The sequence below is a fragment of the Zootermopsis nevadensis genome, unplaced genomic scaffold, assembly GCF_977971745.1.
Source record: "Zootermopsis nevadensis isolate Lab colony 2312 unplaced genomic scaffold, Znev_1.0 Znev_ptg000021l, whole genome shotgun sequence".
Taxonomy (NCBI): Eukaryota; Metazoa; Arthropoda; class Insecta; order Blattodea; family Termopsidae; genus Zootermopsis; species Zootermopsis nevadensis.
Window position 1 is genome coordinate 21,224,192 of NW_028259153.1, and position 60,948 is coordinate 21,285,139.

Here is a 60,948-nt window from a genome sequence, read left to right on the forward strand (position 1 = left end):
TGGTATTCTGCGCTGTGACGCCATGTGGGCTTACAGGTTTCCAGAACGCATCGCCTTCACCTTTAGGAAAACGACGGAGGTGGTATGTTCCTCTGAAACGTCGGTAACCATCACCAAGACCAAGAAGCGGTGTCAAAACCCACAATACCACGAAAACAAAACCTGCTTTAATGTCTGTTACAGAGAACGCAAATAGATTATTATTTTTTAAGTATAAGACGGAAAGCTATTTAAGGTTAATTTTTACCTACGTGTTACATGAATAAGAGAGATATTATTAAGTATTTAACCCAGTCGCACGGTGACAGCTCACTTTTACAATGGATCTTACTGTAGGAATAAGTAGGAATGGGGAAAGAAGTTTGTTTTTACACACCTGTTTTTAAAATGTACGGAAACCGCAGAATTTATTATACGAACACAGGGTCGATTTAAAAATATCTTCGTGCTGAAATTTTCCTCCAAAGGTTGGAAGTCAGAGCCAGAAACGTAAAGAACAAAAAAAGAAAAAAAGAAAATACATCTCACGATTTTTCACCATGTTCTACCACGTTGAACGGAACGATTTCCATTCACCGGCAAAGGGAAAGAACTTGGAAGAACGCGATCCGAAGTGATCAACACAGCGAGAAACAGAATATTTATTATAACACCTGCAACTTACACCAAAGGGGGGAACCCCCCCCCCAAAAAAAAAAAAAAATACACCACTATTTAAACGCAACTTCGGGATATTAATTTTTCAACTGCGTGGATCATTACGTCATCAGTATTTTAATTTCCCTGGTTAATCTCTGAGACCTGAAAAGGCTTATTCAATATCTCCTGAAGTGAAGCTGAACCCCTAACTTTGTAATTTTCACACTTTCTTTGCATCAACTGCATTAAATGAGAGCATAATTTTGAAGTCTGTTTGCCCTTCAACTTCAAAAATACATTTCGAGTTTGTCGTAAACCTTGCTTTCGAGGTAAAGTTGTCTGTCCCCGACCCTTAATAATGTACCACGACATGAAAAAATGCAACTGGGTATGAGCCTCCGGAGGGTCATAACTTGGTCACCCATTCCAAACCCTTATACAGGCTAAGTTTTAGTGAATTTTATCCAGCGCTTGTAATCAATAGCTCGTAATGCTAACGCGTACGTACAGAATTATTTTCATCCGATATGGCCACTGTTAACAGAGCCAGAGAAGAGCCTTAAGATGGACATTCTGAACGTAAATAAGATGGATGAAGGCAGAAGGTCCTGGTTAATGGGAGAGAGAGGGAGAGAGAGACAGAGGTCGACTGGACTGAGAGAGACGAAGAGGAATTTAGCTCGACACAGTTGATGAGATCGATGTGCGTGCGTGGGCGGTCCACAGTTGCTATGGCAACCAGTCCAGTGCTGCTGCAAGCTAGCTAAAACGAGAAACAAACGCCGGTCGGTTAGCGAAGTAGCGTCGTTTGAACGACGCAACGAAGAAGCGATGAAGAATGTACTGTTCTTCCCATAAAACAACATGTACTCAACACCCAAATTTCATGCACATCTTTGTTCATTATTTCAGCGACAAAATCTTTAGATTACTTTTATTTCGTTATGTTTCCCGTGTCAGAGGTGTGTTTAACATACACACGACGTTTCGAGAGTGTATTCATGGCAACTGACCACCTGAAAACGTCGTCTAGTCTGTATCAAATGCTGGCATCTGAGACAAACGACACTGCCCAAGAAAATATTGGTGCAACCGACCCACGACGGCTCCTGGTGTTTAAAGCATCGTGATTTTCTTCTCATCTTAAGAAACGAGAATTGTTCTAAATGCGAGGTTATCACGGCGGTCAAGACTTCGATGCTTGTCTCCTGGCCTGTGACTCCGTGCGGAACTTCTTGGTAGATACGTTTTAGAATCCTGAAGACGTAGGCAATACGTTCATCCGAAACGTTCATGCCTACATGTACATATGACGTCACAGACCAGAAGCCGAACACAACCTGTACAACACAAAAATATATCGAAAGTTGGACGTATATTTTTAAAAAAAAAAATGGGCTTAATATGATAGACACTTCCGAGTTATTTTAACTTTCTACTGTTTTCACTTCTGATCGATCTGTTTAGGAAAATATAGTCATGGCAACGGTCAACAGTGCAGCAATCAGAATCCACATCTATTCTCGACTTTATTTACGTTGAAATTCTCCTCCTGCCTGCTCTGAGCTTGTACGACAAATACGTTCCAGTGATACAAGACAGACCAATCAGTCACCTTTTTATTAATATCAACAGAAGTGGATCTAAATACCCTGTTTCCATTCCTTCTCCAACATTCAGATCTATTTGGTTAGTTAAACTGAATAAGATTCACAATTTTTGTAGGCTGTACACACACTCTCTCTCTCGCAGGAAATTAAACATCAGTTTATGAGCTCCGTTTTCTTTTTTTCTCTCACGGAATTCAATCAATCTCCTACCATCTTTTTCTCCTCGTTCCATATTCGGGATGCTTTTCATATTAACTGTTTTTCCAAAGCGAATCGCACTGTAACATTAACAAATTTTCGCGCAACTTGGGTTGTACAGTGCTGGAAACTGAACGAATAACCACTTCACCAGTTTACACTGCACCTTTTCACAGATGACGAGAGAGACCCGCGGTTAGTGTAACAACGCTTCTAACTTCTTCGCAGTGCGTACTTCAGTTGTTAACAGGTTGCTAACGAGAATTTCAAATCCCGATGATCCAGTGCGTAATTATACACATTTTAGCTCAACTTATAGGATTACAGCATTAGACACGCCCTTATCTGTAGGCTAATTCGTCCCCAGTCATTATCGGTATTATGACGAGTGTTCTAAAATGACTTCAAGGAGAGTTATTCAAAGGAGTCTAGCAGATTCAACTGATCGACTGGGTGAAATTCTTCAATTGAGACTGAACCAGTTAACTGACTGGGCTCAGACTGAACCGGTTGGCTGTATGTACTGAGACTGAACCGGTTAACTGACTGAACTGAGACTGAACCAGTTAACTGACTGGGCTCAGACTGAACCGGTTGGCTGTATGAACTGAGACTGAACCGGTTAGCTGACTGAACTGAGACTGAACCAGTTAACTGATTGAACTAAGACTGAACCAGTTAACTGACTGAACTGAGACTGAACCAGTTAACTGACTGGGCTCAGACTGAACCGGTTGGCTGTATGAACTGAGACTGAATCGGTTAGCTGACTGAACTGAGACTGAACCAGTTAACTGATTGAACTGAGACTGAACCAGTTAACTGACTGGGCTCAGACTGAACCGGTTGGCTGTATGAACTGAGACTGAACCGGTTAGCTGACTGAACTGAGACTGAACCAGTTAACTGATTGAACTAAGACTGAACCAGTTAACTGACTGAACTGAGACTGAACCAGTTAACTGACTGGGCTCAGACTGAACCGGTTGGCTGTATGAACTGAGACTGAACCGGTTAGCTGACTGAACTGAGACTGAACCAGTTAACTGATTGAACTGAGACTGAACCAGTTAACTGACTGGGCTCAGACTGAACCAGTTAACTGATTGAACTAAGACTGAACCAGTTAACTGACTGAACTGAGACTGAACCAGTTAACTGACTGGGCTCAGACTGAACCGGTTGGCTGTATAAACTGAGACTGAACCGGTTAGCTGACTGAACTGAGACTGAACCTGTTAACTGACTGAACTGAGACTGAACTGGTTAGCTGACTGGGCTGAAACTGAACCGGTTGGCTGAGTGAACTGAGACTGAACCGGATAGTTGCCTCTGACTGGCAATTGACTGACAAGAGATTGAACCGGTTAAATGATTATCAATTATCTGAAAATGAAAATGAACCGGGTGGATGAACCGAATAACTGATAGGAAAGTGGATAAGTGAACTAAGAGACTGAACAGGCCGGTTGAACTGACGTTAAGTGAAGTAGCTGTAGTTATCGAGTGTTGTTATTAAACAGGATCTGAAGAAAACAAAGCACAGAGCATGTTTACTGTAAAGCTCAGTTTGTGATAAATCCGAGAACCATACTATCACAATGCGGTGATAATGACGAGTAGCTGAACGGTAAACATAGTTACCACTGTGCTCAAACGAGTTACTAGCGTCGTATTAAAATGATGCTTAGTTACTCAGTGTTCCTCTTTTACCGATTTTCCCGTTTGAAAACCCGTGTCACATGGGGGACTTTACTAGAGCGGCTATAATTAAAACAGTAATGACTTTAGGCCGAATGTTTTCTATAAAGCTAGTACGGAAATGTTCCACGGGCAGAGAAACTGGCGTTGCTCTCTCACACAACCTGATCGTAGCTAACCCAACCTATAATGCCGGTCACGAGCTTTGCCCAGTTGACCTTCGGATGCCCAACACGTGGCCTATCAGTGTTTCGTTATTCGTCACGATGAAGTCAAGCGAAGTTTTAAATAAGAGATCCCACTACAGAGCACAAAACCACACGCCGGTCTAGTTGATTGGCACTTTTGCACTGATCCACAACTGCCTACACAACAAAACGTAGAACAGAAAATTAAAGTTTTCCACACTGAATGTTATTCATATATAAAAAAGTTATTTCGTTCGCATGAAATGTTCATTGTAACCTAGATGTACCTCATGCCGATAAAAACGAAACAAAAATTTATCAGCGAATAAAAAGACTAAAGAATTATTCCTTAGACGGATAATATTAAAAAGAAAAGTTATCGAAGGAAACACGTCCAGAGGCTCTCGGCGAGAAAGCACTTCTCATGAAACCGCAAAAAATATGAAACAACTTGGGCTCGGAGTTCACTTCTCGAGGCAAAGTCCTTTATTAAGAAGCTCATAACTTCTCACCTAATTACGAAATGGCATTCCTTTTTAAGCAAACAAAATTGTCAGGTGTGACCTGAATTTATTGCTGATAGAACTTTATTAAGACTTCTGTCTAGTGGATGAATATATATTCATCTCCCTGATGACGGAGGCAGTATGACCTCCGAAACGTTGGTAAACATCGACCAGACTACACAGCGCAACAACCCAGAAGACGGAAATCTTCATACTCATCGCCGTGAAAACCTCAAATCTTACAGAATTTTATTATTCCACACACGAAATCCGTTCCCATCCACGTGAAAACTGTCACTAAACTGGTACACTGAACAAGTGGGATTCTTAAAACCAGAGAAATGGCAAAACTACCAAATGAAATAACAATTCTGAGAAAAATTTACAAAGTTCAAACAGGCGTTATATTCTGACGACGGCACAAATAAAACTCGAGCTTCTCGTCCAAAATTTTGTACGCATTTCTCATCTCCCCCATGCGTGCTACATGCCACGTCCATCTGACCCTCCACGATCTAAAGACAGATTTCAAAACGCACTTGTTTTGTGTGATTATCTTTGCCCTCAGATTCGTTATGTCTGTCCTCGGTGTTTCGCTGTGCCTGCTTCCGTCTGGCCGGTTAAAGTAACGCCTCTGAAGTTCCAGGGTTGACGGAAACCATGGGAAGGACCATCTGGTCTCTGGCATACAAACGAATGAGCATCGCTCATCCTAAATCCAACACAAGCTCCAGTGAATCAAGAGAGGTCCTCAGACCAGAATGTAAGGAAGAAAGATTTTTCATTATGCTGTTCAAGTCCTCTTTCCACCGTTCAACAAACTTGTTCCTCCACGTCCCCCCCTCCTTCACACTTCCTTTCGTAAGAAACAGAAACAGACCGAAATTCCAGTAGCAAACAAAGAAAAGTTTTGTTAAAAGAATGTCGCAGAGCAGTGTTTGGTTTCCTTCTATAGCCGCCAGGAGACGATAGAAACACAAGTGTGGATTTCGACAACAAGTCTCGATGTCATGATACAGTGGGCCTGGGGAGGGGGGGGGGAGGTTTCCTCCTTATCTCGTCGAAGAGAGAGGCTAGTGTACATACACACCAAACCGGATAAAATACCAAGTGCAACTTTGCGAAATGAAAGACAATCTCCCTTACCTCAAAATTACTCGACAGGAATCGCAACTTTAGGCATTCGACGGAAAACGATTAATACAGTCTGAACGGAAAAAATATCGATCCACAGAACAACTTCGATGTTTCACATTCATCGAAAAGAATTATAAAGACAGACAGATAAAGACATTTTGAAATCTGAGGTTAGAATGATGATATCTGTCTGTGCCTCTTGTCTCTATGGCTATCAAATGTCATAAAGAAGAGTATAGAATCAAAATAACGCGAACAATTGACAAACAAAACAAATTAAACAGCGAATAATTGGAAATGTAGTTTTTAATTAAGTGTACTCAAAACAGTTTTTTGTCATCAACTTTGCCCCTAGATCTGACGTATTTGAACAGAAAACGTGTTGATGATAGAACCATGCGACATTTGACAAATGTCTGATAGGGGCAGATTATCGGTCGATATGCAGATCAAAATTATATGCAAATTACTGCGTTCATATTCACAGTTCCTTTTTTTTTTTTTAAACACATCAGGAATAAGTAATATTTTCAACGTCCATCTAGGTCCACACAACGTCTCCTTCATACCCAAGTGAAGTGAAATTACTACAAGTCTGAAAACCATATGAGGGCTACTGCAGGGCGAGATAAAATAATTCATGTGCCTTCTGAGTTCTCCTCTTTAACTATAATCACGACACACTGGCCGAATCAGCATTTATGGTTAAATCAACGACCATTTGGTATGGCGACAAAATTATTGTTGAAAACTGTGCAGTCATCGACCAACTAAATTCACAATACTCAAAAGTGCCTAGAATTTTTATCCTAAAATCCTCACTTCGCCTTTCGTCCCATTTTCTGTGCACTTAAGGCACATTTTCATATCAAAACACGTTAATAACTGGCGTCGTCTCCACCTGACCACTTATAATCCTGATCTACGTAAGCTATATCCTGCTTTTCTTCAGTCACTTAAAATATAACCTTCAAAATATCACTTCCTTTCCAGTCCTTACCAGCTCACTGCAATTGCCAGGTCTCCCGCTTCTCCTACCAGAATTACTAAGTCCTTCAAGCACATTGCCTTCTGTCGCATCGGACTTACCAATCCAACTTAAGGCAACTAACACCCTGGAGCGTACCATCCGAATATACCAACTACTATAATACGTGTTTGAATATTGATAGTCAATTAGACAGCATAGTTTATGCAAACATCCAATTTTACCCACGAAACGTGTTAACAGAATATAACGGGGGGGGGGGGGGGGGTTAGAACAGTGGCAAAGGCCGACGCACTTAAGCACCAAAAATTAATACTGAAGTAGGGAACAAACATCTAGGATTCTGAAAGTCTAACGCCTACTCGTGATGTCACTCGCCACGTAATTAGCCGCTTAAAGTAGCGTGCTCCCATCCCGTCGCTTGTCTACACCTCTCCATTAGGTTGGCACCAGAGTTTCTGGCTTGCTGATTAAATATTTGTGTCATGGTACACCGTGGTGACGCCGTGAGAGAGGGGAGGGGGGTCAGGTGTCCCGGGAGTGAGCCCAGGGTAACTACCCCACGTTCCATGGGCCTATGGAATGCAGAGCTTGGAATTCCTAGCCGGATAATATCATGTTCCCGCGTATCGATTAGGTATGAGACAGCCAACTTCCACCAGGCAGGCAAGCACGCCCTCCTGCCTATATGGGGAGGGGTCCACGAGAATGTGTTTTGTTATAATATGTGGTGGGGTGGGGTGGGGGGGATAATTTTGAACTTGTAGGTATATGAGCTGTTAATATACAGGGTGATCATATTATCTTACTTGTTTACTTTCTTCATCGGCTCAATGATCTAACTTCGAACTCATATTGAAGTGACCTTGACATAAGACTGACCAGTCTGTGACCTCAAACTTATATGACTGCCGTCACACAGATTACTACTGATCGGCAGATAAATGCGTTTGAAAAAATGAATGCCTAATGACCTTGAATATTTCAAAGGCCTCTATTAGACAAACCCTCGGACTGATATTGTCGTGACCTTGACATGACACTGACCTGTCTGTGATCTCAAACTCACATGTGTGTTGTCAGCTTCCTACTGATACAGTGCGTTCTATCAATGCGGTAGGAAAACCTCTATGGCCCAGAGCGCTCGTGCGCGCAGCGTCTAAACCTCGAATCATTTCGCAGTCAACCCTGTATTCAGGCAGCCTGCTCGCCATCGCGCTAGTTACATGTTCAATTTGCAGTCGCTTGCAAGTGATCAGAGCCGATCCGCGCACATGTTGTCCCTGCCACACAACGGATGTTCATGTACAGAAAAGCTTTATTGCAGTTATCGATTCATTTACTGTCATGCATGTGAAATAATAAAGATGAACGGACAAATGCAGCGAGCTCGGCTGCTGTGGTTGCTACGTCAGCGGCGTCATCCTGTTCCAAAAACATCGCTCCTCTCGACTACACTTCGTCCCCTATCACCGCAGCCTGAAACCTCAATCAACAGACTTAGGGAAATTGTCAGAGAATCACGTAAAAGTAATCTCAAGGTCACCTATGTGATTTTGATAATTATCATTTCTTGAGTATCACTCAGAGATCCAGAGTCGGTCTGGACGTAAAGGACAGGGTAAGAAAATCGTTTGCACCTGCCTGAATCCGAACCCCTATCGTCTAGTTCATAGACAATATATACTGGCTCCCCCCATGTAACATGTAAGTATGGACAGAATAGGACAGTTCTAAAATACCCTATTTGACATTTCTCCTCGGTATTCCTTTGTCACGGTGGTCTAGCAGTTAGAACGCCTGGCCTTGTAATCCTGGGGTCTCGGGTTCAATTCTCGGCGGTGCCCGAATTTATAACTTGTGTTGGGCAAGGCCGTGGTCTAGGCAACACGGAGTTTTCCTCCGTGGCATCCCAACAATTACTCCATTCACACACAGAAGAAGGCAATGGCAAACCACTTCTGGATCTTCTGCCAAGAACGTATATGAACAGGTCCCAGTCCGAGAAAAGGATGGAAGGATCCTGTTCATATGGACCTGTCGTCAGACTGAACACTAAATAAATAATAAATAAATTCCTCGTATTTTACACAGAATACCAAAACATGTCACCAACTGCAGTTTAAAACGGGCACATTCTGAATCTCACACTTACAAGTATATGAAGACAGCGCAAAATAACTTAGAGAATAAAAATGCACGCGGTCTCACTTTCACCCAGAAGTGGAGATAGAACACTCTAACATTAAGGTGATTACTTGTCAGCTTTCTGAAAGCGAGACAATCGATTCGCTTGAGGTATCGAAAATTATGACGGATTATCGGGCAAGGCGGCAGTTTACAAACTTTGAGAAGTCAACTCGTAACAATGTCTGATACCCATTATCATAAAAAGATCCATTTAAAGCTTTCTATGACGTCACCACGTGGCACGAAGATGATATGACAGAACGAAGGACGAAAGTACGAAAATTTGTAACGTTCGCTTAATATTGTTGCGGTGACGAAGATGCAAACAAAGAATTTGAAAAAGCTGCGGTCTAGTCTCAGGTTGCAAACCTAAGCGTACACGCGAGGATAATATTAAAGTAGATGTTATAACATGATGAAACAGTTGGGACTGAACTCGCTTATAATAAGTCTGATGGTGGACTTTAATGCATCTCCAGATTCTGTAAAAGGTAGAGAAATTTATCGACCAATGCGACCCCACTCCACTCAGTGTTAAGTTGTATAATGAACATTAAAAGCCAAGAGGTAAAATTTAGGTGTCTTAATTTTACACGACTATTAAAAAGAAGCAGTTACTTGAAGAAGCCTGTTATGAGCGTACTTCTAGTGAGACGATAATGTTCAGTGTTTCTTCAGGAAACCTACTTCTGCGCCACGCGGTGTTAAGAACCTTCGCTATTCAAACTGATTTAAGTACCAGAGCATGTAACTCAGTACTTACACATTCGGCAGGTATTCGGTTCGTATCTCTGCCAGATCACTGCCTATCCTAACTCGTATTTGTTAGTTCCTAGACGCAGTTTCGAGGTCGGTATCAATACGGAGCATGACAGACCTCCCCCCCCCCCCCCCCCCCGTCCTTTGAAAGTCACTGCAATGTACTACAACTTCGTCTGATCACGGTGAGATTTCAGGTTCTCACGGCGACGAACATGAAGATGAATATCTTCTGCGATGTAGAACTATGATCACCCTGATGAAGGAGGCAAAAAGGGCGTCCGAAATGCCTGTAAATTAACAGACTGCACAGCGCCAACATTCTTTGTCTGAGCCCATATGATGCTAAAAGCTGCTGCAGTTGATAAAGAATAGTTAAATAAATAATGGGCCAACCAAATGAGGAATGTAGAGAAAGGTTCCTTGTGCTACACCGTTCCATGCCTTCTTCATACGACAGCACGGAGAGCAAATTCTGATTATTTGCTTTTCTCACTCGTCACATCCAGCAGTACACTGATTCACCACCCAACACCGCCTACTGTCTAAACCAATAACATCGATCTCGAAGAATCCCTGTGAACAAATTTTGACTAAATTCAGGGCCTGGAGTTTTTATTGTAGTGCCATTACAATAAAAATGGACACAATAAGGCCACAGGGGTCAATCACCTCTGCATGTGTACCTCAAAGCGTGAATAAATATTTCATAAAACATTAAAAACATCTGACGGCAGAGGCTGGGTGCCGAAGGATTCGCCTTCATAGTCCAAGTTTCAACATGTACCAATGCTTAGAAATCCTGTTTCCTATATTGTGGGGGTGGGGGGATGCATTTCAAACCAAGGGGTCAGCTATCGTGAGATACTGAAACAGAGCCGATGTTTTCTGATCGAGTTGTAGTAACGTATTAAGATCCTGTACATAAATTGGCGTTGTCAAATCTGTGAGTGGAAGCCAGGGCTTGTTCGTATCTGTATCGCTGGTGGCAGCACCTGCTCCCGGCCTGGAAAATGACGCGCCTCTAAACACTCGTGAGGTTCACATCGTGTTTAGTGTTGCGCTAGTGTTACGTCCACTCACGAGATTCAGTCCTACGTAATACGAATCGAAAAGCGGACTAGAGGTAAGGGATTCCGAACAAAATTACATAATCATCTCCTGATCTGTCCTAAAGAATAACGCAAGGCAGAGATGTCGACCCGAAAAAGCACAACGAAAATCGATGGAATCTGGCATTCTCAAAACGCATACCATTCCGATGAATTCCTACGCAAACATTAGCAACGATAAACAGGCCTACTAAAAATTAAAATTAAAATAGCTTACGGTTCAATTCAGTGCTATATAATTTGTATGTACAATAAATATTCCTTTATTCTTCTACACTTTGAAGCCCGAAGCTCGTCTGAATTAATATTTAAGAATTCAGTCCGTACCGCGAAGAAAACACGACGCTTCACCATTACAAAGATCAACTGGCTAACTCTGGTTAACGAAATAATAGCTGTTTACTGTGAGAATCGTACGAAAAAACATAAATACAAACGAGTTGCTGATTTCAAGAGGAGGTGGTAATTATAGTTACCATTGCCCACGCTTGGACAGATTTGTACACTAAACAGAGGTATGATAACCTCAACGACTGAGGTTAGTACACGCTGTTCCAATCAGCATGTACCCCCAACAACAGACCGGAACCACCACGAAGCTGAGCAAACAGCACTCACCCGCATTAGGCCTACAAGCTCTACCATTTCAATCCAACAACACACGGCGGGAATTGAAGCCTACACCCGCATAAGTCCGACAATCAAACTCCTGACTTGTGTAACCATCGGACATGTTTTTATTGAAAGAGGAGAAGAATTATGTAGTTTGCTTTCATTTAAATTACAGCAGGATTTGTGGATCTCATTGACTGTCTTCTGGGTTATATAGCGCCGTGCAGTCTGCTAGAAGTTTACCGACGTTTCAGAGGTCCTTGCTGCCTCCATCATCAGGGCCAGACGTATCTTCGTAATTAACAGTGCTTTCTGGATCAGGCTTTAGAGGTCTGTTCCGATTCAGAATTAACTTCTGAACGTAGGAATATTTTTCGGTAGTTGGTAGGACTTCTTGGACGGGAGATCGACCTGTCCCATCTCATCCTCCTCGATTTCCATAAATGAAAACAATAATATGACAAAAATAAAGTTACTAATACAACATAAAGCCACGAATGACGTAAATCTCGGCACAATAGTTTCACTCGTGTCCTCACGAAACGAAGGGCTACGGTCAGCGTTACCTTGGACTCTCATCGATCTGCAACAGCGGTACGTAGACTGGACAGTCTGGGCTCACACGCCGTGAATATTTCATCGCGAAATGAGACCGGAGTTTCCATCCCAAAGACTTACAGGTCTGATTTCACAAGTACACCTAACTGAAGCTGTCTGCGAGGAATTCAAATTTCCAGATTTCGTGGAATCCCGAAAAATTTCTGACAAAGATTCTGTATTTTTAAGAGAGGTTCACAACTTCCTCAAGGTAGGTTCTTAAGATTATATAAGACTGCATCAACTGCATAAGTTAGAATTATAGAAAGACACAACTGCGCAACAACGTAACTTGAAGTGAGAATCATGCGACCGTGGCCTATTTAAATACATTTCCCAACCCATTCGGTAGAACCATGGACAACCGCAAAGCAAATTAACCGGTGCGCTATACGAGATTCGAACCGTGGTTCATGGGAGTACAAGTCAACATTATCTTTACGCCTACATCTTTTGGTAGCTTCAAAAAAAAAAAATCATCCAATCACTTCTATTTCCCATTACAACGTGCATAATTATGTGAGGGAAATTAATGGCGTGGCACAGTCCTCGTAAAGGCAAGAAACCAATCTCTGAACTGAAAACAAACTTACCAAGTGCGTTATTTGGGCCTTCAGTTAGTTTCCAGCAACCTTTTTTTTTGAAACCCCGAGTTACAAAACATTAAAATAGCAAGTGAGTTATAATTTTGTACAATTTAATTGTTAGTTTCACCTCGCGAGGACTTGGTCGGACGATGAAAAGCTCGAATGATCAAACACTTCAGCCTCGGAAATTTTAATGGTACGAGACGAAGACAAATGTTTAGCAGGCAAGCTTCTTCTGACATTGTGTGTTCCCTTTCCTTCATCTGCAAAACATCTTTCTGATGGCTTCTCAGATGCTAGTAGTCTATTATGTAACATTAAGTTACGTCTTATTTCTACTCTACTGATATGACAGATGCAAGATTTTAGGGCTTGGTAAAGGAGTGGAGGGTGATGAACGTTTTGGTTGACTACCCTACTTCGTGCAGAGAATAGAGCTGGATGGATTGTTAAGACAAGATTCATATGCAAATAACCATTTATGAGATGGCTTTGATGTCAAAAGTAGCTCAAGGGTTACGCAGAGATGAACGAACGAACGAAGGGAGATTTTTATAAGACACGGAACGCGAGCAAAGGTTACGTTTGGTGTGGGTTTGAATAGAGACAATGCAACGCAGTCAGGCGCTGTCGGATCAGGTACACAGATACTCGATTAATGACAAGGATCACCGATGTTAGAAATCTAGAGCCCGAACGGATACATCCTAATGTAAACTTCACGCAAACAATGACAAAATATAAAGTTTAAAATTGTGGTTAATTAATTAGGTATTTCCTGAATACACAGAACGATTCGATGTGTAGAAAACGTCCGATACCAACACAAAATTTCAAATCGATAGACATAGCTAATAATTTATTATTTTGGGATTATCTTTGGTTTGTGACTTATTTCGCCAGTCATTATATCTATATTTCATTATTAATATTATTATCATTATTACCCTTGTTAATTCTGCTGTCTGTTATGTTGAGTGGACTGAGCTTATACAGTATATAGCTCTGCGAAGTGACAGTCGATTAAACCGGCCAATGTGACGGAGCATAGAATAGTCCAGACCGAGGATTATATTTTTGTATCGCTGCGAGAGACGGAGGGATATTTGTGTCTAAAATTGCCCCCGCGGTGTCGTCATTACTCTATCGTCAGAGTATTGACTGAAATGGCCATCGCTAATTATCGCAGACAGACGTAATTAATCCCAGTTCCTAATTCCAAAAAATTAAATCTACTACGGACGTAGATCTGCACAAATAATAATAAAAAAGGCTGGTTAATTCTCTGAAGCCCGAAGATCGTTTAATATTTAGTATAATTTAGTCCGTACCGCGAAGAAAACACTACACTTCTCCATTACGAAGATAAACTGGTTAACGCTGTTTAAGGAAATAATCTCCGTTTACGAAACCAATGAATATAAAATGCAGAGTTACCGATTATAAACAGTTGTTGCATACAGATATCACTGGGATTTAAAAGTTTTAAGAACCTTTGTTTAAAATGCTTTAACTGGCGTGCTATTATGATCGCGGCGATGAAGAATCGAGTTTTTTTTTTAAAACAGGAAATGTATCAATATGTCAGGAAGTCGGCCTTCCAGTCACACATGTAGCACATCAATCTAATGTTTCACGTAGCCTACTACTTCATGCTGACCACTGTACCAGTGTTTTACATCGCGTAACAATTTTCATACGATGACCAGCTTCAGATTACGTGGACGAAGGAATTATACGCCTCACGGAATGAGCATTAAATTTTCCCGATAACAGGCGTAGCCCAACATATTCAAAGTTAATTAAAAAGTCTTTAAAGAGTTTCGGATATGAAACATTCGGACGGACGGACACCGCTGAATTCTGCTCTCATTTCATACAAGTAAAAAAAAAAAAACTCATAAAATCATCAGGCAAACACTGGACGTCACTAAAAATGTACAGCCACTGAAGACGTCAACAAAACAATCTCAGCTTCTCTGGAACCCACACAAAACACATGAAAATTCAAGTTGGCGATATCCTACAAACAGTTAAATGCGTCAAACTTAGTCCTTGGAGAGAGGCATCTGAGTCTCGCCAGCCAACTACAGCTAGACTAATCGATTTTTTTAAAAATATAAAAAGTACTTTCAAGTTAATTTTAGTCCGAATAAAATTCCAATACAGAAAAATGAGTTATAAAATGAAAAGTCAGAGACAGGCGGAATTTATTTCTAAATGTTGGTCCACGTACTGCTTTGGAAATATTCAAACCAATAGGAAGGCGCGGGCAGAGGTTTGTCCATGGCAACGCACAGCAAAAGTGACACACACTCCATTTGTCTCTCTGGCTAGCAACTTTCATACACAGCGCGTACTAATGTCTGTATTGGATCTTCTGTTCATTTTATAAATTATTTGTATCGAAAACCGATACATTGATTTCTATTTAATATACCCACCCCTCCCGGATTTTGAAGTGCGTGTGTGTACACGTATTATACTACGCACGATAAAAATAACAAATGTTTCTACAGATTACCAGTTGATTACTTTTTCTGACTGCGCCATCTCAGTCTAATCTGTCCCTGTAGAACTGACTGAAACCCAAATGTTTGTAAATCCAGCTTCGTTATGTCTCCTAAAGCCCTCAATGCTACCTTTTTATATTAAATGTGCATCTACAGGTCTACAAATGGACGGACGGGTGTACATGCATGAGGGGTTAGTCGCTTACACATCGCGGCACCTAATGCAGAGAAGATGTGTATCTGGGGTCGAGGGGCCAGAAAGGAGGGAGTATCGAAATCACGCTGCTATAATTGTTTCGAATTATATGCTCATTTGTTTATGCGTATGAATTAAACATTCTTAAATTTGACATTCTTAATACTTATCTCTCCTGGTTATCAAACGAACACACATACAGCGCTCAGTAAATTTTGAAATATGATTCTAAACACGGGAGAAATTGTGAAAAATACAGGGGTCCTCTAATCCAGGCATCCTTCAGGTGCGGCTGTAGTTATAATAAGCAAAAGATGTGGTTTCAAGACTGAGGAAAATGAGAAATTCAGTTGAATAAAATATAAAAAATAATTTATTTTTACTCTTTACTAAATACAAAATTGATGGGGAGACTTTCATAAAACACTTTTTACTGTATAAAATATTTATGATCAGTTTAAACATGAAGATGTGAGTAATTAAAATAAAATAAATCGATTCTAATGGACAGGGGGCAAAGGACCAACATTCTGGTTTTCAGGAAGGCTAATAATTCAGACAGACATTCAAAATGTGTCTTTAGGAAGGTCCCCCGAGTTTTCAAAAAGCTGAAAAACAGATGGATGATGTAATATCTTCATACTGTCCACAGCTAGGACTTTTGTGCCCACATTAAAACATGGGGCCCACACAATACAGTGGGCTATTTTCATAACAAGCTCGCTTACAGTCAGATTATTATTTTTAATTTTTTCTTCAAATTATTTATGAGGGTCCCTGACTTTTGACAAACCAAATACCGGAGTTAAAACCTTCCCAGGGCTAGATCCGCGTCAATCAGAGATATCCTCTGTGGCAGGATCCATCTGGGCCCTGTCTGTAAATTACTAAGCAGCTTCGCACTCATAATGCATCAATTTGATTGCACAATCCCGTCACATACCGACTACATTATGCATTCCGAAGCGTACATAACTGGCAGAACCAACCCCTTCGCCGGCAACCGGATAAGCTCTGCTGCGGAGGGGATGTACGCCCCTATAGTTGTGCTAGTGATAGGGGTGGACATTTAGAGATGGTTGATGGGTTCATAAATGGGCGGGGTAAGTGATGCCCACAATATGCGACTTGTGGGTTCGAATCCCGTTGTTAATATTCTGAAAATTCTGACCACAAATCCATTCGCTAGGTTTTTCCAAGCTTTCATCTTTAACTAGTACAGACACTTCTGCACTTCGCCGGAGGCAGCTGACCTTGAGAACACTGTGTCAAATGTACAGACCATGCAGCAACGGATCAGAACTGTCGCGATAGCTCGGAAGGGTAATTTATTACTTTGATGGAAATACATATTCCAAGTGTCTGGTATGTAATAGCTTAGTTTAATAAATGTGTTTATTTGATTCACGGGATGTGTGTATACATATTTTCGAAGCAACGTGTACTGCATGAGGAATCAGAATTTTATAAATTTATGGCTACTCTTAATTTTGCGTGGTTGTGAAAGTTAAATCTAATAGATTTAAACAGGGTTACCAACGAAGGCTTAAGAAACAAACAGTAGCATTCTCATTAAACGAAACAGGGTACCCCAAAACAAATGACGTTAAGAAAGAAACGCTTGTTTTAAAATAATTTAATTTGCGTTAATTTAATATTTCTGCTCTGAAATGTTTTATAAGTGCCAAGCGAATATTTCCTTTTCAAGTAAAACTCTTTTGGCATCATTTGTTTCCTGCTGTGCTGATGTTCAGCTACATATAAGTTATACTTCGAAGACCAGCCATTTCGAAAAACCGACAAATGAATGTGTGTCAAAAGAAATGTTTTGAATCGACATGCATCAAAATCTAATACCCTCGGGCACATTTCGGTGTTGAAATCCAACACCAAATTTTATTTAAATCCATTATGTAGAGTCTGAGTTGAAACACGCACCTGGAAAACAGCCAAACGTAGTCCTACCAGATTTCGAAAAAACTGTCGAGATTTCAGGTTCTGATGGCGGCAGTCATCTGGGTCGCTGAATCGTGTTCTCTGGTTTACCGACGTTTCAGAGGTACTGGCCTTGATTAATAAGGCAGTAAGAACCTCTAAAACGTCTGTAAAATACCACAACACGCGGATTAACAAACCAGAGGACAACCAACTCAGAAATGCACTTCGTGTGATGAACCCATACAAGTACGAACTTTTGATTTTTTTATTAAAATGTTCTGGCATCCTCAGCAAAGTTCCAAGGGCGTTTCTGCCCCCCCCCCCAATGCACAGTAGGCACACATAATTACAATGAAACGGTTGCCAGCTCAAAGTGCGGGCTATGTACAGCTCGACCCAGAGGGTAGGTAGTCACCCCTGGGCTGTATCCTATCAGGATCGACTAATGACCCTGAGGGCCATAACATTAGCATTTACACCCTTAGTGACCGGCGGGCACACCCCCCCTCCCCCACACCACAATCTCTTTCTGCCGTATGATGTACGTTACTCGCAAACTGCCACCTTCAACATAGACAGCAGCAGCTGCACAGTTTCCTCGCTAGAGTGCAGCACTGCTCAAAACTCCTCTTAACTTTGAAATTGGAACTGTGGAATATACGCGCTACTTTAACACAACAGCCAACCATAATGTCACGAGTTTAGAGCTACATGACAGGGACGGGGCCGAAGGAAATTACAGACTGCAATCATCCATACACACTCGCGTATCTAATTAAAATTAAATAAATTTGTACATACGATTATGAACATAATAAACTGGCATGGTCGTTGTGTGTCCATTTCTACGTGAGTTTCATGATGGATCATAGAAGGACGCATGCAGATTGAGAGAATATATTTGCATGTTCGTGCTACAGCCAAGTTCCAACCCACTCCGTTAAAATACCGCATGTATCAAAAATGTTTTAAATTAATTATAAAGGCCTGTCTTTGCGAATTCCATATTCTGTGCCATGTACCAGTTTTGTTGTACGGTAAAACCTTTTTTTTTTTTTATAAGAGAATTAGCGAGCACATATTTTAGTACCGCGCGGAACAAAACGAAATTATTAAATTTTTAGTGTAGACTCCGATACTAATTTAATGGAATTCTGCTGAATAGACTTTAAGATATGAAATCTAGGAACAGACACTGCATTTTCATCACAGAGAAAGTAGCCAATGGATACACAGTCATCTAACTATTATATTTCAACTTCCTACACACACTCTCTTAATTCCAATATGGCCGTCATGCGAAATTATGAAACAGCAAAAATGAATTTGGGGTGTAAACTTTTGTATGGCGACATCTTGGAAAGCGTAAATATGCAAGCAACCTTACATAATATGAATTTTAGGAAAAAAAAAAATCAAGGTGGTTGCGCGTACTACTTTTTAAGTCAAATATGTACCAACACAAATCATTACAACTTAAACTCCGAAATCTGTACGATGACATTTTCTGCGTGGTCTAATCCTTCCGACAGACAACTTTCTCATTTCTCTTTAAATGGCCGTATTTTCCTGCAGTGTTGCCAACTGTGTATCATACAGCTGGGCCGTCATATCGAATATTCAGTCTAGATGAAACACGAGCTTCATAGAAGCATTAGTTTGAAGCCACAAAATTCCGAACACCGTTATTGCATTATATGGGTTATACGTGGATTTATAGGAACGCAGTACTCCGGGCAAAAATGGCATATTGACTTAAATCCTTCTATGTACTGAGGTACATTTTCGAGGGTCTTGCCCGGAAATGGGAAACATTTGAAATTTCGTTTCACTTGTAAGACTCTTACCCCCCCCCCCCCTCCTCAATTTATAGTTCTATTCCTTTCCTACATTCAGCGGTTCAGACACAAACCTGGTTCGACTTCGCACACATTTTTAAAACAAATCAAGATTATCCCCGAAACCATTTATCACGCTGCAGTGGCGTATGCGGGCGTGGAGGATCGCTGTAGCTACTCCAAAACCTAACAATAGATGCGGCACATTGGTATTGTAATTTCCAGCGGCTACGGTATTGGTCTTGCAAGGAGACAACTCGGAGACCGAATGGGTAATTAAATAAGAATATAAAACATAACCGAAAACCACACTGTCCATTTGGATAATCTGACCCTGGACGTCCATGCTGTAGATGGAACATCAACACATACCGAAAAACCCCGAATAAGGGAGGCAGGAAGTAACTCCGAAACGTCGGTTTCTTTTAATCCGACACCGTGTGAAGTGTGTTCGCTTTCCGACACAAGGACACGAGAGCCATCGTGTACGTACGCCAACGTTTTTGTCCTCGCGTCTGTACTATCAACGCAGGACAAAAGGCTGTGTACTAACTATTGCAGCAAATCCACAGCCAAGCTTTCAATTACGTGTTTTGTCGGCGGTGTGAGTTAACGCGCATCATTGAGCCCCCGTTGTATGCATGAACACCGGAGATTATATCGCCTCATGGCGTGTCCAAAACCTCACGCCAACTTACTCCAATCACCGATCAACAGATCCTTTTGCGGATTATATATAATGACCCACTGTTGCCGAAACATCGTTCGTGGCTTACTGGGGGTCAGGCGGGGAAAATTAACAAAGCCGAGACCAGGAATTCAGCACTTAATAAACTTCACAGAAATTAAATATAATAGTAAATTAATAAATAAAACATCAACAAAGAAACATTTAATATATTTTGCACTACGTAACAACCTGTCGGTATGACTTCATTCAGCAATATAACAACACAAAAGATTAAATAATTGTTAAAGTGAATTAACAACTAGCTAGCCAACTCACATTGACTCCTAACAAAGAATCCGTAGCTAATTAATGTAACCCAATGATTGAACAGAGCTAACGCCAAATTTCGCCATCGCACGCCAATGGAAGCCAGATCATTTGCTACTTCTGTAAGATTCAGTCTAGCAAGCCAAATCTCTTAATATCGCATTAAAAAATAAACAAATTAATTCAGATCTCGTAAGAAAGCATCAACCTGGTGAAAGCTTTATTAAAAAAACAGGTTAACAGGAGATATTTGTTAGATGTTACACACGATAAACCATTCCCCCAAACAAATTTATAATTAAAATAAAGGCTAACTTTTATCCGCATCGATCCACTATAATCCTTTGGGAGTCTAAACATAAACAATACGTTTATAAAATTGGATCATCGTATATAAAATTAGTACATAACAAAGTATTTTCTCTAAATGTTTCTGGATATTAAGAATATTTCCCGACGTACAAGGAAGACTCCCCCACTAAATGGTACCTGCACCTTGTCGTGGTGGTGGGGCTTGAGTACCTCAGTGATCCCAAGAGCTATGCTGGCGGTAGCTTAGCTACTGGTAGGGCCTCCCTAGCCAGATTGGTCGAGGGGGAGAGGTCAGACTAAGACAGGTACCCTGGTCCTCCAGGTTGGGGGTTGGTCGCAAGGCTAACAACCTTGCACCGTAAAAAGGAAGATGTTTCGAAACCTCGATCAAAGCCTCGGACAGACAGACGTAAGAGAGGACCGAATGGAAGAGGAGAATTGAGGAGGCCATGGACCGAATACGGACTGGAGAGCCATAGAAGAAGAAGAGGACAAGGAAGACTCATTTAAGGTCTACTATTCTCTGCGCAAGAAGTTTTTGTATATTGTATATTGCCTCTGTCAACAACAGAACTGCAAATGTAGCAAATGAGCTGAATGTCAATGAAGAAATAATTCTGTAAGCGCCATTCTCGCCCGCTCCACGCTTCAGTTAAGCACACAAGTTTCTTTCTTTAATTTCAGACAGAATCCAAAACATCCGAATGGTGTAATTCCGGGAATTATTTTCACAGTTACTATTTAAACGGTCTGCAATTTATTCAACTGATGAACTCAAGTCGCGCGAACACTAGCAGAGAAGTTTATCTTCCTTTTACTGCAGATAGATTTTCAGTTTGTTCCGAGAGAGGGAAACAGCATCAAGAATTGACTACGTCTTGTCGGGTAGATAGCATTTTGGTTCGCTTTAACTCTCCCCCTCCAGGGGTAAACGAAAAGTACGATCTAGAATCATCCTGAAACATTTAGCAGCAATTCGCACTGTTAAGGTCCCTGGGGACCCTGAAGCAACTGGATCTGAGAAGTTGTATACAAGACCACATAAACCGAACAGCGATATAAAAACAAGATGTCTGAACATAAAGTACTGCTCTACTTTACGACCAGGTGGCAGCAGCATCTGATAGCGAACAAATAGTCGACATTTCTATTCAGAGTTTTCCGCCACACACACACACACACGCCTTCTGCTGGCCCCTCCTTCCAGCTCCTAACAAACAAACTAAGAAACAAACAATTCATTAAGACGACTTTCCTGGGACGGTGCGGCGTGTAGTCTATTAAAAGAGTTCCGATGTTATCGTCCTGATGATGGAGGCAGGAAATACCGCCGAAAGTCGGTAAACTTCTACCATAATACACGGAGCAACGTCAACCTTCTTCATACCAGGCCTTCAGTTTCACCCAAGGTTAGAAATCGGCCTTTTCAGACTCCGTGCTGGATATGCTGAAACGTGAAATAGAGAGTTTGGTTGAGGGTGGAGGCAGGGAGGGGGGGGGGGGTAGCTGGCCACATAATCTCGCCTCCAGCGCGTCATTAGCTGGGACTATGCCACCAGCTGCGTCCCTTTTCGGTGCGCCTGGGAGCGCGGCTGCCCGCAACAAGCTGTCTCAACTACTGTATGTGAAATAGAGCAATTAGGAACAATGAGGCAAGACTAGTCTTTAAGACGGTTTCAAGAAATCCTCTCTCACGCGTGTTTGCCCAGAGCGTGGAGGAAAGGAGAAAACTTCGCAAATAGTTTGGGTAGGAGCATACTTATGTGGGAGTACGCAAATGTGCGTGACGCCTATCACCGGGATGACGTATGTTTGTCCATAAATTAACTATTTCCTAGTAAAAATGTGTATTCGACACAATGCCATGTTTCTGCGATCAATACCGCAGAGGTTACACGTTCCGTGGCCACCTATGATCAGTACAAAGTCTTTTTTAAGTCTTTAAGACTACCAGCAAGTAATCCTGATGACTTCTGAAGTGGAGTCTATCAGCAAAACACAATCTAAATACAAAGTCGCGATATTTATTAAAAACAATGTTTTGCGCGATTAGATTCTGCATCACGTCCCTTTGGGCGGCGAGACCGAACTCAGCTGTTCTGCCATCGTGGGAGCATGTCTGAGGGTCATCTTTCGTAATGCTGTTAAGCATCTGCTGTACGTACGGACACGGCTAACTGTTGAAAACCACAGGAAACAGAGGCCGGGATTAGATTAGAATCGGACATCTGAACACGTTCTGCTCCTTGCTGCAAAAGGTAAGTTTCCCGTTACTCGATTTATAGAATTCTATATGCCTGTGAGTGGGATTTATAATATATTCCTAATATAATAGCCAATGTCCGCCAAGCTTGACTGGACAAGTGCTCTGCTCGCGGACGTTGGACAAAATAAAATATCTAAAATAAATTCTAACAGATGGCGACTCACGTAGCTAGAAATTTTTATCGAGGTATCGTAGAGTCGAGTCTGTAGGTAGATTTTATATTGGTGACACTGCCAGGAATCGAAGTAAAGACTTTTTTCACGTTAAATATGATTATTTTATAAATTTTCCAACTTCTACTGCGATTTGAAAATATAATTATGAAATATATTGTACTAATACTGTCTAATAAAGCAGGTTCATTCCCGTTAAATTTTATGGTTCATACGCTACGCTGGTATTTTTTTTTTATAAATTTCCCCAGTTGAATATTTGACATAACCCCGTGCAAAATGGAGCATTACATTGTTTCAGCCCCTGGTAATACGCGTGAATGCAGTTACGAATTGTATCGAATTTAATTTATAAATATAATGTATTAAACCGTCAGAAATGTTTGGAGGGGGGGGGGGGGGGGGCAAAACTGATATTCAGTAGCCTGCGTGTGATAATCAGTATTCTCATTCTGAATAATAGCTAAATGCGCACACGGGTCGAAAGGAAACTTTATAAATACGGTATCACAGGCTGGCAGTTCTCAACTGGTGTGCCTTGAGACATGTCCATGTGTGGGGCGAGGTTCTCAATTCAGATTCGTATCCGCATGTTTAACAAGCCTTCAAAAGATGTGGTAACACCACAGAAAACCTATTCAGGCTTGTTGTTCCGTTACTTAAATTCTTGTTTGCGTCAGATTATTTCAAAATTCTTGATTAATTTATTTAAAACACCAACACACAACAGCAGACAATGTTATTCTGTACCGTCACTAATTCTAATGCTAACAGAAATAGCCAACACAAAGAAAAACATTATCAGAGATAGAAGCCCTAAGCCCTGAAGATGGATTCGTCATGTAACTCCGAAACGCTGGTTCTAAACAGCGCCAAAACGCAGAGATTCATCGTCATAATCCTCACCGTAATAAAAACTTCAAATCCCACCATTATTATTTGGTACTTATAGTTACCACTACTCTTTAAAGGGTTCAGACGCAAAATACACGTGTTTTATAACAAAAATGAAAAGGTGCTCTGCAGAAACGTCCACTTTGAGTCCCCGAAACTTTTCTCTAAATTAATGAAGGTTGGGGGGGGGGGGCATTATATATTCATGACGGGGAAAATAAAGATATTAAAAAACATCAATTTGCCCGAATTTATAACTTGTGTTGGGCAAGGCCGTGGTCTAGGCAACACGGAGTTTTCCTCCGTGGCATCCCAACAATTACTCCATTCACACACAGAAGAAGGCAATGGCAAACCACTTCTGGATCATCTGCCAAGAACGTATATGAACAGGTCCCAGTCCGAGAAGAGAAAAGGATGGAAGGATCCTGTTCATATGGACCTGTCGTCAGACAGAACACTAAATAAATAAATAAGCAGGTAATGAAGACAATGCTACTTGGAGTTTCAGACACTGTGCATCCGGTACGCTTGTACCAGAAGACTGGTTTGTTGGTGCGTGTGTTTGGCGGGGTGGTGGGATGGGGTGGGGTGGGGGGGCTGGTAAAGCAGGAATGGCATTCGGGTGGAGTACAGAGTTGTAACTTGGGAAGCGATGATGTGGGGATTGTCCGGAGGGGTTGGTATTTAGTGGTGGAGTTTGTAAGGGAGTGGGAGGAGGGTGGAAGGCGGGAGAATTGGAACATTTGTCATAACTGTGGACATTGTAACAGAGGCCTGGCTGGAGTAATACTTCCCTACGCATTACGTAATTGAGATGACTGCAACAGCGACTCACGCCACACAGGAGTGTTCTGACAAGGACATAGCTGAAAAACGGATCAAATACAAACTATTTCGGCTTTAAATTTTAAAAAAAAATAATGCGACACGAAGTTAATATCACCTACAAATCAGGCGTACCGGTTAGACACATTTAAACATTTTCATCGATGAACTTCGAAATCATGTTTAATATAAATTTATCACCAATAGCGTACGAAACTGTATATCACGAAGGTGGTGAGTCCTGGACTCGTGTTATTTTAGTATTAAACCAACTGACAACCCACTGTGACATAAATGGATGACTCCAGGAGTAAAAATACACACAACCAAGTGAGTTACGCGATGTTTCTTCAATATTATGCAGATACTTGTCAAAATAAGTCGAGTTTAAAAAAACTTCAGCTTATTTCTGTGGATGTAAACAATGCTAGTGAGCATAACTGTACGCCACGAAATAATTAGACACTTGCCAATCATTCTTGAGGGAGAAATAAATCATACGTAGAATAAATTCTAATTTTATTGGCGTGTTTTTTCTAGTTTTCTCACAAGCGAATTTGAGGAGTCGTGTGGTTTTGTAAATGAAAAATTCGGTATGTTAAAAACTGTCTACTGAAACAGGCGTATCCTATTTTTGTGGTCTCCATGACTTCGCTGGGGGTAATACTTCACTGACAGATTAGCGTATACAGTCAGCATCGAAAGGGTTACCGGCTCATCACGCCCGTTTCCAGTCACCTCCAAAATAAAATTAGTAAATTTTTTTGCAACTACCATGTATATATGTAAACGTGTGATGACATTGTTTCCAAATGAGCGAATACCATTTAAAACTCTCCGTCCATATTACAACGTATGGCTACTCCATTATTTCCCTTCATCACTGAGCTCAGTTCCATGAAACGAGAATTTAATAGCTCATTAAATTAATGACTGCATCTCGAAACCACAACCAGGACAATTAGTTGAACGGCTAACGCGTGTCACTTGCATTTGGAAGGTCCCAAAACATACACTTCGGCTTCTGAGTCCGAATGTTCAACACCCCCCACCATTAAGAGAGCCAGTTCCAGTATTTCGCCCCCAAACCTCATCCTTCCATCTCATTCACGGTCTTCCAAGATATCCTTTTCCAAGATGGATGATGTAATATCTTGAAGATATCCGTCTTCTGGGTTGTTGCTCTGTGTAGTCTGGTCGATGTTAACCAACGTTTCAGAGGTCATACTGCCTCCGTCATCAGAGTATGAAGATTTCCGTCTTCTGGGTTGTTGCGCTGTGTAGTCTGGTCGATGTTAACCAACGTTTCAGAGGTCATACTGCCTCCGTCATCAGAGTATGAAGATTTCTGTCTTCTGGGTTGTTGCGCTGTGTAGTCTGGTCGATGTTAACCAACGTTTCAGAGGTCATACTGCCTCCATCATCAGGGCGATGAAGATTTCTGTCTTCTGGGTTGTTGCGCTGTGTAGTCTGGTCGATGTTAACCAACGTTTCAGAGGTCATACTGCCACCGTCATCAGGGCGATGAAGATTTCTGTCTTCTGGGTTGTTGCGCTGTGTAGTCTGGTCGATGTTAACCAACGTTTCAGAGGTCATACTGCCTCCGTCATCAGAGTATGAAGATTTCTGTCTTCTGGGTTGTTGCGCTGTGTAGTCTGGTCGATGTTAACCAACGTTTCAGAGGTCATACTGCCTCCGTCATCAGGGCGATGAGTATGAAGATTTCTGTCTTCTGGGTTGTTGCGCTGTGTAGTCTGGTCGATGTTAACCAACGTTTCAGAGGTCATACTGCCTCCGTCATCAGGGCGATGAGTATGAAGATTTCTGTCTTCTGGGTTGTTGCGCTGTGTAGTCTGGTCGATGTTAACCAACGTTTCAGAGGTCATACTGCCACCGTCATCAGGGCGATATTCATAACCCAGAAGACGGATATCTTCATACTCACCGCTGTGAGAACCTCAAGTCTTACAAGAATAATTAAATTTCACAACACTTAAGATTACTTGAAGGTGCAGTGTATAATACAACATAAATTTCGCATATCCCGTTGAATTTCAATGGGCACTGCTAGTAGAAAACATGCATCAGATGTATTAGAGCAAAGTCACAGTTTCGTTAGAAAAGAAATTACAGAAACTGAGATTTGGAGACAAATAAATGAAGGAGACACCTTCGATTTCTGATGCTCCGTACGAAACAATGGAGGTAGAGGGTACATATCAACTACATTTTCTGTATATGAAAATTAGTACTTCAATTTTTGAACCTGGGGCCCGAAAGAACAAACGGGAAATCTATGAAAAATCACCCAATTTTTCTACAATTTATAAGGATTTGTCCGTTCTTTAAAGTCTTTCTTACAGGAACAACCCAATGTAAAACAGCGCCACGGTTAAAATAAATCGAACTATTTGTTTTTTTTTTGTGGATCAGAACTCTAAGCTGGTCCACGGCTAACCAATTTGCGGTGTGCAATGAGGGATGAATAACAGTCGCACATGACATCTAGTGGCGGGCAATTGAAACAAACGAGAGTAGCAGAGCCAGATGGAAACAGATGACTGCATTAGATTTATTGGCCAGGTGGTGAGGTCGCCAGTACTTCATTGGCTAGTGTTACTACACTTTGTTTCCTCTGGAAATAACACGGGAGTGCCGACATTTTCGCTGTTCAGTTTGCATTTCATTAGTCACGACAATCCACGTGTCCTACCTGCCGCCTCAATCCTCTGTTTCTCCTCCCAAGGTGTAACAGCCAACATCAAAACAGCAATTTTTTTCAGCAAACAAGAAATTTTTTGTAAAAACTTCCGAATAACCTGATAATCGCTCGGCGAATTACGAAATTATGGAATCCAAAAGATTTTCTGTCCACAATAAATCCATCACGACCGAGACAAGTGGTGGACGCAACTAGGCAGAAGGAAGGCGGGAAAACCAAGAGATAGATGGATGGAATGAATCCATGGCACAGTGGCCGAGTAGGTACTGGAGAGAGAAAGGACACTGGTATTCGGAAGACGTCAGTGACGTATACAGCCTACATGAATCATGCGTCTTCCAGATTCTGTCCGTCCGCGAGTTTCCAAAAAAAAACACTCATCGCTGTTTCATTATTGTTCCGTATTAAAATTTCATAGCCACGGTGGTCTAGCGGTTAGAGCGCTGGCCTTGTAATCCTGGGGGTCTCGGGTTCGATTCCCGGCGGTGCCCGAATTTATAACTTGTGTTGGGCAAGGCCGTGGTCTAGGCAACACGGAGTTTTCCTCCGTGGCATCCCAACAATTACTCCATTCACACACAGAAGAAGGCAATGGCAAACCACTTCTGGATCATCTGCCAAGAACGTATATGAACAGGTCCCAGTCCGAGAAAAGGATCGAAGGATCCTGTTCATATGGACCTGTCGTCAGACAGAACACTTAATAGCGGTTAGAACGCTGGCCTTGTAATCCTGGGGGTCTCGGGTTCGATTCCCGGCGGTGCCCGAATTTATAACTTGTGTTGGGCAAGGCCGTGGTCTAGGCAACACGGAGTTTTCCTCCGTGGCATCCCAACAATTACTCCATTCACACACAGAAGAAGGCAATGGCAAACCACTTCTGGATCATCTGCCAAGAACGTATATGAACAGGTCCCAGTCCGAGAAAAGGATCGAAGGATCCTGTTCATATGGACCTGTCGTCAGACAGAACACTTAATAGCGGTTAGAACGCTGGCCTTGTAATCCTGGGGGTCTCGGGTTCGATTCCCGGCGGTGCCCGAATTTATAACTTGTGTTGGGCAAGGCCGTGGTCTAGGCAACACGGAGTTTTCCTCCGTGGCATCCCAACAATTACTCCATTCACACTCACACAGAAGAAGGCAATGGCAAACCACTTCTGGATCATCTGCCAAGAACGTATATGAACAGGTCCCAGTCCGAGAAAAGGATGGAAGGATCCTGTTCATATGGACCTGTCGTCAGACAGAACACTAAATAAATAAATAAATTAAAACTTCAAGAGCGAATTTAATTTCGGTGTTCACTGACGCACTGTAACACCAGCTTGGAGTGAAGCGGTTCTTTGGACAACACGGCGGGAAGAATTATTCCAATAACGGATTGACATTTAACAGTCGTAGCTAAAGTAAAATATCCAGTTTAGATTTCAAAATCGTTTCCATAACTCCTTTTAATCGATATTATTTTCCGACTTAACTTTGATTAACTAGATATTTCATACGTACAAGATATATAAAAAAAAAGCTAGAGTCCCGTTAAATAATTTACAACAGGGCACTAAAACAGAAACATTTCTAAATAAAAATATTTATCATAACGAAAACGATGTTTGCGGCCAGACACGTCCCTTCAACGCGTGGTTTAAAGGGAACACGAGGTAATTCACTGAAACTTTAAATCTGACAACATCGGTGAGCGTTTTAAATGCCGCTATCAAATAAAAGAAATATTTTATAAATAAACAAACAAACGCACAAATTCTGCACGATCTGTGTTGCATTGCTAATGATATGAATCAAATCACAGTGACAACCAAGCAAACCAACGAACTGGAAAAGGCGCATATGGGACAGGGCGGCGGTAGTTTGGGGGGGGGGGTTAGCGGTACAGAAAAGGATTTATGGACTCGCCAAGGGAAAAACAACTCCTCATTTAGGTCGCCTCTTCTATTCCATTACAAATATAACTCATATTTTCATTTGTCTGCGAATTGTAATATATTTTCTTATTTTAAAGTCAGAAATAAGCTACGCTCGTAGTTCTGAAAAGCAAGGGAATATCGTTGCTTTGTAATGGTTTGAAATTTAAACTTTCACATCATCAGGAGGCGTGATTTGTGTGCTGGCTACAGATTACTAGGCCCACTTTTTAAGCAAATTGAAGGGCTGAAATGTCCTTATTAGGCTGTAGCTTTTGCAACCACATTAATCTCGCGTACGAGGGAAAACGCGTTTCCCTGTAAACACAAATAATCAACGCTCATTCCTGTTTGCGATTTCACGATCTCACGGTGATTACGACGTCCATTTTGGTTTCTAAGGTTCTTAAAGTCTGACCTTTGCGGTTAGTATTAATATAAATCAAAAATAATAGCAATGAGTTACAGAAAAGTCATTTAAATATTCTTCCAAAAATATGATTTCAGTTAAATACTTAATTATCTGACCAACTAACTAATAAACACTTAACTTTATGACAGAAAACCTAGGGTTCACCACCACCTGCTACAAAGCACATCAGAAAACCCGGCCCTCAAAAATCTGCTTCCTGTTCAAATGTCAAAACATCTGTTTTACTGAGAACCATTTCAGTACCAACTTTACAAACGTTCAGACAGTGAAGGGAACAGCTGGAGGCGGCGAGGGGGATCCCCAACATCATAAAGGGGCCCACATTAACGAAGATCTTTTGTACTTTTGGACGAGACACGTCTCTCAATTTTCAAAATCACTACGCTGCTCTGAATGATAACTTTTAATGCTCTGTTATAAACAGCTTAAAATAGGTTAGTGGTTGGTGAGAGGAGGGCGGACGTGCAAGGACGTTGTGCCTATAAATTTTTTTATCAGAGTCGGTCCAATGGTTCGCGAGTCACGAGATGACACAGCATTAAGACCCCACCCGCTTAATTAAGCATATCTCAAAAAACCCGTAAAATTTGTGGGGAAAAAAGAGTAGAATGTTCGGTATAAAATATGTTTAATATTTCTTCTCAACTTTTTTTTCCTAGACATTTTTCGCCGAGTCTGACTACACATTTAGCGATGTACGCTCGTAGAAATTCACGCAGGTCTTCATGAAAAGTGTTTGTTATTGATGCCCGATTTTAACTGAAATTGGAACACAACGCCAAAATTTAATTAAAATGTTTTCGGAGGTTCGAGTTCCTTTATACACAGTCACAACACTGAGAAGGCGGTTCTGAGGTCGAAACACACCCTGCTACTGGTTTTGCACAGGCAAAGCAGAGAATGGCGGTCATTTGTATTTGTTCTAACACTTTCCGTGCGCTGCAAATAGCCAAAAACAATAAAACTCCAACACAAAACTTATTGCCGCACAGTGAAAGCTTCGTGCGATCACGGAATTTCTTTTCTGTTCCAAATATTTCCATAATGCATTATTTATAGGGCGAAATGACTACAAGTTTCTTGCAGAAAGGACTTACGTCTACTTGCGTAAAATTACGCAGGTAAAAATTAAAAATTTCATACTCGAGTTTCGTGATTAACGAAAAATGAATAAATGACGAACGTTGTTGCCGTTTCGACATAACTCTTTCTTCCTCAGGTTCGAAGTAACAGAAATAATTTTCAGAGCGAACAGAGGCTGTAGGAATCGTGACTGTCCGGAAACACAGAGAACAAAAGAATCACGAAACGCGAAAGGCATACCAGAATTCTGACATTAACATTGGGACACTGACGAAATTTTGACATGGATATTCGGGTGGGGTTATTTTGGGGCAGAATTTAAAATATTTTAAAATATGGAAGGCCGTAAGACTAGAATGTGGATCGCATATACGTTAAAAATGAACCGCCTCAGAAGACCTCGTACAATCTCTGCCGCCTGGTTTCTTGTTATAAACCCACATCGATTGATTTTAATTTATAAAACATCGCTCACGTATGCTATAAATCACTATATCCACACTAGTTTCTTACCAAAATTACCCAGAGCAACGTTTAACTTTTGGCCGTACGTCACTTTTGCGCCAAGAACCTAAATTCCTGAACCTGCTTCAGTGAAAAACCTTCCTTATTTTTCCCCGAACGATTCTTTCGTTACAACGATGAGTGAAAGAGGCAGAGGTGTGTGATTGAGCGGGAGGGTGGCTGTAACACGTGCGAGCAAACACCCCCTCCCTCTCCACTCACCCCTTCCCTTTCTCACTCGATTGAGCTACCCCAAGGAACAAAGTTACGCTTGATAAAGGGTCTAATAAAACGATTTGCACGCATATCAAATGATATATTGTTTTGGCAACTTTAACAAGCAGAGAGAGAGAGAGAGAGAGAGAGAGAAAATAGTGCGCGCTAACACCGGAAAACATGTATGTCGAATGGGCATTCCGTGACATTCCAAGAATATTCATCATGCCTACATTATCACTGGCAAGTCATCAGTACACTCATAACAACACGTAATATTTTAAAACCAAACCCTTCCAGTCGGCCATCTTGGGGAGTTTTGTCTCAACTGCACGCCCAAAAATACTCCACGTTAGTCTAGACATAAAGTAGTAACCGTATCCAACCCCACGTGCGCTCGAAGGGTCCCAGGTCCAACCCAGAATTAAACCGTCCTCCTGCGAGATGCGAAGTAATCAGGGCGAAGTTTCTGCCAAGTTTGTTAATGCAAAGACAATGTGATCTCCTCACCTCACCTTATTTCCCTACAGTACCAACATAATTTGAAGAGATACCCCCACTGTTACCAACTCAATTTATACTAAATTTTCCAAAAGTAATTTCCACGTGGTACCTAGGGGGAGATGACGTCTATGATTACGTGATAATCTCGGCAGAATAGGATAATTAACCAGCATCAATATTTTACAGTGGCCAGTCAATGCAAGCTACATCGAGCGAACTGGACCCACGTGTAAAAGCCTTCCGCTAAAACAGCATCACACAGGAGCAACGAGTCTGAGGAGTTCTTTGGGAGTAGCGCCAACACGGTGAGATAAATGCAAGTTTCTGTCGTATTTCCTTCATTCCACATTTATCTCCACCCACAATCTCCTTGTTTTTATCCATACACCCTTTCCTTGTGTTCTCATTCACATTCTCTTGTTAATCGCCTTCTACTCTACCTCCCTGCTCCCCCCTTTTCTCTCTCTTCCACGTATTCCTTCTAGTCTCGTTTCCCTGGGGTCTCGGGTTCGATTCCCGGCGGTGCCCGAATTTATAACTTGTGTTGGGCAAGGCCGTGGTCTAGGCAACACGGAGTTTTCCTCCGTGGCATCCCAACAATTACTCCATTCACACACAGAAGAAGGCAATGGCAAACCACTTCTGGATCATCTGCCAAGAACGTATATGAACAGGTCCCAGTCCGAGAAAAGGATGGAAGGATCCTGTTCATATGGACCTGTCGTCAGACAGAACACTAAATAATAATAATAATTCCACTCCAAGACCACATATTTATTCTCCCACCCTCATAATAATATTCCCATTCGACCCCCACGGAACCCATACACTTGAGACAACGTCGTTCAACAAACTCCGGAAGAAACACAGATTTATTCCGGCATCACGGAAAAACTTGAGCGAAAGTACCGTGTCGCTTACTACTGAGACATGCGAGGGCTAAAACTTACGTGTTTGTAACAAACGATTAGCCTATTTTTGTTTCAATCTCGCGGTTAAACAAGAAATGCGTGATACGAGACGTTCCCTAAAAATCTGAAACCTGTTATTTTCCGAATCGTTTAAGTTACACCTTTTTCCTTCCATATTCTTAGAATAGTTTTGTCCTAGATCACGCCATTTCTCACTGCACAGTAAACCCATCCAGCTGACAATAGAACTAGAAACAGATGTACGTTCTAAATTCCGCACCCAAATAATTTAATAGCCATGCTACATCTCACGAAAATAAAATATAAATTTTAAAGCTGAAACCGCTCTCGTCAAACTTCAAACCAAATCACTTTATCTGATGCTACGTCCTTTTGTTAAACGAAGCTGTCAAATGTTCATCGTCTGTAGCAGTTTGGTACATGGATCCCTCTTGCAGTGAAACGTCTGGATACTGAGAAGGTTCATAGCTTCATTACTGATTTATTTACCAATTAATTACGATAATGCAGCTGTTGCGGGCCATTGGTATATGAGGTTATCTATTTCCACCGTACCCTCACTAACAGTTGCCATGGAAACACTCCGTATCCCCGGTGTCAACAAACACTCTTGCAGTACGGACTTAGAACTCGCTTAACTAAAGCAGCAATTCGAACAGACTATAAACACCTTCAACTTGTTTTTTTTATTTAGTGTTCTGTCTGACGACAGGTCCATATGAACAGGATCCTTCCATCCTTTTCTCGGACTAGGACCTGTTCATATACGTTCTTGGCAGATGATCCACAAGTGGTTTGCCATTGCCTTCTTCTGTGTGTGAATGGAGTAATTGTTGGGATGCCACGGAGGAAAACTCCGTGTTGCCTAGACCACGGCCTTGCCCAACACAAGTTATAAATTCGGGCACCGCCGGGAATCGAACCCGAGACCCCAGGATTACAAGGCCAGCGTTCTAACCGCTAACTGAATATATAAAGTTCATCGAATCAAGACGGATGTGATGGGATGGGAATGCAGCGCGCATGAGGGAGTTGAGGGGGGAGAGATAAGTCACTCTTGCGCGCGCATGCCATTCGTTTCTTTGGTCGTGCGTGACACATACTTACCCCTGCCTGTCCTTATAAAACTGGGTTAATAGAAAGATAAGCTACGAGGAGGTTATACTTTTGTAGACGAGTGTACGAAGGACATCACGTTCCATAGGTGGGTGGCTTGTGGACACGCCTACGTCACAGTCACGAGTGTGCATGTTTGGCCAATGGTAGAACTCGACCACACCTCCAAAACACCTCGCACACAGGACACCACAGGTGATTTGCTGGAACACAGGTTAACTGCTTTGCAAGCCACGACGTGACAGAACCTGCCATCTGCAGGCGGTAAAGTGCCCCATTTGACTCGCGGTGCCCGTCGGACCAGGCCACAAGAAATCACCCTGAATTGATATTAAAATCATAAATTGTGGCCATCACATTCATGATTACGTATTTTATTAATAATAACAAATATTATTGCGTAATTCACATGGCCTACATAAAAAACTAAATTTCAATGCTAGCACTTATTTGTAGTCATACAAATTCGTCGTTTACTAACGTTAAATTTAAAAAGAACGCCATTTTGTAACCTAGAGACGAAATACGATGAAGCTGATTCGTGGAGCCACGGATTTAGACTCGTGTGCAGGAGGTCACATGACCTAATCACGTTCGCGTTACCTTTTAATTACGACTGATAGCAACTGTAAGCATCTTACAGAAAATAACAACAATAATTTTCGGATAAAATTATTAATCAGGCCTACATTGCAAAAAGTTTGTAAACTTATCGGGATCTACGCTTTCGCCACGACGTTCGTTAACTCTGCAAATATTTCGGTCAAAATTCTTAGCCAGGTCGATGATTATCACGTATCATCACGTGATTAATAAATTTTAAATTCCTAGCTGTAACGATTCAATACTTATCGCCGGCAAACTGAAAGCTACGAAAAAATATTTCGCATTGCCACCATATTGTTCTACAATCCGACGAATCACGTACCTCAACAACAAAAGTTGCATAGTCAGAACCTCGAACAAAAGACCTATAAAAGGCTGAATATAAGTTTCGTCCAAAAAATTCCTTTCAAATCTGCTATTTCTGGGGCCTAGTCTTGAGTCTGGACAAAGACATTCATGCCTGCACGGTGCAGGGGTGTCTAAACCTAACCTAACCACCGGGATCCAAGGCCAAGAAGAACGTAACGGATTGATGGTCACTTTCTCCTATTCAAAGGCTTAATTCTTGGAACATTCTTGAATTCGAGTATAAAGATGAGTGAGACAACTAAAATTCTCTTTCTTCAGACGAGGGTGAAACGAAATCTCTACGTTCATGGTAGACTGATCACACAATTTCCTCTAGGCGTAGGTCTGTGTCTATAAAACGTATGGAATAAAAAAAAAACAGCTAGTGTGGGGGGAAAACCCCCCTGAAAATAACAGAAGGAGACAGAATGTCATTCTTCGATGTTCGAAAAACAAGAAAGGCGGAACAATCTCACTGTAAAATAATTTCTGTCAGGTTTAGCACCATTGCGGCTAAGGTAAACTTACTTCGGGTTAAGTCAACTTAAAAAAACGTCAAACAAACACATCGTTTCTTTCAATTTACGTCATTTCAGACGCACGAGATGACCAAAGCAAGTCAAAATCTCATCCCAGGACCTAACTCTCCACTAAAAAAAGACACAAGGTTCTCTACTATGGCTAGGATCAAAGCCAGTTCTTGAGTCAGTTCAATTAAATTCACAATATAACCCCACAGACTGACACAAGGAATCTTTCAGTGGCGTGTTAATGAAGTTCTTCAACACAGACACTCAGGATTATCAGTGAGCTTAAAAAAGTCTCTGGTAAGTCTGAACACAGCTTTTAAGAAGTTGCTTTCTAGACATCATTAGGTACAGATAAATAGTTGGGTTAACGCTTCGTCCGCTCTGTTCAGTGTATAAAGAACTCTCGGTACCGAGTCCATAGATTACGGGTCAGATATCAACTGAGCAGGACTCAAACCCGGCCCCCTGAATGTTGCAGCTGACAGTGAAATATGACAGACACGCCAAGCATGTGTACAGACTCATTCCTCACGTCATAAGCTCCACACGTCACGCAATTATTCTGTAACATTTCTGCAAGAAAGAAGTTACGTGTTACAGTGAGTATTTGGCTTATTTATGAACCCCGTTCCAGAATTCGCGGTAGACGGCTGTTAAAGTTTCCCTTGCTTTCAAATCAGCGCCGTGAATGATACAGCACTTTTAACTTTGATCTTTTCCCGATCCGCGAATTTTCTCTGCGATTATTAACACCAGGGTGGACCTAAACAATCGATACCGTCTTGGAATTATCTCGAATGATAGTCACTCTTTAGCCGATACGGAAATAAAAGATTTAGTAGTACAGAATACTCCAAATGAATTCCTTTATTTTCCATAAAGAGATTTTAGCCATCACGAACAGACACATCCTCTACCAATGACCTCGATTTTGGTTCAAGGCTAAATGTCACACTGCCTACTGATGCACTTAAGCATTCAAATTATCAAAAATGTTTCCAACAAACGTTTTAAACCTCGTAGATAAAGACAGTACGTTCCCCCGAAACAATAAACACAAAGTAACATCTTCTACGTGAGAACCTTACATCTCCCAGTTTTGAAACTTAATTTTCAAAACACCCTTCACGCTCTATCGCATTTTTCCTAAGGGGTAGGCAACCTGAAAGACCGGGGTCATTGTTTAATAGCAATAGCATCTGATCATATTTAGTGTAACAATAACTACAGGCCCACAACAATCACATTAGTCCTGAACTGAAGCATAGCGATGTTACATAAGGCAACAATTTAGAAGTTTTAACATTGAAAAGGAACTTTAAAAAAAAGTAATATAGTTTTAAAAGGACGGACTTCACCAATTTTTGTAATTTTCAACAAATTATTAACAAAATTTTTTTTAAGGACTGATATATTGGAACACAGAAATGTTCTTTTTTTATATTATTTAAAATATTAACATTTTTCAAAACGAAAGTTTGTAAAGGTGCAAGGAGATCGACTAAAATGTGACGTTCTGGACTAAAAACACTGATAATACCTTATAATATAATCCGAAACACGCGTGTTAATATTACATAACATAAAAACAGGAATATCAGTAGTTATTTAGTAACTACACAGTACGAAATCCCATAAATTTTCAATCCGAAGTCTACTTTCTATGTTTGCAGACTATCCGGTACACGTTAACATAAGTGATGTTGTTTCAAACCGGAAATGAACATTGGTGAACGATGCGACACCGCAGGATGAGGAAATGACATGTGTACACATGCGAGGAATTGAAAGTGTGCTATGATATCGATTTATATTGACGCGTTCGATGATGAAACTTATCGCAATGTTTCGCGTTACCTGCTAACAAGTCGACTTCGGTGAGAGCCCACAGCCCCACTGAACAAAGAAGTTTCTCGAAAGCCTGATAAGGCACAGAATGCATACTTTTGTTTCTACGAAACGTCTTCCCCCCCCCCCCCCCAAACAAATCACCGCCAAATATACCAGCAGAATCTGACGTTCTAATACAAACTGCCGTAAATTCTCTCAAATGACTGTCTCACTTTAACCACTGGTTTCTCGCAGTTTTCTTCAGTCCTCCAGACAAGTTCTGTTGCAGTATCCTACAACAAGACACCGTTCATTCCTTTCAAATCCCTTCCAATTCATCATTCCACGATTTTTGATCGATGCAGCTCAGAAATCAAAGCACTGACCAGGGAGGGATATCATATTGGACGAGGGCCACGTACTTCGCCTCCCGCCTTACCACTGAGCCCATATGGGCTCACGTTAAAAAGCCGTAGTTAAACCGTGAACTACGAAATGTCACTTTCCTCGTCGATGTTTAATTTCGCTCCATGCACATCTTTAGCAGAGTATAGTACAATTCAATCGTTCCCCATCTACAAGAAAACGACTTACTCAGCTGATATGTTTTTTATTATATAATCTTAGTCGGCCAGCAGGGAACAGAAAGGAAACGGGGTGTGTGATGTAATGTCATTACCCGACTTGCTTCTACTTACAATTAATTAATACAAGTGTTAACTCGGCAGGAGATGGACTAAATATTCAGCGGAACGAGCGAATCCACTCAAAATGCGACCTGGTGATGTCATATCCGGTAACGAAGACAAATGCCGTTCCTGTTCTCTCACAGGGTAACCTCCCCCCCACCCCCTTCCCGGCAATTATCTTCCCTCACAAATCAGCCGACTGCTAGTGATCCGTGAGGACACATCGAGCGCGCGTTTCGGAATGTCGTTACACACAAAAGCACTTGGAAAACCCGGAAACGTGTAATTAAAATCCGAGTAGCAAGTTTCCAAATGCACTCTTTGAGACTTTACGTCTCTGTATGCGCGGTTTTAATGTTTACTTATTAGCTAAACGGACCTACAGAAATGCGAAGCCAACAAAGCTAATGCAGAGGAAAGTCCACGTCACCAGAGGTCGTCTTGGAAACCCTGCTGTATAATCCAGTGGTATTCAACCTTTCTTTGTTCGCGTACCCCCAGATATAATTTCTCTTCAACTTTGTACCCCCAAAGTTGTTGGTGTATAATCCAAGTTATACGTAGTATATAATCTACATCTAAAATAAATTAAATAAATTACATTACTGATTATTCAGTGTTTATCATAAAATAATATATTTTTTTTAAATTTCACGTTCCCCCTAAGATGTCTTCGCTTACCCCCAGACATAATTTCTCTTCAACTTTGTACCCCCAAAGTTGTTGGTGTATAATACAAGTTATACGTAGTATATAATCTACATCTAAAATAAATTAAATAAATTACATTACTGATTATTCAGTGTTTATCATAAAATAATATATATATTTTTTTAAAAAATTTCACGTACCCCCTAAGATGTCTTCGCCTACCCCCAGATATAATTTCTCTTCAACTTTGTACCCCCAAAGTTGTCGATGTATAATTCAAGTTATACATAGTATATAATCTACATCTAAAATAAATTAAATAAATTACATTACTGATTATTCAGTGTTTATCATAAAATAATATTTTTTTTTTTTTAAATTTCACGTAACCCCTAAGATGTCTTCGCGTACCCCAGGTTGAATACCACTGGTCTAATCTACTCAAGAAAATCCCCGCTTCTTACGGACTTTAGAGATCCCGATGAATCCAGTTCATTCTCTCAAGCTTCATCTATTCAAAATGAACTTTTTAAAATTATCTTCTCCACTTGGCATTAATATGAAACCTCAGCTGTGTAGATGACTATAAAGAGAGACCGTCAGCCAGTCCTTACGTCATTTGAAAAGCGGCTTCAATAAGGATCAGAGTCCATTGTCTGAGACGTGGGATCGGATTGCACTGTGAACAAATTCGTGTTCCCGCACCGGCCTCAAGTGACTGCAGAAGATAAGGCTGTCGGGTTGACCCAGGGCTCGGACACCCGGACCTATAATGTTTTACAACTGCACATAAGCGTTTCTCGAGACTTACTAGATGGTACGAATAAATGCCAAAAATATCCACAGCAGAGTTGCTTAATGTAAAAGTCGTGGTAAATATAGTTACCACTTTACTTTAAAGAGTTAGGTTAAGGCGTCTGAGCTGAGAAATGTACAATTTTTAACAGATATGGAAGATCCGGACAAGCAAACAGATTAAAAAATATGAATTTTTATAAAAATCTTTCTTTCCCCCCCCCCCCCCCCCCAAACTCCCCCACTTCATCTTCATGGAGCAAATTTCAAACACGGGGACATATTTTATTTCACCGGTAGAGGTAAGATAGAAAACAGCTAATTATTTTTTCCATAATTACCAGCATAAAAACACATTTTTAAAGTAAAATCGTAGGCATTTATCTTAATAACGACTTTCTTAACTGAAAAATGCCAAAACTCAAAATCCGTAAAACCTATAAGTTTGAACCATTTGACTAAATGTATTAATTTCCCTGATGTCACTGATGATGACCTCTTGAGGTCGAAACGCGCACGGCAATAGTTTCTTATTATTGCTTACTCTATATTATTATAAGATGACGACGATCTCAATAAGCTAACTATTCAGAAACAGCGTCGTTAAATTAAGAAATCCTTTCACGATTCGAATATAAGTTAAGTAAAGTATTTAAGCTCTTACTGTACGAAGCTATTCAATATGTCTGACGCAGGAGAGCCGATGGACTATTTGTTTCAACGTACACATGTATCGAGAATGACTTTTATTGACACCAAAAGATATCAAAATTGTCCATGGCATCTTCGAAGCTACGATGTGGCCTATAATTCATACAGCGGGCAGCCATTCGACTAGAAGTGCGGCATTTACAGTGCACTTGAAATAACTACAAGTGAGATTCTTACAGGAGCCACTGAGCTCTTCAGTACGCGTAACATTGAATAATTTAATCGCAAGTATACAAACGACTAGAAAATACGAGGTCCATATTCTGTTAAAAGTTCTTTGCTCTAATATAACGAATTGGTTTTATACGTTCTTCAACTGCAGTATATGAAATAATAATAAAAAATTTATTCCAGAGATAAGCACGTCCACCCGTTTTCATGTTTAACCTCTCAACAGACTTAATGGATCTGCATTAAATTTGGCACTCTTGGTGGTTTAGACTGAGAGATGACAGGTGTACTTAATGTCTTCCTCCCTTCCATCAACTATGATTACATAATTTACGTGAAGCGGGAATCAAACTCGGTCAAAATTTCCAAAAAAATCTCAATTTGAAGCCTAGAAAATCCTGTTCTCAACAATTTCTCCTGGTTACTGTCTTCCCGCCTTTGCGCATAATACACGAATTATCCCAAAGTTCTCCCTCGTTCATAGCCGGGGGTAGCTCAGTCAGTATAGTGACTGGCAACGAACTGGACGACCAGGGTTCGACCCTCGACGGGCACAGAGGATTTGTCTTCTAGCCTATGCGTCCAGACCGGCGCTGGGGCCCACCCGGACTCCTATCCAATGGGTACCGGGGTCCTTTCCCGGGGGTAAACCGCGGGCGAGGCGTGATGCTGACCACTCAACCCCATCTAGTGCCGAGGTTAAGAATGAGTAGGAGCTATACCTCCTCTCCCTCCAAGCGTCAAAATGGGGTATAGTGGGACAGCTTTTTTTTTCTTTGCCGAATTTTGTCCAAAACTGTTACAAAAAGCGAAGAGTGGTTTACATTATTTCGTTTAAGGCAGATTTGAACTGGATTTAAAGGTGCGATACACGCTTGTCCTCCCCACGACCGCGAAGACAAGATAAATCTGAGTTGGAAGCATATTCCCCACCAAACGCGTGGGTCAGAGTTCAAAATTCTTGCTTTTCATTACGTCTTCTGATTTATAACTCCATCTAAGACGAACGTGTCTCAAAATTATTCCTGCAATTTGTAAAACCCTACTAGTATTTCATGTTACAAACTGAGTGGGAGACCAAGAGGTGTTTTCACCCCCTTTTAAAATCCGCCCCCAGCAGTTGCGCCACATCTTTCCAAAAGGCGCCTTATTTATAGAATGTAATGGATTAAACAATTATTAGCTGAAAGCATTCCAACTCCTGTGCAAGCCACCTGCCATACCATAGTCAGTGCGTGCCACAAGGGACTAAGGTACACCAGCACCTTCAAAATAAACTTAATCTTTTGAAGGAGAAGGAAATCCAAATAATATTTAATATCCAGTCCGGACCGAAAAGAAAACACATCACTTCACCATTACAAATGTCAATTTGTTCGTGTTCTTTAAGGAAATGATCGCTGTTTATTCTGGAAATAATATAAAAAATGGGCCTATATTGTGAGGGGAAAATGAAGAGTTAAAAGCAGTTGGTACACATAGTTACCATTAGGCTTTAATGATTAAAGTGGGCATGCACGTTTCGCTCCGGTCTTAATTTTCGTCTCCGAAATCAAATTTAAAATATGACATCTCAGAAATGAAATAAAAATCTTTGACGACTTTTTAAAAATACCTTTTAAGAACTGGTAGGTCTACATTATATAAAATATATATTTCCTTTAGATGTACAACGTTTATTTGAAACTTTATTTTTGTATGTAACTGCAGACTACAAAATGAACCATCTCATTTCTGTATGCAGACACACACGTAGTGTAATTAACTTCGACACTCTTTTCTCTCAAATGAACGTTAAGGCCAATTAGAAATGAAAATTCTCACAGAACACTCCCGCAAAACGCGAAAGCCACATTTTTACCCCTGGTAATTCTATGAACCACCTTTAATTAATTTCAAAACGTTCAATTTAAAATTTCAAATATCAGCACTCGAGGGCCATTATCCACACCCCCATCTGCGGGTTTTGAGACGAAAGACATCGACTGACGTTCAAAACTGGACAGGACGCAAATATCTTACCTGCAGTGACTTAAATTTTCATCAGACTATAAAATACCTTAAATTCGGCTACTGAAATGTTTCATCCACTTTACTGCTGTATTGTTAAAATTTTTGAGTTAGTCCAGTCTTGCATTTAATCTCTGCTAGGGACTGAGAAGCCGGCGTTACTGCAGGCCTAAGTTAATACCACACAATACTGTATTATTAATCCCAGCCATATTTGGGATTTGGTCTACAAGAATTACCGTACAGGTAAAATATCCCTCTAACATCTACATCGTGCGATACCAGGGCTACTTCAGTCTTCAACGTTATCTCAACGACGCTTAATCAACTGCACACGCTATACAGCGTAAAACAAATCTGAAATACATGCAAAGAATTTATCTCCTTTAAAGACGGGTATAGAAACCCTGAATATAACAGCAAAAACTAAGGAAAATCTTATTCACAAAGTCGGTTTCCCGGTACAATCATTAACAAGTCAGAATAAAAAATATGGGAATCCTAAAAATTCTTTTGTGTTCCCCAGAAAATTACGTACGTAAACATGGCCACGGTCCTATTTCAACCAAAACTAGAAATGGACATAAAATTATTTTCCCCAATCAAAAAACTCCCTCCTTGCATCAGTCTTGACATTCTCATGTTTATTGTTAAGCTCTTTCTAACAGACCCCACAGAGTAGATGCCCCATTCACCATACCTGAAGGCAAGGGCAGATCCAGTCCTCGAGACGTCGTGTGTTTAAAAACATCAGACAATGGACGAGGTTTAAAAACCCAGGAAAAGCAACTCATTAAATCCTTCAGTCTTACATAAATAACATTTTTCATAAAGAATTAATTATTGTTTAATCCGTTTTCACAAAATTTACATCCCATATAATTTGGGGCTCTGAGAACACAGAGGACCCCTTTTTCGCTGAACACGTGACTTTAACAAGTATACGTTTAAATGCGTAACAAACACTTCAGACCACTCATGCAGGCCCAAGTTACACGTTCGGGAACACTCGTTTAGAAACGTAGCAATACAATGTATTCATTGCCTTTTCTTGCAATATATTTTCCCGCGAAGTAATTTTATGTAATCCAAAATATATAGTACATCTCGTGTAATTTAATCTGTAGACAAAAATATTACTTCTCGATGAACGGGCAATCGATCGTGAGTGCAAACATCGATTATTTCCATTTAAACAGCGTTAACCAGTTGATTTGTGTAATGGTGAAGAGTTGTGTTTACTTCGCGGTACGGACTGAATTCTTAAATATTATTTAGATGAGCTGCTGGCCTCAAAGGATGTGCTAACGTAACATGAAGAGCCATTACAGGATTAATAATCGCTGCATTAACGAGAGCATTAAGATTCCAAGCATTATAGATATGCATAAGAACATGGGTGAGATAAAGACCGGTTAGGATGGGAGAACGCACTGAAGGCGAGGAGGAAACGAGATGGGAGAGACGGAGAGCACACAATAGACACGGGAGAAAACTGTAGGCACAAGGTAGGAGCGAGAGAGCGATTCGGAAATGAATGATCATATCTGTCTGCCGCACCAGCAACACACTGGCCACAGCTGTCGCGGGGACAAGCCCCACAGAAGATTTCCCTCTCATTTCGCCCCTGATGTTGTCACATGGGCTGCAGTCTATTACAACTGCGCTACTCTCCTGTTCGACGACGTCCGCTCGTGAGACGATTTCGGGATGTGGCGAAGCTGGTCACGGTCTAACGAGTAACCTAATATGGGGATATTTTGAAAAATCAAACAACATTCTGACTCCAGATCGATGTTCCGAAATTATAACCTCGACCAAAAGACCAAATATTCTTTGTTTTTAATTTGTAATGTCTATAAATAAGACAATGTTGTACGCGGCAAACCATTCCTTCATGACAGAAGGCAAAAAACACAAAAAAATCATGAGATCAAAATAATAGGACCTACTGAAATTGGGGCTTGATAAAATATGGAGTTCCTCAAGGTTCAATACTGGGTCCTCTGTTTTTCTTTATATATTATTATCAACAACTCTCAGTCTAAACCCACACGTTTTGTGGATGATACCAATATTATTACTTCACATCCAGAAATTGTTTCCAAATTTACATGAGTGATGTCTTTGCTAGCTTGAACAAATGGTTTAAAGCCATCAAACTCACATTAAATTTTGACAAAACAAACTTAATAAAATTTTGTACTACCAACAAAAATTGTGTTAATCTAGGTACAATTTATGGGAACAAAACAACTAAATTATCTTTTATAGTGAACAAAAAACCAACTCAGATATCCACAATAATAAGTACAAGATACAGACATAACCTTCATGTGCCAAGCAAATATCAAGAAAGAGTTTACTGTACTCGAATGGTCAGTAATATATATATCCCCACTATAAAAGTTTGAATCACAATATAAAGTACACTATTCAACAATATATTGTTTAATAAAACCAGTTAAGAAACAAGAATAAACAATTTTAAACAATGTCTAAGTCCTAAAATATTTAACTTAAAATAAATTGGAAAAAACATCCTACTATAAAGTATGTAGCAGGCCTCAAATGGAAACTGCTAGTTTTGGACAGTGTATGAACCTCAGAAGTAGGTACAGCATCATCAAACAATCTGAGAAGAGTGGTTTGCATTATGCATTGTTGCCAAATTAACTACCCCCAGACACTAATTCACATGTCAGCCTCCTATCCATTCTTTATATAATTATGACACTATTTCTTAGTAAGAAATTTAAAAGTGGTGCAATTTTTCAAAATAACATCCCTAACATTAAATAATTAATCAGTTCTGCTCTGGTTACAAGCCGTGTAAGGTGGCTTAAATTGGCTGGTACACATGTTTGGGAAATGGGCGTGACTTGCTTTTGAATCACGTGATTGTGTGTCCGTATTTCGTGTTATCTTCTAACAGTGAACAACTTACGATTTACTGAGCTTTCAAACAACAAACAATAAACCAGTGCTAAATAAAACTGCATATTTTAAACATGAGCAAGACATTAACGGAACGCGGATAAATGTGTGCAACCGCACTCAAAAATCCCATAGCAACAGCATTAATTAGAACAACACATTATTTTCCAGTACAAGGGACGAAAATAGTTTAAAAAAACTACACAATACGAAATAATGCACTACCACTAAATGTTAACTTCGTGTCATAAACATCGACGAAGACCACGTGACGTCAACGGAGCTACTTCAAGCTATCAGCTTTCGGCGGCCATTAGTGTAAAAAATCTTTTACTCACCCACTGCAAAATTTCACGCAATCTCCTCACAACCAGAACACTTCACAAATCCCTGTTCACACATTACACTCGATAATTAATCATTTAATCTTCTTGTAACACTAAGACCGAAATATTTCTCTGCATTTACAGCTAATAAATAATAATCTTTCACTAACAATCACTACACCCAAGGTCACGCGACACAACTAGCTCAGAGGAAGTTCAAGAACATCGAAATGCGTGCGAGAGGAAGTAGCAGGCGAGTTCAAACTTGCTTCCTATCAAATGGTACCAACCCTTGTAATTGAAAGACAGGTAGGACGGCTTCCATTTTTTTAGGAATAACATCACAGTCCTCCGTATTAACCACTCGTAAACGTATATACTAGCTGTCCTAACAATCAGTAAAGGTTCGTTTTGTATTTATGAGTAAATACATTTAAACAACATTAATCAATTTATTTTTGCAATAAAGAAATGAATTGTTTTTCGTCTACTTTGTAGGAAGAAATGCATTTTTAAGTATTACTTCAACTCACATTTCTACAGACTAAAATATTTGTTTTCGCCAGCTTAATCCAAAGCAAAAATAATTTCTATATTAAAAGCTGTGCTCAGAGGAAATTTGAAGGGGCAATAATGTTAATTCAAACATGTTAATCCAAAAACTAAAATTGCCACAGTTACAAAATTAGACACAGGTTGCCTCAAAAGTAAGTTCACGAGAAATTTATCACATAAGGAGGTAAGGAGGGATGTAGAAACAAATGGCAATGCTAACCTTCTCTTCAATTAAATATAAAGAAACTGCCAAATTTCAGACAGACACAGGGTGTTTAGAAATATGTTAAATTCTAAACCATAAGTGAAAAAATGGAAACATCTGTTTAGGCCTACTCTTAACCACCTTTTCCCAGAAAAGAGAGCTATTGTTATATTTGTCGTTCGTTAACAAAAAAAAATTACAGAAGAATTTCCAAGAACAAAAATGTTCACGTTTTGCGCCGTCTCATAAAAATTGGCTGGGCAGCAATGGACGTGGTCTATTTCAAGGCATTTTAACACAGCATTAAACAATTTCCTCCTGCTGCTACAGTTTGTTCCAAAATTTTCGCAACCCTGAAAAAATTAAAGGTAAATATTTTGCTGTTATGATGGGAAAATATAAATTTTCCATGCCAAGTAGCGACACTGGACCCAAATTAGTCGCCGGTTTGATGTAGTTTCTTCGTATTCGTCGGTCTTAAGCCGTTTCCAGCTGTGAAGCGTGTGTTTATTGTTTAACATTTTTTCAAACACAGTCGTACCAAAAGGTGTTTAAACAAACATATCAGGTAAAGTTTTCTGATGCTGTCATACCAAACAGGTCTTAGTAAAAACATTTTTCCTGAAACTGGGTGCACTACAAACCAGTTGCATCTTTACCAGGGTGGTGACGGATAAATAAACACGAAACAGAAGTAGCAGGATGTTAAAACGAGTTATCTTGCGCGTAGAATGGAAGGGGTTGAATAATAATTTATTTAAAGAAGAATTGAATTTACAATTATTAACTGAATAATTACGAAATCTGCCGCGGAGAAATTTACCTTCAGAACCTTTCGAACTCAAATTTTGACAAAAAAAAATTCTTCATGGCTTTTCACAGTGTATAGAAGATAAAACTCATTTTTCGTCATATTTGTGTCTCAGACTGTACGTGTCCCTCGATTCCCCAGCGTCAAAGTCGATATTACAATTCATAGACTCGTGTAGTCACGGTCCGTTGGACTACACAAACCATATCAGTTCAAGAGTCAGCTCTGATCGTCTCACGCGGCACCAGACATCTTCTAGGCAGATTCAGCTACTATGAAAACGTCTTCCTCTCGAAAGTTATGCTAACAACATCGCTCGTTGTAAGAGGCATTTAAATTATTTCATCCCACGTACGCAGTTCGACAAAATAAATAATAATTTTGCAAAATAACTAAATCTTCGGCCATTTTGCAAAAACGTGTTAAATTGCATCCGACGGTTGTCATCAGGAAGCTCTTTTGACGGCGTGATTGGCGTCTGGACGCTTGTAAAGCGCACTTAAACTCCCGAATTACCGAAAGGGAATACAATTTCTACCTGGGAATCAGACCTATTATGGTAGAGCACGAAGTTAAATTTAAGTTGACTCAAGTTTATGAACTTAACTTAATGAAGTTAACTTAACTTACAAATTAAAAGACAAACCCGGTCTCCTTATCTGGGTTCATTTGGTTGAGATCAATGAACGGAACCTCCTCCTTCCGCCTCTGCGTGGTTAAAACCGACACCCTGACAACTATCTGTAACTTTCCAACGATAAGAAGTTCTATGTTACCAGGAAAACTACAATGACAAGAATTTCTTCGAATAAAACGAAATCAGCTCATTGCGTAGTAAAACACCAACTCCACAAAACAAAGCCCCCCCCCCCCCCGGCTCCACGAAACAGTTGCGTCAGTAGTTCTGAAGTATAGACCAATACTTCATACTGGAAGTGACGTCATTTTTCATACTATTTCCCCACGAAAGGGAGGTAAGTTTCGAGGAAGTCCTTTATCATCCTATCCACTCTATCATTGGTATTCCAGCGCCATACAATTCAATCAGAGGAATTCTGCTTGCAGCGGAGTCTGTGAGAAATTCCCATTTGTTCACCTTCAACAGATTGCAATATCGAGTAGGGTAGAGCCCGTCCTATTGTTTAAAGCGATGACATTCACTACAGAACAGCGAGAGGCAACAAGTAACTTCGACTTCCTTAACTGGGCCAAACGTTACAGGTGTTTAACGTTTTGTAGCGAAAGAGACAGGCTGACGGAAAGAGTAGTGAGACACACCACATCTGACGGTAGGAAAACAATTTTTATGGCTATGAGGTTTCTCAGGCATTGCCCGTTCGTCTTTCTGGTAAGGATAGGTTGAAGAGAGGGCAAGGTGTGAGAAAATGAACAGATGAACCTTGGGAAGGCGGCGTTTGGTATAATTTTAAGATAAAATGAAGGGGGCAGGGGGAACTTTTAGACCGGGTTTTTATGTAAACAAAGAGGAACGCTACTTAAAAGATATGAAGTGCAAAGTGGAATTTGAGTGTCAACTCAAGATTTGCTCTGAGACTGAGGAGAAATTCTGAATCGCGGTAAAGTAAAGTAAAGTTTGTCCCACTATACGCCATGTAGGCGTTTGGGGTGAGTGGAGGTATAGCTCCTCTCTTCCTTGACCCCGGCACTAGATGGGGGTGAGTGGTCAGCATTATGCCCCGGCCGGCTTTACCCCCGGGAAAGGACCCCGGTACCCATTTTAGAGGAGGCTGGGTGGGCCCCAGAGCCAGTCTGGACGCAGGGGCTAGAGGAAAAATTCTCTGCCCCCGTCGGGGATCGAACCCCTGGTCGTCCAGCCCGTAGCTAGTCACTGTACTGACTGAGCTATCTCGGCTCATGAATCGCGGTACCAACCCAAATAATATTTAAGAATTCAGTCCGTACCGCGAAGAAAACACAACTCTTCACCATTACGAAGATCAACTGGTTAACCCTTTGAAGCCTAAGCTCGTCTAAATAATATTTAAGAATTCAGTCCGTACCGCGAAGTAAACACAACTCTTCACCATTACGAAGATCAACTGGTTAACGCTGTTTATAGTTCGAATGATACGAAGGAGATAAATAAGAAATTGAACTGTTATGTCTTTCAGTAACAGGCTCCTCAACTCCCCCACATCCACAGCAGACAAAATTGGTTAGTCAGAGGAGACAATACAGATTTTTGGCACAAGTTTCAGAATTGGCCAAACACTTGGCGCGCTGTGAAGGTGACAGACATTTGGCATTGAGCCGTCTACGTCTTCCAAGGCTTCGAGATCTGCTCCGGCCCGGGTGGTTTATACAACTCCGTGCGACATTTGTGCACCACGCACGTGGGATATCTGAGAGGAACACGTAACTTAGAATCTGCACTCAATTTCTTCCGCGTGTAATAAAACACGGAGGTCCTGATTCGAAGTTCCCACTAGTGTCGTAAAATTTTAACCAAAATTGAAATGGAACGACAATTTTTCGTAAAACTACACAGTGTAACATTTTATTAATATACCTTTGTTAATTCTACAGCTGTTACATGCGTACGGACGAATGGACGGGCAGTGCAATTTTAATAGACACCTATAAACTACTCAATCACAAGAAGTCGGCACATTATACAAAAAATTCAGGTTTAGATCTCGCCAGGATGTACAAATTAATTTTGACAGCGAATACATTAAACCAAACACACGGACATTTACTTTGCGACCAAGTACTGTATAGGCTACCTGCTGAGTGATTAATTCTGCAATAACATATTTATACTAAATGAACACATTCTACAAAACAAAATGAGTTACAAAAACCTCGAAAAATATATGTGGAAAATACAGAACACCTTTCCACACTGATAATTTATAGTCTTTTGTTAGTAAGTAATTTTTAAATAACGAAGGATCTCCTGTAAAAATAGTTTTTTTATACCAGGAACTTGAAAAAAAGTCGTGTGCCGATTTAAGGTCCAATATGGCCGACTAACTGTTATAAACTGATTAATATTGGTTTGTAAAGTAACGAAGAAACGGACAGCTATTTTGCTGCTGGCACGTTAAACTTGGCCTACAGAGGCTTGTGTAACGGATCTGGCGAGAATCCAGCTGCTAGGAAGTCAACTAACATCATCACAGAGTGATACTACTCGCACCAGTCAATGACATTTTGTGCGTAAGTGTAATTAATTGCATTGCAAAAAGATGCAAATATATTATCTAAAAAAACAGGATGAACACGTCACACCTTTTTAAAGTCTTCATTTTCTGTGAAGCCTGTACTGTTATATAATATCCAGGTCATGTGTTGGCAATTTTTTAAAGGTCAAGGACGTACAAAAGTGACGCAAGACGCCTGATTTCGGTGGAGGGGACACATCACTTTATTAGAAGGTTCCCAGGCTTCGACCGCTCGTCCTTCTGATAAGGGTAGTGTAGATGTGAAGCCATTATATTAGCAAGGAATATGAGCTGCTGACAGCTTAAATTATTTTCTTCCGAATTTAATCATTTCTAATCCAGAAAGACCTCATATCCCGAAGGATTAAATAGGGTGGTCACTGACTCCCAGGATGTAGATTGATTGCATAATTAAATTAATCTGAATAACATTTTAAAAGACACGTTCCTACCTCAAAGAAAACACAACGTTTCTACATTACAAAGATCAATTAATTTTACACAGTTCATCTTTGTAATGGTAAAGAGTTGTGTTTTCTTTGCGGTACAGACTAAATTCTTAAATATTATAAAGACGAATAATGGTTAAATATTGATCAAATCCCCCCTACTCCATTTTTTAACCCATCCTGTCTCCTTCCAAATCCCTTACTAAACTTATTCAAACCAGAAGGACGAGTGGGCACTACCTGGGAACCTTCGTAGCCTCAAACCAACTTTATACCCCCCTCCCATTTATAACAGTAGTGCCTATCGCTACTCCCACCACTTTCTCCTCTCTCTCTCTCTCTCTGGTTAAATAACATTTCCTGCAAATAATTTTGTAAAGCGCTTGCACGGTTGAACACTACCAAAAATATTGGACGTGACTGTACTCCCCCAGCCTCTGGATCTCCATCATTTCATCCGCAAGAGGAATAATTCTTGTCTCGTTTCTCATTGTTGGTAAGCCTGATTGCAGTGGGAGAATGAAAGGCCGTCATTTTGAACAAAAGAATTCTATTTTCTTTTTTTGTATTTTGGAGAATGAAAATCTGAAAAAAAAGTGGCGATTACTGGTACTAGCCCTGAAGGCACGTTGCTCAATGGGATGCCGTTGGCTTGAGGGGAGCAAGGCCCGAGAAGGGGTTGGATTACACATGAAGACGTTTCAATGGGAGATAATTACAACGCAGACACACTTGTCAAGGGATAAGGGAACAGAGGGAGATGATGAGTTAAAAGCAAAGGACAGTGTACTCCAAAGTGGAGTATAGCCTACTAGATGCGTTCTTTGAAAATTTTTATTCATCAATTTCGACGATTATCTACTGAAGATAAATTGATGTCGATGTTGGTTCTTCTGAGTAGTAACGCAACGTAGACAGAGAAACACGCTGTCTCGATATTCGGGGCTGAATATGGATTCAGCATGTCGCTACCAAAAAGTTGACGATGGAGGCAGAATGCTCCTCCTACAAGTCTGCACGGAGTTAAAATTCAGAAGACAGTTTCTCCTCTCTCAGCAAACAATTAGCATGTCTGACCACTCTTAGTTTTTGTGCGCTTGTTTGTCATGATTCTCGCTTTACTGACACGAATAACAATTCCTAAATAAATATGACGAGCCGCCCCAATCAAAAAACTGCCCCTTTCTGATCTCCTGTCTTCCTACAGGGTTACTTCGCATCTATGACGGAAAGTGTGTTTATTTCTGTGGGTCTCTCCCTCAACCAAATACACGCAACCCCCTCCCCTGCTCACCCCCCAAAGCATTCCAACCACTAAACTATTTTATAAATGCAACGTTTCCACTTTTGCGAGTCTTTGCTATAAGATATAAGAATTTATCACCACCTGTACCAACTACACCCCCCCCCTCACCTACGAAAGAGTGTGGGGAACTTTGGAGGGTTGCTTCATATCCACTAAGTGGCCCATTAATATTCCACCCCCTCCAAACTCTTCTTACCTAAGCGCCCAGTTTCCCCGCCCTCCCCCAGGTGTAATCATATGGAGTGGAGCATACATCTTCACCTAGATATGCTACCCCTCCAAAACCAGCATTCGCCCCCACCAGCCCCTCAGTAGCCTTGGTTCCACGACGTCAACTCTCCAGGGGGCATCAAAAGTTCATACACCGTCCCACTGTAACTGTGTCTTATATCCTACGCGGTATTAGGGTCCTCTGAAAAAGGCTAAGACACTGCGCCGGGGACATCGTAAAATGATTGTAAAAGGAGTTTTGCTAGAACCTTGAATGAACGGGGGGTGCTATAAGAATTGCAGGAGACACGCATAATGAAGCAGGGCGAAAGGGTAAGGCAACGCACAGGGTGCGGGTAGATGATGACCGTCTTCTGCCCTGATGATGGCAGAATACACGGCGAAGCATGAAATCTTTAGATGCATCACAACCACGCTTCGGAGGACATGGAGGTAAATCAGATCTCGATGTTGGATGGAGGCCTTACCCCAGGGAAGGGATGACCGGGTAACAAATGACCTGGAATTAGGGCAAACCTCAGAGCAGGTGAAAAGGCGATGTTCACAAGAACCAGAATTATTGCTGTTCAATGTTTTATTGTTCAGTTACATGCATGGGCGAACCGTCTTAATAAATAAGGTTACGACGTCGTCTGAGTGAAATGGAGTGATGTAGAACGGGTTGCTGGACACTCAGGAGCTGTAGCTGCTGTAGCTTTCGCCTTCGTATTCTTCTTCCTTCTTCAGGAACACTGGTGTTTTCTTCTCGACGAAGTAAGGCTGAGGGACAGGATGAGGGACTTCCACGTGGACGGGGTATGGCTTCTCAACAGGGACAGCGACCTTGTAAGGGACAGGGACTTTGTAAGGGACCTGCACGGCATACGGGACAGTTTTCTCAACAGGGTATGGCACTCTCTTCTCAACGTATACAGGGTAAGGCTTGACCACTTCGACGGGATATGGCTTCTCAACCTTAACTTCGATCGGGACCTTCACCGGGTAAGGGACATTCTTCTCGACAGTTACAGGGTACGGCTTTTCGACGGGGACCTTGACCTCCTTGTTGATAACCACAGTCTTGACCTTCTTGTGGGGGCTGCCAAAGCTGGTCTGAGAGTAGCTCTCGGCCTGTCCGTGGCTCTCCGACCCGTAGGATGAACCAAAGTCGTCATCAAACTGAGGAGCGGCGAACACGGCGGTTGCCGTTAGGGCCAGAAGGCAAACCTATTAATGAGATCACCCTGTATCAACAACAGAGTTCAGAGGTTGTTCGTAACAGATATTTTTCACTGTCGATGAGACACGAGGCGCGGGTTATTTAACTACACTGTATCATCTGTAAAGCTTATTTAGCGTCGATGGGAAGATAATTCGTTTGGTGGCATGTTACTTCGGTCATTCAACGACACTCTAGCAGATAGAGAGGCTATTTGTGCCAGAAGAGAGTAGTGTACGTAGTTCATCTAAAATGTATTGAACGCAGAGAAAACTAATTTGGATTAAAAAGTGGTTTATAGATTATTCAAAGACGATTTATCAAGTACATGTGTAGAATCCAATGTCTAGCTATAAAATTTCTTTAACAAAATGGAGGAAAATAAATTATCATCAATTATTATTAGTCAGTTTCGTTACACTGTAGAAATAAACGCGTTGTTGAGAAGTTGTTCACGCTGCCTATTATAATCAAATATTCGTTTTTAATATTTCGTCTGATTCTGACAACATTAAAACATATTTTAAATTAATATTATAGAATTTAAAGTGACTAATATCTTTGTGATGTATTTGTTGTTTCGCACCATAAATATTTTTATTCCAGAAAGCCGATACAGTTCGATTTGATTCACAAACCCAAAATTACATACTCTCATTTTCAAGAGACAGATCTGTTACGTGCTGTCACGTAAGAGCAGAAATTATTATAGATTAATAGAAGAATATTAAGCAAGTCTTAAGTAATAGAAAATAATGTGTTTTAAGGAATAAAGATTCCGCTGGCTTACCAGAAACTTCATCTGTCCTGTGTCAGTTGCAATGCGCCACGAAACTCATGAGAAGTGAACGTAAGTTCGTCTCTTATATACGCTCAGTAATGTAACAAACTGGCGCTCACTTCACGTCAATTTGAGGTCTCCCGTTCTCCTAGATACTAGCTGCAGTCGTACAGACACACTAAGGCGATCTAGTTGCTAAGCTGTCCAGTCCAAGGCTATTTTACTTTCAGTTCCTTTCTGTTAAGAGACGTCTACGATTTTTACATGTTACTCGCATAAGCGCTCGCTGTTGACCCAAATAAGAGCTCAGAATTCTCACCAAAAAAAAAAACTAGGTTAAATCACGCATGTTAATAAAACCAGTTTGCACAGTGACTAGGCAACAGGTTGGACGAGATGGGTTCGATTCCCGGCAGAGCAAGGTTGTGTAGGATCCTATGGACATCATGTCTGCCCGTCAATACCAAGGATAAACAATTTAATTAATTTATTTGGACGTATATTTTAATTACGTAAGTGTTAGCTCACCAGCATTTATAAAGGAGCCGTTTTAAAACACTCAAGAAGACAGAAAAGTCATCATAAAGTAGATGTTTCCGCGTGTTGCACAACGTTGCAATCAATTAAAGCAAACTCTCTATATATTACTTTCACATTCATAATTACAGTTACTAAAAAAAAAAAACTGGCCCGTGGGGGGATCGAACCCACGACCTTCGCGTTATTAGCACGACGCTCTAACCAACTGAGCTAACGGGCCGTGTGAAAGACATTGCTAAAGCCTATATTTTATACGTAGTCATCTATCTTTTCATGCACCCAGCAGATGAACAGTCGCACTGACTTGGCAATTTCAAGTAAAAATATAAGAAAAACGTACTTCACTTTGGAGAACAGAATTTTCAACTGCAAGCAGTTCTTTTATATACACAACCCCGATATATGTCACAACCGGCTTCTTCCCAATCCTTGTTATTCACCATTCATATTCCTATCACATTCAAAGGAATATAACGTCTACAGCTGAAATAGTATCATTAAATAACTTGACAGTCCCATCTACATCTAGGTCTAACTAGTAGTCTGCTTCCCTTCAGGTTCTCTGGCTAACATTTTTCATTTCATCAACCATGCGTGCTACACGTCTCGTCAACTTATTTTTCCTCGATTTGGCAACCCTAATATCTTTTTATGTATATTACAAATTTTGGATATCATTAATATGAAATTTTCCGTATATTCTTAACGTTTTACCCCACAAGGAGGGCCCCTCACAAGTCAAAGATTCTCCTCAACACACTTTTTTTTCAAAGTTCCTTAATCAGAGGTCTTCCCTTGTGCAAGAGACCAAGTTGGCACCCACACAAAACAGTGTGTACAACTAAAACTTTTCCAGTGCTTCGATACCTGTGGCTGTTGCGTGCGAAAGCGGTTTAAGGGGCAGATCGTCATGGATCTGTGTAGCTCGCAATGCGGGTCTCAGGAACATGTTCTGTCACTGCAGTCATGTATTACATTCGGCACTCCGTAATCTTACGTCTGGGTTTTTACTGCCAATAGGTTAGGCTTTACCTCCCCGTGTCAAGCGAAATCCAACCCTGGGATACTCCGCGGTGCTCTTCAAATAAGCCCGCCTTCCTTTCGATCCCTGTTCCAAAATAACATCCCTTGTTTCTCCCTCCAAATTTCACTGCCTTCCTGCCATGCCTGCTTTTATTACTGCCAGTGGAACAGTTATTTAAAATTCTGCAATCACTGCACAGCATCTTTTCATGTTCGGATGATAAAAAAATGTATCTTTTAACATTTAACACCAAATGCGGTCAGTTTTAAACCCAGTACGTTATGACGTTAATTCCAGCGATCCAATTATACAAGAATATCTTCAAAAAATTCAAAACAAAATCTTACACCACTGGAGAGCGAAGCCAAAGCGAGTGATGACAGCTCACAATTCGCACAGCAATGGTAAAGTGTTGTGTTCTCTTAGCGGTACGGACCAAATTCTTAAAATAATATTCAGACAAGTTACAGTTTCAGATTATTAACTTCTGAGTGAGAATTACAGGCATTTTGAAAAGTGAATTTATCCTAAAAAAGCACTGTAATATCAGTAACATGAATTAGCTTTATAAAAGTACGCTACAGTCTATAAAAATCGAAGTAAAATATGTGGATTTTGGAAAAATGTCACTAGCAGGTTTTTTTATATGATTCTACACTGAAGACATTTTATGAAGAAAAATTTTAAGTTTAATGTAAAGTGGAGGTTGGAATGAACCGATGCGGACCCGAAAGTGGATCCATCACAATTAAATCAGCACACAGGTACGACACAGCGCATACCTAGCCAGGCGGACGTGTTTGCCATATTTCTCGAAATGCCAGTAAGTTGTAACGTGTAACGACTTTACAGTTGTAAGAACCCTTACGGTTAGAGTTCTTTTTTTTTTTTACAGCGAGTGTAATATATTTTCTGTAAGCCGCTGAAACACGGCCTCACAGTGTCTAGAGTTTTACAACTCACGAAAGCAGAATCCACATTGTACGTATCGAATCTGTGGCCTACAAGTGGCTTTGTCTTATCAAATCCTGTGGACAGTTGAACAGGCCTCGTGAAAATCCAGGCTCAAGGACCCATCAGACATCCTTTTGTGTTACGGTTTCAAACACCATAAACGGGGAATATGTTTGAAACAACCCGCTGATGTCATAACACCTATCTTGTCACAGAAGAAGTAATTTCACTGTGAACAGGTCCAGAGGTCGTTGGTATGAGTGAATCATCGCACTGATGATGGAGGCAACAAGGACCTCTGAAACGTCGATGGACATCTACCAGGCTGCACGGCGCAAGAACCCGGAAAACAGACATCTTCAGACTCACCGCCGTCAGAACCTCAAATTCTATTTGACATTTTAATTTGTTTCGTGTTATTTTGTGGTCGATTTTGTATAAAGATCATTGAAATAAACCCACCCATCGCTGTTTAGTTAATTATTGTTTTGGACGTGTTATATTCAAGGTGCCACAGCTTGTCCGCGAATCCTTAGAAGGAGAGAAGAATGTTGAAGGGACACAGTAGCGGCCCTCAGATCTATTAGGATTGTATAAAAAGAAGGTAGTGTACGTTTTTACGGTATCACCACGTGACCCGTAGATCATGATGACTGCACAGCCGAGAAAAACACATAACACAAGCCACTGTATTCTGTAATAAAAAATAACCCCAGTCCTAGGGCCAATGTTATATGTGCTACCGCGTTACACTGTGGGCTTTGGGATGGAGAGACGTCAGGTTTTATGCCTCATATTGGCTCGTACTGAGGCACCCTGCATCCCAAGAGGGTTCGGAAATATGTAGTAAAAACACAAGGGAGGGGGGGGGGTCTAAAAATAAAAATGTAACTTTAAAATATAAGAGAACTAAAGCATTTTGGCAGTGAATGTTTCAAATTAACAAGTCAAATGATTTTTTTTAAAAACGTTAGTTAAAGTAACACAAGATCGGAAAAGCGCAATTGAATCCTGGGGATAAACAGATACAAATTTGTTGAACAGATAAATTACATTGCATAACTAACTCTATGGAGCAGACCTCTTCTTGGTTCAGAAATTTCCAGGCTTATTAGAATCCCAAGATCCGCTACCATGTACAAAGGAGTCCGACGTTCGACCCCATCATGAACCAGGTCAATCCAGTCATGACCCTCACACCACATTTCATTTGGATCCAGTTTAATATTATCCTACCACGTACGAACATCCCAAGCTATGTTTTTCCTTCAGGTTTCTAAAACAAAAATGTACGTATTCTAATCACCACATGCATGCTAAATGTCATGCCCATCGCTTTTTCCAAATTGTCACTATCCTAATAACATGTACCGCAGAGTTCGAATTAAGAATTTTTTTTGAGTTTCATTCAAGATATTTTTCCTTCATCTCTCTTTGGTTTAAATTATCTCTTCTCTGCTATGTCCTAAAATATCTCCAACAAATTCCAGTTTTTACAGCCGCGAGAGGTATACTGCGTTCCAGCGTTTTTGGCCGCTGAACTTTGTGAATTGGAACCTCGGAGCGAGTCACTTACCAGACGTTTCTTGGAAGGGATGGCAGCAGGCCGCGTACAGTACACTCCAAATAAAATATCATCACGGTACGTAACACAGGAAAGTCGTTTCCACCACACTACACATCACTAGAAAATTAACACTGCAGAGAGTGTTAGATAATTCTATCTTCTGGACAACCCTTCGGTCCTCATCCAATTCTTCCACTCCTCTCAGAGCATCGATTTCTGACATCACTCGATTCATCATTACCGCTGCTGCTATCCACTCCAATATCTTCAATTATATATTTTAGTGACAAAGCGTGACTAAACGTGACCTCCTTTGAAAACGTGACGAGAGGACATCTTAAGTGTTAAAATATCACCAAGAATTTAAAGGCGAGAAAAATCCTGAATACGCGTGAAGTACTGTACCGGCGCGACGAGATGTGACCAGAAGTGTCGAAAAGTGACGAATATTTACAAAGCGTGACCAAGCGTGACGAGGCGTGACGTACTGTAAGGGCGTCACGAATTGTGACCATATGTGTCAAAAAAATAACAAAATCCACTAAACACACACCCCAACCTAACCTAACCCAACGTAACCTAACCTAACCTAACCCAACGTAACCTAACCTAACTTAACCCAACCTATCCTAACCTATCCTGTCGTAACTTCATCAAACGTATTGCAAAGTAGCAAAAAGTAACCGAGCTGTAAGTTACCTAACGTAAGCGTGTTGAAAAGTGACTTGGTGACAACGCGTGCCCAAGCGTGACAAAGCGTGATCTGCTTTGTCTTCGTGACAGGAGATCACCATATGTGTCGAAACCTGACGAAGATTTACAGAGCGTGACCATTCTTGACAAAGCGTGACGAGGGCGTAACGTACTGTAAGAGCGTCACGAATTTTGGCCATCTGTGTCAAAACTCAAAATGTCTGACTGACCGCAAGAAGTGAATCCAAGGGATCCGACGGACTGCGCCTGCGCAGTTTATATAGACTTCATGCATGTATAATTACGGATGAATTCCAGCAGAGTGCGGCAGTTTGCGATGATATGTACTATCGCGTGTAAGAGCGGTATAACGTACAAACGAACTAATATACAGATAAAGAGTTAACAGAGTTGAATTTTGACACAGACTTAATAAGGAAGCGAGCTCTGAAGAGCATAGATTTTCCCAATGCAAGCTTCGCCATTTCGAATGTCATTCGTCTATTAGAGGTACAAAGCTGTTCATTTGTGTATATATTCGATGTGATAAAAAACTATATTTTGCTCATGGTGACACAGTATTTTCTTCAACATTTTGTGAAACTGACTTAAGTTTTAACAAACAATAACTCTTTATTTTTGCCCACGAAATTTATTTAGGGTCTTCAGATGATTCTCAAAAATTAAGACCGACTATTACCCTCGTCAGCATTAACCAACTAAACGTTGTCATGAAGACGCGTTGGGTTTTCTTCGAGGCATGAATTTGTAAATAATATTTAGATGTTATTCTTTCTCAGACGGTTAACTACACTTCTTCGTCTGTGCACGTAAAGCACGTCACTAAATGGCTAAGTTCGTAGTACGACGTGCTTGGGGTTCAGAAATTCACGAATGTTTCACCAGAAAGTTACCGCATCTACTTAGCCAGTTTAATCCACAGTCAAGTCTACTGGCTTATTATATATTATATTTAGTGTTCTGTCTGACGACATGTCCATATGAACAGGATCCTTCCATCCTTTTCTCGGACTGGGACCTGTTCATATACGTTCTTGGCAGATGATCCAGAAGTGGTTTGCCATTGCCTTCTTCTGTGTGTGAATGGAGTAATTGTTAGGATGCCACGGAGGAAAACTCCGTGTTGCCTAGACCACGGCCTTGCCCAACACAAGTTATAAATTCGGGCACAGCCGGGAATCGAACCCGAGACTCCAGGATTACAAGGCCAGCGTTCTAACCGCTAGACCACCTCATCTTATTATTATTTAGTGTTCTGTCTGAGGACAGGTCCATATGAACAGGATCCTTCCATCCTTTTCTCGGACTGGGACCTGTTCATATACGTTCTTGGCAGATGATCCAGAAGTGGTTTGCCATTGCCTTCTTCTGTGTGTGAATGGAGTAATTGTTGGGATGCCACGGAGGAAAACTCCGTGTTGCCTAGACCACGGCCTTGCCCAACACAAGTTATAAATTCGGGCACCGCCGGGAATCGAACCCGAGACCCCCAGGATTACAAGGCCAGCGTTCTAACCGCTATTAAGTGTTCTGTCTGACGACAGGTCCATATGAACAGGATCCTTCCATCCTTTTCTCTTCTCGGACTGGGACCTGTTCATATACGTTCTT

At 40.9% G+C, this 60,948-nt stretch overlaps 1 protein-coding gene and 1 non-coding gene across 2 annotated transcripts; both read right to left on the minus strand.

The window, feature by feature from the left end:
* Positions 1-53,115: 53,115 nt before the first annotated feature.
* Positions 53,116-54,574, minus strand: LOC110830115 (uncharacterized). Its single transcript, XM_022064614.2, has 2 exons — positions 54,548-54,574; positions 53,116-53,765 (listed from the first exon to the last, which is right to left on the minus strand). The coding sequence occupies exons 1-2, from the start codon at positions 54,557-54,559 to the stop codon at positions 53,232-53,234; spliced, it is 546 nt and encodes a 181-aa protein (XP_021920306.1). The 5' UTR covers positions 54,560-54,574; the 3' UTR covers positions 53,116-53,231.
* Positions 54,575-55,224: 650 nt separating this feature from the next.
* On the minus strand, positions 55,225-55,298 carry TRNAI-AAU (transfer RNA isoleucine (anticodon AAU)). The gene has a single exon. It is a non-coding gene; the product is annotated as a tRNA-Ile (tRNA).
* Between the last annotated feature and the right edge of the window lie 5,650 nt (positions 55,299-60,948).